This window comes from Panthera onca, chromosome B3, assembly GCF_046562875.1.
Source record: "Panthera onca isolate mPanOnc1 chromosome B3, mPanOnc1 haplotype 2, whole genome shotgun sequence".
In the NCBI taxonomy this organism is placed as follows: Eukaryota; Metazoa; Chordata; class Mammalia; order Carnivora; family Felidae; genus Panthera; species Panthera onca.
In genome coordinates this window covers 134,474,438-134,546,526 of record NC_138344.1, presented here as the reverse complement: position 1 = coordinate 134,546,526, position 72,089 = coordinate 134,474,438, and the positions used below count along the sequence as shown (strand labels likewise).

Sequence of the window (72,089 nt, the reverse complement as noted above, 5' to 3'; positions counted from 1 at the left end):
TGGACATGTGGGTTGTTTTCTCTTTGAGGTGATTATGAATGAAGCTCCTATAAACACTAACATTTGGGTTTTGGTGTGGACATACGTCTTCATTTGTTATGGATAAATACCAAGGAGTTGAATCACTGAGTCATATGGTAAATATATGTATCCATTTATCAGAGATCATCAAGCCATTTTCCAAAGCAGCTGTACCAGTTGGCTTTTCCACCAACAACATATGAGAGTTCCAGTTGCTCCGTATCTTCATCAGCATTTGATATTGTCAGGTTTTTAAAACAGAAGCCATTTTAATACGTGTATGGTAGTATCTCATCATGGTTTTAATTTCCATCTGCCTAATTATAAATGCTTTTGAGCATCTTTTTTGTGTGATTCTTGACCATTCATACACCTTGTTCAGTGAAGTGTCTCCTCAAATATTTTGCTAATTTTTTATTGGGTTATTATTGAGCTTTGAGAATATGTTATGGCTACCAGTCCTTTATCAGGCTTCTGTTTTGCCAATATTTCTCCCAGTCTGTTGCTTACCTTTTTATCTTCCTAAGTGTCTTTCAAAGAGCAGAAGTTTTTAATTTTGATGAAGTTCATTTTATAGTTTTGGTTTTTTATGATTCATGTTTTTTATGGCCAAACCCAAAGAATCAAAGTTTCTCCTGTTTTCTTCTAGAAGTATTATAATCTTAGCTTTGCCATTTAGGCCTAGACCCATTTCAAATTAATTTTTGTATATAGTGTGATTGAGAGGTTTGAGGTTTGGGTGTGTTTTTGCTTTTTTTTTTTTTTTTTTGTTCTTTGTTTTTTGCATGTAGATATCTAATAGCGCCATTCGTTGGAAAGACTATCCTTTCTCCATTGGATTGCTGTGACACCCATGCGAAAAATCAGTTTCTGTATAGGTCTAGATCTGGGTTCTGGTTTCTGTTCTATTGATCTATGTGCTCATTCTTTCACCAATACCACACTGTATTTGATTGCTCTAGCTACAAAGTAAATCTTGAAAACCAATAGTATGAATCCTACAATATTGTTCTTCTTTACCAAAATTATTTTGGCTAATTGAGGTCCTTTGCTTTTCTATATAAATATATTTTTTTGTTTTTTTAAATATTTATTTATTTTTGAGAAAGAGGGAGGGATGGGGCGCCTGGGTGGCTCAGTCGGTTAAGCGGCTGACTTCGGCTCAGGTCATGATCTCGCGGTCCATGAGTTCAAGCCCCATGTCGGGCTCTGTGCTGACAGCTCAGAGCCTGGAGCCTGTTTCGGATTCTGTGTCTCCCTCTCTCTGACCCTCCCCCGTTCATGCTCTGTCTCTCTCTGTCTCAAAAGTAAATAAACGTTAAAAAAAAAAATTTTTTTTTTTAAAAAAAGAGAAAGAGGGAGGGAGGGGCAGACAGAGAAGGAGACACAGAATCTGAAGCAGACTCCAGGCTCTGAGCTGTCAGCACAGAGCCCAATGTGGGCGGGGTTCAAACTCATGAACTGTGAAATTATGACCTGAGCCAAAGTTGCATTCTCAACTGACTGAGCCACCCAGGTGACCCCCCCCCCCTTTTTTTATATTTAAAAAAAATTTTTAAGTGTATTTATTTTTGAGGGGGGGCTCCTATGTAAATATTAAAACCAGCTTTTAAAAGAAGCCTACTGGGATTTTGATTAGGATTATGTTGAATCTGGGGATCAATTAAGGGAGAATTGGCATCATGACAATATTGAGTGTTTTGTTTCGTGAACCCAGTATGCCATTTCTTTAACTCTTCTTCGATTTCTCTCAAAAATATTTTTGTAGTTTTTAGCTTACACATCTTGCACGTTAATCATCCCAAAGAACTTCATGATTGTGGTGCTTCTGTGATTAGTACCTTTTTAAAAGTTTCCATTTCCATTTGTATATAGCCAGCATATAAAGACACCATTAAATGAACGAACGAATTTTATTTAGTTCATTGACCCTGTAACCTCCATTTCTGCTAACGTCACTTGCTAGATAATGGCATCTTTGTAAATTCTTTGAACTTTTTCTCTGTAGACAAGCATGTTGTCTACAATTTTATTTCTTCCTTATCATTATGACTCTTAATGCTTTTTCTGGCTTTATTGCACTGACTAGAACATTGAGTAGGAGTGGTGAGAGCAGACATCCCTGCCTTTCTCCCAGTCTTTGGGGAAAGGTGTGGAGTGTGTCACCATTAAATATGATGGTAGCTATAAGCTTTTGTGGCTGCTTTTTTGTTTTGGTGAGGAAGTTCCCATTTATCTCTAGTTCACAGAGTGGTGTTTTGTTTTTTTTGAATCATGAATAGATGCTCAATGACTTTTTATTTTTTTTTATTTTTATTTTTTGGTTTTCTGGTTGTTTATTTATTTTTGGGAGAGAGAGAGAGAAAGAGAGAGAGCACACAAGCAGGGGAGGGGCAGAGAGAGAGAGGGACAAAAGATCTGAAGCAGGCTCTGTGCTAACAGCAGAGAGCCCAAAATGGGGCTCGCACTCACAAACCACGAGATCATGACCCAAGCTGAAGTTGGACACTTAACTGACTGAGCCACCCAGGCATCCCGATGTCCAATGACCTTTTAATAAATTTATTTTCTGTTTAAGTCACCTAGAGTTGGTTTCTGTTGCAAATAGGAGCCCTGACTGATATGCTAGCCTTGCAACGTTAAGCAAGTTCCTTAACGTCACCTGAGCCAGGATCTAAATAGTAGCCTGGTGATGAAAAAAATTGTTTTAATTGTGTCAAAATAGGAATTTATTAAAAATGTTCTGTGTTGTACAGGTAGAGTTACATAACAAAATATATCTCATTTGACCAAAGCTCCCTTGCCTCTTTTTTTTTTATTGTTTTATTTTTTTAAATTTACATCCAAATTAGTTAGCATATAGTGCAACAATGATTTCAGGAGTAGATTCCTTAGTGCCCCTTCCCCATTTAGCTCATCCCCCCTCCCACAACCCCTCCAGTAACCCTCAATTTGTTTTCCATATTTATGAGTCTCTTCTGTTTTGTCCCCCTCCCTGTTTTTATATTATTTTTGTTTCCCTTCCCTTATGTTCATCTGTTTTGTCTCTTAAAGTCCTCATATGAGTGAAGTCATATGATATTTGTCTTTCCCTGACTAATTTCGCTCAGCATAATACACTCCAGTTCCATCCATGTAGATGCAAATGGCAAGACTTCATTCTTTTTGATTGCCGAGTAATACTCCATTGTATATATACCACATTTTCTTTATCCATTCATCCATCGATGGACATTTGGGCTCTTTCCATACTTTGGCTATTGTTGATAGTGCTGCTATAAACATGGGGGTGCATGTGTCCCTTCGAAACAGCATACCTGTATCCCTTGGATAAATACCTCGTAGTGCAATTGCTGGGTCATAGGGTAGTTCTATTTTTCATTTTGTGAGGAACCTCCATACTGTTTTCCAGAGTGGCTGCACCAGCTTGCAGTCCCACCAACAATGCAAAAGAGATCTGCTTTCTCCGCATCCTCGCCAACATCTGTTGTTGCCTGAGTTGTTAATGTTAGCCATTCTGACAGGGTGAGGTGGTATCTCATTATGGTTTTGATTTGTATTTCCCTGAGGATAAGTGATTTTTAGCCTTTTTTTCATGTGTCAGTTGGCCATCTGGATGTCTTCTTTGGAGAAGTGTCTATTCATGTCGTTTGCCCATTTCTTCACTGGATTATTTTTTGGGTGTTGAGTTTGATAAGTTCTTTATAGATGTTGGATACTAACCCTTTATCTGATATGTCATTTGCAGATATCTTCTCCCATTCTGTCGGTTGCCTTTTAGTTTTTCTGATTGTTTCCTTCGCTGTGCAGAAGCTTTTTATTTTGATGAGGTCCCAGTAGTTCATTTTTGCTTTTGTTTCCCTTGCCTCCAGAAACGTGTTGAGTAAGAAGTTGCTGAGGCCAAGGTCAAAGAGGTTTTTGCCTGCCTTCTCCTCAAGGATTTTGATGGCTTCCTGTCTTACATTTAGGTTTTTCATCCATTTTGAGTTTATTTTTGTGTATGGGGTAAGAAAGTGGTCCGGGTTCATTCTTCTGCATGTCGCTGTACAGTATTCCAGCACCACTTGCTGAAGAGACTGCCTTTTTCCATTGGATATTCCTTCCTGCTTTGTCAAAGATTAGTTGGCCATACGTTTGTGGGTCCATTTCTGGGTTCTCTATTCTGTTCCATTGATCTGAGTGTCTGTTCTTGTGCCATGGTGATGAAAATTTTTAAGCCCTTTTAATCTCCCCACCTTAAGAGAATTGCCACAATAGCCTTCAAAGCCACCCACTGTGTTGTAGATGAACCTTGAGTTTATTATTTTTCTCCCATCCCACCCTCAATACCTTGCTTATTATATGTAATTATATAAATAATAGATATTAATTGTACAGAATTGGAACAATTCATTAAAATGTAAACAGAGTAAAGGTCACCCAGATGTCACTGTCCTGAGACAACTGCCGTTAACAATTCCCCTCCCACGTCGCATCAGAACCACCTCCCACATTCTCCTGGTTCACAGGATTGACTGGGCTCAGCTGGGTGGTTCTCACATGGGGTCTCTCCTGCATCTGCAACCATATATTGCCTGGATCTGTGGTCATCAGAATGCTCATCTGGGCCAGAAGTCCAAATTGGCTCTCTGTCCTGGCTAGAGGTTGCTTAGCTGGGGGTGTTGGTTGGAACACCTTGGGCTCCTCCAAGCAAGAAACCGAGGTTCTGAGAAGGAGCCAGCTAGGAGTAGGAGCTCCAAATGACTGAGCTTCAGAGGTCTCAGGAGCCACCCTGCCACATTCTGTTGGTGGGTCCAGCAAGTCCATAAGGCAAACCTGGATTTGGAGTGTGGGCCGTTACACTCCCCTTTCAGTGGGATAATTAGCAAAGGATTCGCGGCCATCTTTAACTTCCCACAATCATTATACGATAAATACATGTTGAGCACCCGTTACATTCTAGGTGCTATTGTAAATGCCGGGGACACAGGGGCACCTGGGGGCTCAGTCGGTTAAGCTTCTGACTCTTGATTGCAGCTCAGGTCATGATCCCAGGGTCATGAGATCAAGCCTGCTGTCGGGCTCCAGGCTGACAGTGAAGAGCCTGCTTGGGATTTCCTCTCTCTCTCTCTCTCTCTCTCTCTCTCTCTCTCCCCCACACACACACACACACACACTCTCTAAATAAATGAATAAACTTAAAAAAATTTAAATAGGTGCTGGGGATACAGTGGTGACAAAACAAAGTTCCTGCTCATATGGAAATTATTTTTTTAAGTTTATTTGTTTTATTTTGAGAGAGAACACATGCACATGAGCAGGGGAGGGGGAGTGTGTGCTGACAGCACAGAGCCTGGAGCCTGCTTTGGATTCTGTCTGTCTCTCTCTCTCTCTCTCTCTCTCTCTCTCTCTCTCTCTCTGTCCTTCCCCCATTCGTGCTCTGTCTCTCTCTGTCTCTCAAAAATAACATGAAAAAAAAGAACATGAGGGTGTTGAAGAAGTCATATGGGTTCAAGTCCCTGCCCTGCCAACCCGCTCCCTGTGTGACCTTGGCCAGTAACTTCATTTCTCTGTGCCTCAGTTTTCCCATCTGTAAACTGAGGAAATGAGGCCAATAATAGAAACTACTTCTTAGTGCCGTGAGAACTACCCCTCGTGAGCCTCTTGCTACAGTGCCCGGCACACAGTAGGTGCTTTATCCGTGTTTGTTGAACGAATGGACGTCTCCTCGAGCCCCTGCCGCAAGGAGTCGGCTCTTCTGCTGCCGACGGTCCAGCCACCAGGTGCAGCCCTGGGGCACCCCCACCGCCCCAGGCTGGCCTGAACCAGTTTGCGCGGGAGCCAAGCTGAAGCGGTTCCACGGGCTGGTTCGCAAGCCAGGCTTCGTGGTGGTGAAAAGCAGGCCCGTGCCGCCTGTCTTCTGGGGAAAACTAAACGGACCTTCCCCTCGGGGGCTCCTGCTTGTTCAGGAGCTCGGCCCCAGGAAGGCAGGCTCAGAAATAACGTCTCACAGCCTGGGACTGAGCTTCCCACAGTCAGAGCTTCATGGTGACGTGTCAGCACCCACCCCCCAGGGCCGCGCAGCCTGGGCCTTGCTGGCCCGTGAAACAGGACCACCAGCCCCCACCCTTCCAGGCGGTTTGTGCTGGTGACAGCCCCTGGCCACTGCGCTGTTAAGCCAAGTGGCTTCCCTCCTGTGCCGTCCAGCCCCGGGGAAGTAGGCCAAGGCCGGCCTGGGAAGATTATTTGCAGGGAATTAGAGCAGGAGGGAGCAGGCTTCCGGCAGCCTTCCAACCGGTGGCTCATCTGTAATGGCCATCTGCAAAGCACGGGGGCCACCTTTAGCTGAGAGCGAGCACTGACTGTGGGAAGAGGCTGTGAGGGCAGCCACCGTCACAGCCTCCCCCTGTGCCTCCCCCAGGACGGCTGACCAGTTCTGGGAGTGAGGAGATCTGAGTACTCCTGTCATCGCTCCCCCGTGTGGCCTGGGGGAGCCACCTCCCCTTTCTGGGCCTCCTTTCCCTCACCCGTGAGAAGAGCGTGCTGGACCCGCCTACCTCTCCTCCTTGGGACGCCACCGTTCAAATGGCAGGGGGTGGGTGTGGGAGCAAAGACCCGTCTGGGATTCCTGCCGGGTTGGAAGGCAACAGCACGGAAAGAGACCAAACTGTCACCGGTGGGGTGACAGGATTCAATGTGGAAGGAAGGCACGAACGAAACGTAGACGTAGATGACCTACGTGACTGTTACAGGACAATAGTTTCCTCCCAGAGACGCGGAACAGGTGTAACTAAACTGACTTCTAAGCATAAATCATATAATCCCATAAAACAGATAAAATCAGAATTAATTAGATGCTTTGAATAATACGTATAGCTAGCATTTACTGAACACTTATTCACCAGACATTGTTCTTTGTGTTTTACGATTATAAATTCACTGAATCCTCACAATGATACAAAGGCGGTAATGTCATAAGCCCCAATTTACAGATGGAGAAACTGAGGGGCGGAAAAGGTCCCAGGCTGACCGCGTAGTGGGGCTTCGGGGCCCACGGGCTAATATGCCCCACTGACGCCTCGGAGTAGCCAGAGTGGCTCTCAGGCCAGAGCAAGCCTTGGCCACGGCGTCGCTGAGGCTGGAACGGCTGAGCTGGCGCCCGCCTCCGCCACCCCTTCAGGGGGAAGAGTCGTCCACACCGAGAAGGGCAGGAAGGCCGAGCTTCGGACTGCCTAGCCTGTCTAGTTAGAAACGAGGGTTCTCCGGTGTCCCGTGCCAGCCCTGCCTGACCGACAACTCAGCTGTTGGCTGCTGGAGCCTGGAACCCAGGCCACAGCGCTTCCTCCCCGGTACCCGTGGGGTCGGGCTGTGGGGGCTCCCCCAAGCCCTCTGTCCCCGTGTCACACGCAGACCTGGTCCGACTCCAGGATCCTCACCCCACCTCCAACAGCACGTTTCCTCAAGACCCAGTAACCAGGGGCCGGTACCGGGCCGGCCGCGGGATGATCCCATTGGCGACACGTCAACTCCTGCACGATGCAGGGGCCTCGAGGTTTGGGGGAGAGACTGTGGTGGGCGCAGGTACTTAGGTTGGTTCCATGACTCAAAACTGACTTCAGGGGTGCCCGGGTGGCTCGGTGGGCTGGGCGTCCAACTCTCGATCTCGGTTCAGGTCACGATCTCGCGGTTCGAGGGATCGAGCCCCGCATCGGGCTCTGCACTGACAGTGCTTGGGATTCTCTCTCGCTCCCTCTCTCTCTCTGCCCCTCCCCTGCTTGCACACCCTCTCTCTCAAAATAAATACATAAGAAACTTTTAAAAAAACTGACTTCAAGGAGGTCATGGCCTTTACCTGATTACCAAGACAGAGAGGACTGAACGACAGATGAATCGTTTCTCTGCCTCACACATGTGATTGCCAGTCCACACAGTAGTCTAGAGCCTAAACACACTACCATTTGCATCAACTCTAAGGCTCTCTATTCTGCTAAGAAAGTGGCGGTGGGGAGGGGCGGGGAATAGTACCCGTGGAACTTTGACATGCGAACCGTTTTAAGACTCATCCTGATTTAGGCACGTGTATCCCAATGTTTATAGCAGCGCTTATGACAACAGCCAAATTATGGAAGGAGCCTAAATGCCCATCAACTGGTGAACGGATGAAGAAGATGTGATTTATATATAGAATGGAATACTACTTGGCAACGAGAAAGAATGAGATCATGCCATTTGCAACAATGTGGATGGAACTGGAAGGATTATGTGAGTGAAATAAGCCAGTCAGAGAAAGACAGATACCATATGTGTTCACTCTTACGTGGATCCTGAGAAACTTAACAGAAGACCATGGGGGAGAGAAAGGGGGAAAAAAATAGTTACAAACAGAGAGGGAGGGAGGCAAACCGTAAGAGACTCTTAAATATAGAGAACAAATTGAGGGTGGATGGGGGGGTCGGGGAGAGGGGAAAATGGGTGATGGGCATCGCAGAAGGCACTTGTTGGGATGAGCCCTGGGTGTTGTATGGAAGCCAATTAGACAAAAAATTATATTAATAAAAAACTCATCCTGATTTGCATGTAGGCTTCTTGGACTGGATGAAATATATAACCCCATTTTACAGATTAGGAAATCATGACCTTGTTGTAGGTTATGCACTCAAGGTCACATAGAAAATGAGGACAAGGGATTTCAGACACATGTCCTGACAGCAAACCCTGCGTGTCTTCTACTCTGTGCCCCGCCTCCCTGGAGGGGTGTAAGGAGAGGAAGTGGAAGGGCCAGCCTTGCAGACGGAGCTGCACAGAGATCAAGACCAGTGGCAGTTAACGGTGCAGCAGACATTTGCTGGCACCCCTTAGGAACCTCCCACCACAGTGACCTCAGATGGCCGACAGGAGGGGTGGTCACTGTGCGGCAGGCATGGTAAGGAAGGAATGCTCGAAAGGCAGGGCTGGAGGGCAGGAAGAGGAGGGTGGACAACCCCCTCATCTTAACCTTCGTACTTACCGGCTGAGCGGTCCCTGCCCTGAGCCCCATTAATGACTGAGGAAGCCACCTCTGGGGCAGATCGTCAAGGAGATGCTGAAAAACAACGCACCTGAAATATCGTGAGGCACTCTACGAATTCAGGTTTCTTAATATTACAGGTACAAACACACAGACCCGTGCTTCTGTGTAGGGGCCATCTAGGCACGCAATCACGTTCAAAAGAAACCCCAGAACCAACTGGAGAGCTGTTTAAATCTTTATTCTCTTGAAAAATCCCAAAAAGATTCACTGTCTCCCTTACTCGTCCTGAATGATGCAAGTTGTATCTAATCACTCTTTTCCTTTTGTTTCCATGAATTCCCAAAACTTGAAAGAAAGGAAAGGGTGGGGCGCATGGATGGCTCAGTCGGTTGAGCGTCCGACTTCAGCTTCAGTCATGATCTCCCGTTCCTGGGTTTGAGCCCCGGGTCGGGCTCTGTGCTGACAGCTCAGAGCCTGGAGCCTGCTTTGGATTCAATATCTCCCTCTCGCTCTGTCTCTCGAATGAATGAATGAATGAATGAATGAATGAATGAATGAATGAATGAAAAAGAAGAAGAAAGGGAAAGAAAACCTACCCAGCCCAATGGCTTTTCTCCTTTGTCTCAATTCCTCCCATTTCAGGATCCTACCTTTTTTTCTTGCATGCAGAATGCATGCATTCTCTGCCCTTGCAAATAACTGAGTCTTTGTTTTCTTTACCCTTGAAAAGTATGCAGTTCTATGGGGCTCCTGGGTGGCTCAGTCGGTTGAGCATCCAACTTCGGCTCAGGTCATGATCTTGCAGCTGTGTCCATGGGTTTGAGCCCCATGTCAGGCTCTGTGCTGACTGCTCAGAGCCTGGAGCCTGCTTCAGTTTCTGTGTCTCCCCCTCTCTCTGCCCCTCCCCTGCGCGCTCTCTCTCTCTCTCTCTCTCTCAAAAATAAACAGTAAAAAAATCTGCAGTTCTATCCCCATCAAAATTGGCACACAACTCCTAGGCCTGGAAGTCAAAGGATCCTTTCTTGTGGGGGAGTGGGGAGCATGTTAATACTTTTCGTTGTGGACATATAAATCATCATCCATGATCTCTTGACCTATCATGTAATAACTGTGGGACTCGTGTTTGTAGAGTAAATATGATGGAAAGTATAAGTTCCTCTGGTGACTGAGGTATATTATATACATACAATCATATATGACGGGATTCCCTCCAAATTCTCCCTCACTAAAAGAAGTTGCCTTGTAACCAGGCCTTTACAAAATGTAGCGTGTTATAGGAAAATCTATTCTAGCTGTTGTTATTCCGAATGCTAAAATACCGTTTTGAGAAGATACATCAGCCTGAAAAAATAATCAGTTGATGCTAATTTGGGATGCTTATAAAGATCACCTGACAAAAACAAAAGAGGAGTGAAAGAGATTTAATTTTTTTTAATGTTTATTTTTGAGAGAAAGAGACACAGCGTGCGCAGGGGACGGGCAGAGAGAGAAGGAGACACAGCATCGGACGCAGGCTCTAGGCTCTGAGCGGTCAGCACAGAGCCCGAGGTGGGCTCGAACCCATGAACCGTGAGATCGTGACCTGAGCCAAAATCAGATGCTTAACCGACTGAGCCACCCAGGTGCCCTGGAGCCAAAGACATTTAACACAGATTTAACAGCCTTTAAGGGGAAGGGTCTTACAATTGTGCGAGATGTTGCTTAAAAAAGAAAACAAAACACACAACTTTTTAAAGGCCACTAAGAAGTAACGCATGTCACTTAACAGGGCTGGGCACCTGCCCAGTCTCCACGAAGCTGTGGCAATCGGAACACTTGTCTCCACCCACCTGGGGCCTTCACCAATTCAACATCACGCTGGGGAATGAGCTCAACCAGAGAGCCTCTGCTGAGGTACCGCAGCCCCTACACTCCGTCTCTGTCATGAGAACAACGGTCCCCCAAGATGTCCCTGTCCTGGTCCCCGGAGCCGGTGAACATAGGACCTTACGTGGCAAAAGGGATGTCACAGGGGTGATGGAGGATTCCGAGTAGGGGAGATGATCCTTGATCGTCCAGGTGGACCCAGGTCATCACAAGGGTCCTCGTAAGAGGGAGGTCGGAGGTCAGGGGAGAGGTGACAACAGAAGCAGAGACTGCAGTGACACAGCGTAGCCGGGGACCACGGGCCCGGGAAGGCAGCAGCCTCTGGAAGGAAAGCAGACTTGCCAACACTTGGATTTTAAGCCAGTGACAGCTTGTGGAGTCTCTGACCTCCAGAACTCTAACAAGCGTGTGTTATTTTAAGCCCCAAAAGAGCAATGCAGCCAGTACTTACCATGTGGACGTCATGAATATGTATCCACAAGAGGAATTGCTCCTCGAGTCTCCAATGACCGTGTCATGCACGGTCTCAAAAGAGCCTGCGTCACTTACCGGTGCCGGCTGAGGCAGTGAGCTGCCAGAAGATTCAGAGGAGAGAGAACAGAGTCACCGATGTCAAGGGACTCCCAGCAGAACCTGAATAAAATGGCTCCATGAAACCTGAGTAGAAAAAGAGCAAATTTCTAAATCAGTATCACCTTTTTCATAATATGCTACTTTAGATATAGGTGTGAACATTTAAAAAATATTACAAACCGGGGCTCCTGGGTGGCTCAGTCGGTTAAGCATCCGACTTCAGCTCAGATCATGATCTCACAGTTCGTGAGTTCGAGACTCATGTCGGGCTCTGTGTTGACAACTCAGAGCCTGGAGCCTGCTTCAGATTCTGTGACTCCCTCTCTCTCTGCCCTTCCCCAGGTTGCACTCTCTCTCTCTCTCTCTCTCTCTCTCTCTCTCTCAAAAACAAATAAACATTAAAAAAATAAAAATAAAAAATACTACAAACCTTTGACTATTTCTCTACAAATTTATATATTCAAGTTGGCCAAAAACATTGGCTTTTGGCTGGTTAGTTGCTTGGTTTTGTTTGAGGGAGTATTTTCACTCCTTTCACTGGAAAAATGGGAAATTGCTTTCCATGTAGAGTGGCATATACGAACTGGGGCACCTACGGGCATAGCAGGAGCAGAATTGAAAGCCTAGAGTTTATGTGTTAGTGTGAAGGGAACTCAAACCTGTACCCGTCTGCCATTTCAAGACGATGAACCCATCAGGCTTCTAGTGTTAGAGGCCTTCCCCATACCCAGGCCAGCCTCTCTGCATGTTTGTTCTTTTCGTGACTTGGAAGGCAGTAGTCGGAACATTCGAGATGGACCAGGGTGAGGTAAGCCCCTTAACAGTGTCATGAGAAGCATGAGGTTGTGAATTCCTTCTCTAGATCTTTAGAAGATTGTGTTGATTTTAAGAGGTGGGAGGGGTGAGAGGGGCCAGTTCAACTAGCATTGTCCTTTTCCTTCGGAGATTGAACCTAGAGAGAAAATGTCCTAGCTTGACATAAAAGCCCAGCTTCTCCCAATGTCCTTCAGAGACGAAACCAGAAGAGCAGGGTGGGGCCGGGGGGACCAGGGAAGACAGGCCCAACCCAGGTCCCCATGTCCTGCATGGCCCCTGCCTTCACGGGAGTAACCAATGACGTTCTCTCTCTTGGGATTCAGCGTCCGAAGAATTTTCCAGATCAAGCATCAGCAAATCCTAATCTAACTTAAAGCCTACCTCCATCCCATGATTCATTTTCTCTAACAGTCGGAAACCTTTAGGAACCCAAACTCCATTTGCTCTGCTCCCCACGGGGCCAGCTTAGTGTTTCTCTTATAGGAAAAGAAAAAAATTTTAAAGGAATTTCGTGTTGTATTCTGAAAAACTAAAAAAGCAAAAAGGAAAACCTCTGATTTGGCAACATTTCTGGCAACAATTCCCCAGAGAGGGGCCCCTGGGTAGCTCAGTCAGTTGTGACCAACTTTGGCTCAGGTCATGAACTCACTGTTGGTGACTTTGAGCCCCATATCGGGCTCTCTGCTGTCAGCACGGAGCCTGCTTCGGATCCTCTGTCTCCCTCTCTCTCTCCCTGCCCTCCCCCCACTGTGTTCTCTCTCTCTCTCTCTCTCTCTCTCTCTCTCTCTCTCTCTGTTACTCTCAAAAATAAATAAGCATTTTAAAAAAAGTCTTTAAAGAATTCCCCAGACAGTCTAGATTTGCCAGCACAGTTGACTAAGAATCATTTGGTTAAAAAAAAAAAAAAAATCCTTTGGTTGGTACAGGTGCGTGGCCTTTTGATTTTCAAGGGGCTTGTCCGTCTGTCCTATTCGATCCCACCCAACAGCACGGCCAGGTAGGCCTGTGGAGCCATTGGCAGGCCTTCGAGTGGTGGCACTGATCCCAGTCCACCTCCCGTTTGGCTCTAAATCATGCTGTCGCGAATGCCAGCTTGTCCTCACCTCACTGTGCCTTACACCGCTAGCTCCTCTCCCTCCCTCCCTGCAAAGCAGCACCTTTCATTTAGAAGAATGTTCTTGGGGACACCGTCAGTCAACGGTCGGCCTCCTCGTGTCTTTCCTTCAGATCTCCTGGGGGGGGCGAAGGAAAGCCGTCTGGGCCCCAGGCTCCGTTTCTCCTTCCAGGGTTGGCCCTGCCCTGGTCACCTGGCCGGTAGGAGGTGCTCAGTGGTGCTCCCTCATGTCCCTCTTTCCATCCACCCCCCCTGCTCCTGGGCATCTGTCTAATCAACGCTGTTCTGATCTATTTAAGAGACTGCCGTGTCTATGTTCTTAAACATATATGATGTTCTTTATATGTTTATTTTTGAGAGAGAGAGTGCAGGTAGGGGAGGGGCACAGAGAGAAGGAGACAGAGAATCTGAAGCTGGGGGGCTCGAAATCACTAACCGTGAGATCATGACCTGAGCCAAAGTCGGAGGCTCAACCGACTGAGCCACCCAGCTGCCCCAGACGCATATGACGTTCTTAAATGAATAATGACAGGGACTGGGCTTTATTTCTTTTCTCCCCCAGAGTGACCAGTCCAGCCCTGCACATAGTCAGCCTTCAGTAAAAGAATGATTTGCTAGTGATTTACACTAGACCCATTTTTGGGGGGACTGGAGGGTTAATATTTAGTAGACTAAGAGAAGACACAGTGTATGTTATAGACTTTACTCATTTGCATTTCTAAGTTTTCTGATCACAGATTATTCCAGAAGCCACAGATTGTTCCAGAGTGGATAGGAGCAATCCCATAACATTACATAAGGTATGAATTGGTCTTAGGGTTATTTTTCTTTCTTTTTTTTTTTTTTTTTAATTTTTTAATGTTTATTTATTTTTGAGAGAGAGACAGAGCATGATTGAGGGAGGGGCAGAGAGAGAGGGAGACCCAGAATCCGAAGCAGGCTCCAGGCTGTGAGCTGTCCGCACAGAGCCCGATGTGGGGCTCAAACTCACAAACAGGGAGATCGTGACCTGAGTCTAAGTCGGATGCTCAACCGACACAGCCACCCAGGCACCCCATTAGGGTTATTTTTCTAATCAAAGCGTCTTTCACTTGCTTTAGAAAGTAATTTCTCCCAATGGTGTCCTTTCTTGTTCCTCACAATTAAAAAAAAAAAAATCTGCTCTTTTACATTTCTCTTTTCATTCTTTGGGACACTCACTTTTCTATAGATAGTTATAGATGAATTAATATATTTCATTTCCCTCAAATTTTAATGTGTCTTCTTTAGATTCTATCCCCTACTTGAGGCTGAGAATAGGGAGTTAGATTACTCAGAGCATTAAAGATTTATCACCTCCATCACTCTTTATAGGACTTTTCTTATTTCTAAGGAATAACTCATTTGCTTAGGTTATTTTGCAGAAGAAAAGGGAATTATGGTTTTCTGAAGCCCTGCATGAATTTTCAAAACTCTGTAGGATGGTGAGTTTTTAATAACTCCAACTAATTACCCATTTAAAGATTAGAGGTTAGGTTGAAGCCTTAGAGCTTACCACCATTGAAAATGACTAATAAAACCAACTTATTAGAACAAAATGTGGTTTCAATACGAAGTGGGGGGGGGGGGGACAGCCATTTGTACAAGCAAGATTTTCCCCAGTTCAGGTTTGAGATCTATAGTAAATCCACCTAACTAAGGGATGTTGGTTGCAAATGCTAAAATTACGTGAGTTTTCCCCTTTGCTGAGAGCAGTGAGCTGAATTGATGTAATATTTGTTTTCTACCCACTGGGTTCTAATGGTAATGAGGAAGGGGAGGGCCGTGTGGAGGACGAGAGCTATAGGGACCCAGAAAGGCATTCATTTGCCAGGTCTTGCTTTTATTACCTATCCCCCACAGTGTTTTGGATCTAAAAAAAATGGAATGTCATACCCTAAGTGCCACAAAATATTTGACATGGATGATAGAATCATAATGTAGAACAGGGTCTCATAACCCCACCCCAGGACCATTTTACAGATAAATGAGGATCAGGGAGGACTAGAGACTTGGCCAAGGTCCCATAGAAACTGGCAGTTTCAAGCCTTCCAAATCTCCAGTGTTCCTTCTACACTGAGACACTCCTCTGTTCTCACTCATCATACCTGTCATTCGTCTTGGGGCAGCCAAAGGGGGGATAAGACCCAAATGGTTGTGCTGAACCAGGTGTACATGTTCTTAAACATCTCAGTCAACGCCATATTTAACATCCGAACTTGTCCAGACTTTATTATTTTTTTTAATGTTTATTTTTGAGAGAGTGCGAGCAAGGGAGAATCGGGCGGGGGGGGGGGGGGGGAGGTGTGGAAACAGAGGATCTGAAGCCAGCTCTGCGGTGACAGCTGAGAACCATGATCGTGACCTGAGCCGAAGTCGGATGCTCAACAGACTGAGCCAACCAGGCGCCAGCAGACTTTATAGTTTTTTAAAGGGTGATGGATCCTATGTCGGAAATGAGATGGACAGTGACTACACTGTGAAGCCTTCAAAGACAGGGGTCCAGTTGTGGCGAGGGTAGGCAGTGGGGGAGCAATGAAAGCCAAGGGCGCTGATGCTCTGGAGGTGGATGCTCTGCGGTGGATGCTTCCACGCAGCTTTCTCTGCCTCCCTGCTCCTTCTCCCTCCTGCCACAACCTGTCTCGCCCCTCTGAAGCTCTGTTGCACACTGCACCAAGGGTTGCTGAGAAAAGAGGAGGTGAGACTTTACAGGTAACATCCATCACGGTTTCCCACCTAATTTTTTTTTATTAAAGATTTTATTTTTAGTTAATCTCGACACCCAAAGTGGGGCTCAAACTTATAACCCCGAGATGGAGAGTCATGCACTCCACTGACAGAGCCAGCCAGGTGCCCCCCCCCTTCAGACTAATTACTCATTGAGGCAGAAATAAAAGCCTTAGTAAAATTCATTAACTGAACACTGGGAAAAATTTCATCTTTAATGCAAACCTGAGTTAGAATCTTCCCTTAGCCATTTGCATATACAGCTTCACCAAAATGGCACCATACCTTCTATATTACGCTGAAATTTATTTTTTGTCATTTTAGTATAACACAAACATCTTTCCAGGTCAGTATGTATCAACCTATCAATCAAAAAAAAATTTTTTTTAATAGGTGTTTAACTAGGGGTGCCTGGGTGGCTCCATCGGCTAAGCGTCCGACTTCAGCTCGGGTCATGATCTCACAGTTTGTGGGTTCTAGCCCCACATTGAGCTCTCTGCTGGCAGCTCGGAGCCTGGAGCCTGCTTTGGATTCTGTATCTCCCTCTTTCTCTGCCCCTCCCCTGCTCACGCTCCCTCTCTCTCTCAAAAATAATCAAACATTAAAAAGAAAATAGGTGTTACCTATTCTAGTGTGTCTACACTGTGATCAGCTACTACTCCCTACCCACGAATGTTCAATGTCAATCAGGTTTACGATGCAAAAAATGTCCTAATAAAGTGCCTAGCCCAGTCCTGTGGTACAGTGAGTCCGTGTGTCGGGGTCCCTATCTTCCTTTGCTATTGGTGCCTTCACAGTCAGAGAGTTAGAATGGAAGTTAGGGTTAGCAATTCCAAAGACCTGTTTATCATTTTGTGCATCTCAGCTTGCTGAGGTTGTAGGTTTTCCTTAGTTTCTGAATTTGCATTTGACACTAGTCCTTTCCCTACTTTATCTCAAAGGTGGAGATCTCAAAATGTCGAATCTGTCTGGAGAGGCTCTATCAACAGCAGAAACGTGCTCCCGAAGTGGGACAGGTGAAGCAGCATGTTGCTGTGAAAGCATTTACAACAGGGAAAACATCACGTGAATCCCGATTACGCACTGAGATGACCACTGTTTCTATTTTGAAGTGGTGGGGAGGAGGGCAAGTTGAAGCCCTGGGAATATACAGATCCTGGAGTTTCAACAACAGACAGAGAAGCATGGAGATTTCCTTCTCTGAAAGATAGGAAATAACACTTGTTTCATGAACATCTTGACATCCGTGAATGTTCTCTATTCAATCCACGCAGCTGGTTCCTTCCTCTTTCCCGAACACCTATTTGTGGCTGCCTCAGGATAGGTCTACGATGGTAGTCACTCTTGTTGAAGTCTCAAATCTGTCCAAGAGGGAATACTTTGGATACTCCAATCTGGATGCATATCCTGGATACGGTTCTTATTTACTAGCAATTGACACCCGGAGAGACTTAGGGGAGGCTTCACTTTCTCACCTACAGAGCGGGGATGACTTACTTGTTAGGTTGGCATAGTCGGCTGTGAGGATTCAATACAAGTAACTCAAGGCACGTAAGTGTGTGAGACACAGGAAGTGTTCGCTAGGAATCCTCTTTAGTCTGGGTCAGCAACTAAACAGAAACACAGGTCCTCTCTCCCTAGTGTGCTAAGCAGTGCATAGCATACTCTTATCACTACAGTTTGTTTCTGTTGCCCTTCATCAACTTCCATAGGATTGCCAATAGAAATTAATCCTTTCGGAGCACACGAGGGCTAAATATGCTGGTATTGGTCTCACTTTTTAGGAAGCTGAGGTCATGGAATGAAGAACTCACCTTGGGATGGCTGCTGGAGGATGATGTCCGTGGGTGAGTTCTGTACAGTTGCCACAATGGTTGTTTTTACCCACTGTGAAACGTATTTTAATAATTACTAGCAATGAGGTCATGAGGAGAATGATGGCTCTAACGAACCTTTTTTAAAAATTTGTTCTGGCTCCCTTGGGTTGGTCAGGGTCAAATGTGATGTCGCAAGATTGGAGAGAGAAAATTTAAAAAGAAAAAAAGTATTGTGCTAAGCGAAATAAGTCAGAGAAAGACAAATACTATATGATTTCACTCATATGTGGAATTTAAGAAACAAAACAGATGAACGTGGGGTGGGGGGAGGGAAGAGAGGCAAACCAGAAAACAGACTCTTAACTGTAGAGAACACACTAAGGGTTGATGGAGGGCAGGTGGGCAGAGAGATGGGCTAAGCGGGTGATGGGCATTAAGGGAGGGCTCTTGTGATGAGCACTGGGTATTTTATGTAAGTAGCGAATCACTAAATTCTACTCCTGAAACCAATATTGCACTGTATGTTAAAAAAAACAAAAAAAACAGCAAGACAAAAATATACATACAATTCATCCAAAATTCTCATATAAGATGTGAGCACTGGAAACAACTTGGATCCGTTCTGTTTAGGGGTTGGTAGTGGGTACTGATGCTCTCATTTAGTGGTTGAATGTTGAAGACTTAACTCCTCTTTTCCAAAGAGGCTTTACTGCACGTCGAGTACATAAAGCTGGGTCACTTTTGGGAACCTGAAGAGTGGCATCTTACCTGACGGTCAGCTTCTTGGATGCTTGTTGCTTTGTATTTTCCCAGTAATAAAGCGCTATTGCAGGTTCCAACCTATACCCTTAGTTCCTATTTGCTATGGTTCCCAGGCTATTCAACAAGCTGATTACTCTACTAGGGTCCTAACTCAAGAGATTACTGTCCTTAAAAAGTCGTATTTTGTAATCGTAGCTCTTTGCCACTATATGCTAGTGTTAATATCACCATGATGCACAGCTTTATGAATTAATCTGTCTGCACTCCAGATTACAGAGAAAAATTGGAAACCATCCAACAGTTGGGAAGAGCTAAACAAATAATGATACAGCCATATGACGGACTATCTATAGCCATTAAAAAGATATTTATAAAAGGGGAAGTTTTCTCTAAAGGCACAGTGAAAACTTGTATACATATCAATTACATAAACATTTCATCTTTAAAAAGATGGAAAGAGGCCAAAATAATAAAAGTACTATATTTTGTAAAAGATTTTTTTCCCCTCTGTGCTTTTCTATACCCTCTAAGCTTTCTATAATATGCATTTATTCCTTATTACGGAAGAGAGTTAAAAGTGTAGTGGGGGGGTGCTGAATGAAGGCCTCTAAGCAAGCTCTTACCAGTAGAATGTAGCAGGACATCACCATCTTTATTTTGAACAGTCTATTAGCAACAGGAGAGTCCATTAGTCTATTAGTAATATGGCCCTAAGCCATTACCCTTTTTGGCAGCCATCTTTATACTCAATTTAGACTCTAATAAAATGCCTTTTATTTTTTTAACCTAGATTCTAGGCTTTTTCTCTCCCTTATATATTTATGCACCTGGTTTACAAACACAGGTGAAAGTCCATTTTGTTAGATTTTGCCCGTGGTCCAAATTGTCAAGATCCCCGCTGGTACCTATTCTGTTTTCTCATACAAGAGCTAGTACTTCAGGCAGCAGGTCATTTGCAAAGTTTCTTAACCTGCTGCCAATATCCTCAACCAGAAAATTTACAAAACGTCAAGGTAAGGTGAGGACAGAGTCTGCTAATTCGGACTGGCACATATCCATCAATGACCCTTTGCAAATAGCTTTGGAAGGGTTAGAAACCCACTTGACGAAATCCCAACCCAACCCCCATAATCTCCCCCTTATTAAGTATTAGGTGACTTTTCGGAATCAATATAAGCATTCCTGGATAAATATGTTCCAAGATTCTCATGCTCATTTTTGACCAAGGGATGCCTGTTTTCTGTAATTCCATGGGGAATAGCATAAAGTTGGCAATAAAGACAAGAAAAGATTCAGTATCTCTAGATTAATGCATTATCACTTTGACCAAACCAGAAAGGTTGCCATATTTAAATTAACCTTAGTAAATGTCTTAAAAATGTCTTAGCTCTACCTTAGGTCCTATGGTATAAACCACACTGTTGTTTACAGGAAACTATAAAACATCAGAAGTTATTTTTGTTGCTGTTGATTTATTGAGAGAGAGAAAGAGAATCCCAAACAGGCTTCACACTGTGAGGGCAGAGCCCAATGTGGGGCTCAGTCTCACAAACCGTGAGATCATGACCTGAGCCGGAATTAAGAGTTGGAAGGTTACCTGAGCCACCCAGGCACCCCAACATTAGAAGTTACTTTAAAGGATTCTCATCTAGAAGCCGAAAGGATAAATATTAGAGAACCTTTTTGTAGTTCAAGTGACATGGTAAAAGAACCCAATTCCCTACTGATCAGGTAGGTGGCTTTGAATAAGCCATTTAGGAACCCCTCCCCCAGAGCCGGTTTCTGTATTTGTAAAAACAGAGGTGATGCGAACATTTAGGGTTGTAATAAAAGAGTAAACAAGGCAATATATGTGAAAGCGACATTAAAAATTGTTAAAACATATTAAGGTGCTTACTATGTGCCAGGCACTCTGAGTGCTTTGCCTGGTTCATATCACTTAATCCTCCTACAACCCTTAGAAACAGGATCATTCCCATTTGGGCTCAGAGATACTTCAGGTTTGCATGTAGACAACTACAATAAAGCGAATATTGCAACAGAGCAAGTCAGATGAATATTTTGGTTTCCCAGTGCACATAAAAGTTACGTTTACACCACAGTGTAGTCTATTAAGTGTGCAAGAGCATTATGTCTAAAAAAACAACGTACATACCTTAATTAAAGAGCACGTTATTGCTGAAAAAAATACTAACCATCATCTGAGCTTTCAGCAAGCTGTCATCTTTTTGCTGGTGCAAGGTCTTGCCTCAGTGTTGCTGGCTGCTGACTGATCGGGGTTGGGGGATGCTAAAGGTGGCTGTAGCAATTTCTTACAAAAAGACAACAATGAAGTTTGGCACATCAATGGACTCTTCCTTTCCCTGGAACACTTAGAGGCCACTGTAGGGTTATTAATTGGCCTAATTTCAAAATTGTTGTCTCTCAGAGAATAAGGAAGCCCAAGCACACAGAAAGAGATGGGGGAAGGGCCAACTGGTGAGGCGGTCAAAACACACAAAACATATAACATATATTACGTGTGCACTCCTATATGGATGCCATTCATGGTGCCCCAAAAGAATCACAATGGTAACATCCAAGATCACTGATCACAGATGACCATAACAAACTGAACAGAAAAGTTAGAAATCTTGCTAGGATTACTGACATGTGACACAGACACAAAGTGAGCAGATTCTATTGGGAAAATGGCCCCGAGAGACTAGCTTGATGTAGGGTTGCCACAAACCTTTAATTTGTAAAAACACAGTTAACGGCAAAGTGCAATTAAGTGAAGCACGATAAAACGGGGTATGCCTGTATAGTTTGTTACAATATAAACTGACTGGCTCGATCCACACAGGAAGTTGTGCCATAGGCATTTGAAGCCCTTGACTTCGGAGCCTGTGCGCTTAACTACCCCTTCCACAGGGCGGGGATTTGTTGTGTTTTGCCTACCACTATCCATTCTTCTACCTTGTGGTTAACAGCCCTTAGACTCTTGTGTTGAAGTCTCCCCCTGTGTCTCACTTGGTTAAGACTGACAACCAGGGTGCCCCTGTCTAGCCATAGAGTCTGAATGTAACCAAAGCCAGGCCAGCGATGGATTTCCCTCATGACATTGTGTGGTGAGGGGCCCAAATTGTAGCTGACTCATTCCCTCAGTGGTGCCTTGAAAGACTGTTGGGTCTGTTGCCTGGACCCTAGAGCTATCTGGGACTTTTGTCCCCACAAACTGTTTTCCTAAGGTAGCCAGAGAGTTTCTTTTGCTCAGAACCAAGAACTCTGATAATAGATCAAAACCAGCACATACTATAATGCCTGTTATGTGTGAGACTGGAGGACTAAGGCTTCAGTTTCCTTATCTGTAAAATGGGGTCGTAACAGGGCCACAGCACCCGTAATCATCATGATTAAATGGGACAATGCATGTAAGGTACTCACTCGGCAAGGTATCTGGTACATAGAAAATAGTGTCAGCTAGCTACTATTGCTTGTTTTTTTTGTAAAACAAAAGCAAAACAAAAAAACCTCTTGAGCAATTATTCCCATTAGGGGAACTAGATCTCTAAAATGGAAATAATTATGGCCATAGACTCCATCTTCCCACAGGTAGGAATAAGTTCTAATAATTATTATACAGGCTCCCACGTTTGTTACATAACTGGACTCCATCCTGAGCTCACTAAGGAATCATTTGTCCAGGGGCACGATATTATTCCTCCTACTATGGATTGTGAAGATTGAAAAATAACTGACTTTAATAAAAGAACACCTCAGCACTCAGTATAGTGAACTTGGTCCTGACACTCCTAAAGCTTAAGAGTTAAGGGGGTGGATGATCCAAATGACGAACTGACAGGCAGGGTTTTTTTTGCAAGGACAGGTATAAATATGAACACAGAAATGAAGATCTTTTTTTTTTTTTTTAATTTTTTTTTTCAACATTTTTTATTTATTTTTGGGACAGAGAGAGACAGAGCATGAACGGGGGAGGGTCAGAGAGAGAGGGAGACACAGAATCGGAAACAGGCTCCAGGCTCCGAGCCATCAGCCCAGAGCCTGACGCGGGGCTCGAACTCACGGACCGCGAGATCGTGACCTGGCTGAAGTCGGACGCTTAACCGACTGCGCCACCCAGGCGCCCCAGAAATGAAGATCTTTAACTGCTAACGTGTTTTAGCTCTGAGGGCATTTGGATTCGCTACCGTGTGGTACCCTCCCCGCCACATCCATTGTCCCCCTCAAGACTGCGGCCCGACTTTCTTCTTCCTCACTCTCCTCCACTGACCCCACGCCACAGCAGTCATCACTCTGACTTAACCAGCGTAGAAAGTAATGCGGAAAATATTGTAGCAGAACAACAAAGACAAAACAGCCGAACTAAACAGTGCTATTCAAAGTAGAAAACTTTATCTGTGTTTCTTTCCCTGTCACTAGACCACCGTGGGAACTGGAGGGCAAGATCTGCAGTGGCAGTGCCATCTGGGCCAAAGGTGCCTTCTTTAAAATCCCTACTATGGGGTTCAATCAGCAGGAGCCACCACAGACTTGGAAGGGAGGAAACTCAAGGCGCAGCAGCCCTGTGCACGGGAGCAGGGGGTGGGGTGGCTCGGAGGAAGGCAGCCAGCCCTGTGGTCAGGAGATTGGCTAATCCCAGGGGGCAGTGAATCTAGTGAGGATTATGGGATCCCCATTTTTTACTACAGGGTAAAGGAGGTATAAATATGGAAAGGGGGAAACTAGAACAGACCTTGTGGAAGAGTAGAATACATACAGACGGGCGGATGGGGAACAAACATAGATGTATATTTTCCCTACTCTCTGCTCAGGGGACCTAGTAGCAATGACGGCACAGTGAGTGGCAATGAGCACAAGTTAGCACCCAGCCTTGTTCCTAAATACGATTCTCCACTAAACTAAAACAGGACTCTGGAGAAACAGCCGATCACAGGATGGGGTAGGAATAATACAAGATAGGAAGTACTTCAAAGAACCACAGGGAAAACAATTATGGAGCCATTATGGAAAACAATTGGAAGTTCCTCAAAAACTTAAAAATAGAATCACCATATGGCCCAGCAATCCCACTGGACATGTTATCAGAAAGAACTGAAAGCAGGATCTCGAAGCGGTATTTGCACGCCCATGCTCATCACAGCCATGAGTCACAGCAGCAAAGTGGCAGGAGCAACCCAAATGTCCGCTGACGGATGAGCGGATGGAGAAAATGTGGTATATCCATACAATGAAGTGTGCAGCCTTAAAAAGGAAAAGGAAGGGAGGGCGGGAGGGAGGGAATCCTGTCACATGCTATAGCATGGATGAACCCTCATGACACTATGTTCACTATGCTAAGTGAAATTAGCTAGTACCAAAAAAGACAAATATTTTATGATTCCACTCACACTCTAAAGCAGTCAAAATCACAAAAACAAAGTAGAAAGGTGGTTATCAAGGGCTGGGGGAGGGGTGGAGTTAGTGCTTAGTGGGAACGGAGATTCAGTGCTGCAAGATGAAAAAGTTCTAGAGATCTGTTGCACAACAATGTGAATATACTCAACACTACTGAACGGTACACTGAAAAGTGGTTACGATGGCAAATTTAATGTTTTCTCTCTCACTCTCTCTCTCTCTCTCTCTCTCTCTCTCTCTCTCACACACACACACACACACACACACACAAAACCTGAGACTGTGTCAAAGAACACAAGAGCCAGCTTGAAAGTGCTCCCACCAGCCAAATCTAGGGCAACTAGAGGATCAGAATAAATCAAGATAGTTTGTAAATTACAAAACAGAATCCATGTTCCATACTAATATAATAAAGAGACGAATGAATGGATGCTAAGTAAATACATAAACAGGGGAGAAGATCAGGTGCTTATACCAGAATGCCAATTTCATGAAGATGCAGGAGTCTGATTAGAAAGCCGCCATTTGGCAAGGCCTGATTCAGCCAAGAGGCATCAATGGATGCTAAAACCAGAGGACAAAAATTTATACAAAACAGGTATTGATATAGTCTCAAAGTGTCTCCCCACAAGACACTAATTCCTCATTAACTAATTAAGTACAAATACTTATTAACTTCACAGTGAAAAAACCTTGCACACATAACCAACTATTAAAAACTAACATCCCATGGCACAAAAACAGACACAGAGACCAATGGAATAGAACAGAAACCCCAGAACTAGACCCACAAACGTATGGCCGACTAATCTTTGACAAAGCAGGAAAGAACATCCAATGGAAAAAAGACAGTCTCTTTAACAAATGGTGCTGGGAGAACTGGACAGCAACATGCAGAAGGTTGAAACTAGACCACTTTCTCACACCGTTCACAAAAATAAACTCAAAATGGATAAGGGACCTGAATGTGTGACAGGAAACCATCAAAACCCTAGAGGAGAAAGCAGGAAAAGACCTCTCTGACCTCAGCCGTAGCAATCTCTTACTCGACACATCCCCAAAGGCAAGGGAATTAAAAGCAAAAATGAATTACTGGGACCTTAGGAAGATAAAAAGCTTCTGCGCAGCAAAGGAAACAACCAACAAAACTAAAAGGCAACCAACGGAATGGGAAAAGATATTCACAAATGACATATCGGACAAGGGCTAGTATCCAAAATCTATAAAGAGCTCACCAAACTCCACACCCAAAAAACAACCCAGTGAAGAAATGGGCAGAAAACATGAATAGACACTTCTCTAAAGAAGACATCCGGATGGCCAACAGGCACATGAAAAGATGCTCAACGTCGCTCCTTATCAGGGAAATACAAATCAAAACCACACTCAGATATCACCTCACGCCAGTCAGAGTGGCCAAAATGAACAAATCAGGAGACTATAGATGCTGGAGAGGATGTGGAGAAACGGGAACCCTCTTGCACTGTTGGTGGGAATGCAAATTGGTGCAGCCACTCTGGAAAACAGTGTGGAGGTTCCTCAGAAAATTAAAAATAGACCTACCCTATGACCCAGCAATAGCACTGCTAGGAATTTACCCAAGGGATACAGGAGTACTGATGCAGAGGGGCACTTGTACCCCAATGTTTATAGCAGCACTCTCAACAATAGCCAAATTATGGAAAGAGCCTAAATGTCCATCAACTGATGAATGGATAAAGAAATTGTGGTTTATGTACACAATGCAGTACTACGTGGCAATGAGAAAGAACGAAATATGGCCCTTTGTAGCAACGTGGATGGAACTGGAGAGTGTGATGCTAAGTGAAATAAGCCATACAGAGAAAGACAGATACCATATGGTTTCACTCTTATGTGGATCCTGAGAAACTTAACAGAAACCCATGGAGGAGGGGAAGGAACAAAAAAAAAAAAAAAAAGAGGTTAGAGTGGGAGAGAGCCAAAGCATAAGAGACTCTTAAAAACTGAGAACAAACTGAGGGTTGATGGGGGGTGGGAGGGAGGGGAGGGTGGGTGATGGGTATTGAGGAGGGCACCTTTTGGGATGAGCACTGGGTGTTGTATGGAAACCAATTTGACAATAAATTTCATATATTAAAAAAAAAATGAATGGGGTTTGTGGATTAAATGGTAGAACTTTATCAATATTGCTGTCCTGGTGCTGACAGAAGTACTGTAGTTACGGCTAATGAGACATCGTAACTGCAACTTAGTATAATAACAAAAAATTAATATGTATATATAAATAGAATAAGGTAAATACGGCAAAATGTTAACGGGAGAATCTAGAAGAGGGATATGTGGGATCTTTTAAATCATTCTTGTAACTTTCCCATCAGTTTAAAATTATTCCAAAATAAGTGAAATAAAATATATACAAGTGATCCTTCAGCTATTAGATGTATTAGATGTATTCCACTGGTTTTTATACTACTAGAGATATCTCTGTTTAATGCTTTCATTATCTCAGGTAAAAACTACTTTAAAAAAATGGCTGAAATAAATGTGAAAGAAGCTTTTTTTAATGGGCAATAATGTAGAAATGAAATTCTACTCGATAGTTAAAAACTCAGAATACTCTGAATCCCCTTTCCTCATTAAACATGCTTCTTTCTTCCTGTAATAGTTTATCTCCTTGAAAAAAAATCACATATATGAGATACTGAAAAACCTTGAGAATTTGAATCCTGTACATTTAGGATAAGTAATTTTTTCTCATAACTGATAAAGGATTTACACAGTCTCATTAAAGACTTATGTCCTTTGATATTTAAATATGAAATTTAACCTGAACCATGACTTACGTTGGAAATTAGAGTATCTTTATGATTTCTGATATATTCTACTAGTTTTAATTAGAGTTTGGGGTTAAATGACTGTTTAATATAAAAAAAATCTCCTATGGTAGCAAATGTCTGTCTATACAAGGCATTTTTTTAATCTTTTTTTTTTTTTTTCCCCCATCATTTAGAGTCAAGTGGTAATGTCATTTGGGCCAAGACTGCAAGTTGTTTCTAAAATAATTTACATTTCTCATAAGCTTGGTAAGTGAATCCAAAGAGAAATGAGAGCTCCCAAAATATTAAACATAAGACCAGCAGCAGCACCCTTGGAATACGAACAGCTTCCCACGGAGATCTGTTCAAAGGGCTTCACTAGTGGCGAACGCACAATTTAGCAGTGCCTTAAAAAAATTGTTAGAGGGAGAAAAGGAAATATGATGGATTGGATATTGGACATTACCACCAACAAAACCTCAGAAAATGATGTAGTTAGGTCTTCATGAATCCTTCATATATTCTCCACTGGAGATTATCAGGCAGAATCAAAAATTTGAGCAGGACCCATGGAATCCATGAACAATTTCACGAAAAAAACATATATACTTTTGGTTCTATTCAACTACAATGAAGAGAAAGTTAAAACTCTCCAAACTTCTATTTTGCCCCTTGACATCATATTTTGACTTCAAGAATTAAAATGAAATAGTCTTGAGCAATAAACGAAAAGCACCAAGAAAGAGAGAGGTTGGGGAGGGGGGAGGAGGAGGAAAAGGACAAAAGCAAAGCTACCCTCGCTTCCAGCAAAGTCCTAGGTTTATTTTGGTCATTTTGGTATTTTCTCATAGGCACAACTGAGGTGGTCAAAAGTGAGAGACAATCAAAAGAAGAAGAAACACACCCTCCTCCATCCATGCTCAGGGAGGCAGATCTGAACGTTCCTTCTCGCTCCCACCCCATCTGCACTTACACATTCATTCTGTAGTTCCCTAATGGGTAAAAGAGGGGGCTTGGGGGTGGCCAGGAACAACCACCACCAAGACAATTAACCTCTCAATCACTGGATTGCTAGCCATAAGTGGTCATCGGTTCATCAATATTTGAAGGACGATAACCCTGAGATAAACCACCAGAAACTTACAACCAAAGAAGAGTATAGAAGGTAACACCCCCCTCCCCTTTACTGGCCATCATATAGAATGAAAATGAACCTCTCCCTCAGCATGCTATTGTCCTAAGTTAACAGGTGCTGGGCGCTGTTCTTAGAGCAGATCAACTGAACATATTAACCCAAAGCAAAGTGAACGTACACAAAGAAACTGAAACACAGCAATGCAGAAGAAAAAAAGTAGTTGAAATTTACAGCTTGACATCTCATAGTGTTATGGTTGGGACTGTGGAATTCGTCTAGTTCAACACACTTATTTTAGTGTTGAATGGGTTCTAGATCCATTCATTTAGTACTGAATGAATAGACTCTGTAAGGCTGGGTCCCACTCCCTCTCTGGCCTGCTCTGAGGCTCTCAAGCAAATCCCTTCCCTTCCCGAGGCCCATTCATTCAATACTAAAATAAGTGAATTGAACTAAATGAATTCCACAGTCTCTCTCAGCCATAACAGTTAAGATTTTAAGTTATAAATTTCAACTACTTTTTCTTTCCCTATGGCTTTTCTGCAGACATTGATAAGCTGATTCTAAATTCACACTGACACGCAAGAGCACCAGAAAAGCCAAAACAATCTTGAAAGAGAACGAAGTTGGAGGACTCACACTTGCCAATCTCAAAACTTAATACAAAGCTATAGAAATTCAGACAATGTGGTACCAGTATAAGGATATATACAGATCAGTGAGATAGAATTCAGAGTCCCAGAACAAACTCATACATTTACGAGCAACTGATTTTCAACAATGGTGATAACTTGATGAGGAATTGGTCTTTTCAACAACTGATGCTGGGACAACTGGATAGCCATGTGCAAAAGAATGAAATTGAACCCCTACCTCACACAACATATAAAAATTAGCTGAAAATGAATCAAAGATGTCAATTTAAGAGTTTAAACTATGAAATGCTTAGGAAAATAATAAGTATCAATCTTTGTGACCTTGGATGAAACGACAGTTTCTAAGATATGACACCAACAGTACATGGAACCAAAAGGAAAAAAACAAAAACATAAATCACAATTCATCAAAATTAAATAAGAAATTTTGTGCTTCAAAAGGACACAATAAAGAAAGTGAAAAAGAGAATAGGAGCAAATGTTTGCAAATCACAAATCCGATGAGGATTTCGTATCCAAACTATATTTAAAAACTTATAACTCAACAATAAAAAAGAAATAACTAAAAACTAGACAAAGAATCTGAACAGACCTTTCTCTAGAGAAGACATACAAGTGGCCAATAAGTACAGAAAAGATAGTCAACATCATTAGTCATTAAAGAAATGCAAATCGAAACCACAATGAGATACCTCTTCACACACCCTAGAATCATTAAAACAAAAAATAAGGTGAGTAAGAAGTGTTGCTGAGGATGTAGAATTGGAATCCTCACACCCTGCTGGTAGGAATGTTAAATAGTACAGGCACTTTGGAAAATCGTTTGGAAATACAGTTTGGAAAACTGACAGTTTCTCAGAAGAGTTACCTATCATTTACCTAGCAATTCTACTTTTAGGTATCTACCCCCCAAAACTGAAAACACATCTCCACACAAAAAACTTGTATAGGAATGCTTAGAGCAGTATTATTTATAATAGCCAAAAAGTAGAAACCACCCAAATGTCCACCAATTCATGAATGGATCAACAAAATGTGGTGTACCCACACAATGGAATATTATTCAACCATATAAAAAATGCTGATACATGCTACAGTATCAATGAATCTTGAAAATACACTAAGTGAAAGAAGTCAGACACAAAAGGCCACATTTTGTAAGATACCATTTTTATGAAATATTCAGAATAGGCAAACCATAGAGGCAGGAAAGAGATTGATGGTTGCCTAGGACTAGGGCGAAGGAAAAAATGGGAAGTGACTGCTAAGGAATGGGTATAGAGTTTCTTTTGAGGGAGAGGAGAATGTTCTGGAATGAGCCAGTGGTAATGGTTGTACAACACTAAATATACTAAATGCCAATGAATTATATACTTTAAAAGAGTATATTTTATGGTACGTGAATTAGATTTCAATTTTTTTTTAAAGGCCCTCGTTAGAAAATTGACCTCTGCACTTCTGTTTCAGAACACCTACTGGTTCATGAAAACAAAACAAAAAAAACTGTAATGAAACTTGACATTTATAATCTCATTGTAACAAATGCTACAATAAAATTTCTTTTAACCAAATTATCTATACATATAAGCTGATGGTCCACTTGTATTTATTTTGCCTTTAAACAAAGATCTGAAAAAGTTCTCTGCGTTCATGATTTATCTATAGTCCTTTTTAAAATTTATACTTTTCTTAAGTAACCAAGGCTGAACAAATGTCTTCATTTTAGAAAGTTTAGTAATACTGTCATCTAGAAACAGGTCAAAGTCTTGCTCTTGCAATGACATTAGTTAGCACAGCCATCTTCAAGCAGTACTTTAAAATTTAATTCCTTTTCAAAGGACAATAAAAAGGCTAAAGCAAGAAACAATTTTTCAATATCAGGAATGCAATGTAATATGTATAACCAGATGCTTCAAGCCATGTAACGAATGCAGACTTTTTTTCCCCTGGAATATAACTAGGATTCTAGGCTTACTCTCTTCAGTAACAAGAACTTAAGTGAAAATTTTTCAAAGCTCTACAAAGAAAACATACTCTTCACCATCATCTTCTGTAATGTTGTTCCGCATATCTGGTTTTCAGGATCAGAAAACTATAACTTTGCGTTAGCACTATAATCCACAGTAAATTCTTTGTAAGCTTTGAATGAAATTTCAATTCTAGTCTGATATCACTGGGTGGTACTATACATAGATCCATATAAGTTAAACAAGAATGATCCTTCTAAAAACGCTAAGTATGAAGAGGAGGGCTTAAATACTTAGGAAGTAAAGATCAAGGACTGCCATGATCAAGTTATGCACTGAAAAAGCATCAACACATGACAATCGGGCAACACGATTTTCATTTTTAAGTTCAATGAGAATTGCATATATTCAGCTTTTACTCTTAAACACAAGTGGTTTATACTACGTGAGGGCTGCTAGCCCGAAGAAAGACAGGAACACAAGAAAGGATGACCTTATCCAACTTCAGTATTATTTTTGTAGCAAGGTTATAAAATCCAGCCACTGCTTCAGCAACCCTAGGAAGGAGCAAGCCTAAGAGATGAAAACATTTACACCTTTTGATTAAATTATACTATTACCTTATAAAAATAGGTGGTTCAGCATTTGTTTCCTTAAAAACAGAGCACTCAACAGTTTCCGATAAAGTAACCTAGCTGAGAGCTAAGATGTATCTAAATGCATACATCAAGGATTTCTTTTGCATTATATATATTCAAATGATGCTGTTATAATTCATACCGAACAACAAAATCTTGATAAAACAGGAAATGGGAGAAATAAAAATTGATTCCTGACCCAAATGTGTACCAGCTCAGACTAGAGTGAATACCTAGGAACTATAGGCAGGGATAAGGAGATATGCCCCAACTGCATATCAGAATTCCAAAGAAAAGTCTGAGCGTACACTCTTTGTTTTTTGTTTTTTAAACACATAGGCCTCAAAAAACCGTTTCATCAGTTTTTTTATATAGCACACATCTTTTCTAAATAATTCTCACTTTTCATTCCAGAAAACGTAAGAAACTGTTTGCAAGAGCTCATGCAAACATGTTTCTCTAAGGCCATGAGCTGGTTTGCTAAGTTGCATTGTTTTATTCAAGTAAAAAGCCCTTCTAGAATAAGGGGTCTATAGAGGAAACCAATCATCTTCAACTCTCCGGCCTGCACACTTGTTAGAATCTCTATCATTCTGAAAGTCAAAAGGTAGAATGCTCATTTGACCATTAGCAAAACGAACTCTATTTACATTTTTAAAAAATCTAATGCATGTTAAATTTTTCTGGCATTTCTTTTTTGTATGTTACAAAACAAAAAAGCAGAAGCTTAGAATAAGAACCCTTTTCTCTTAGAAAGGTCAAACAGACACTTCTTGACATCACGTTCTTTACACAATGGCATACTGTTCATATAAAAGGTCTCTTATCCTATAAAAATCTTGACAAAGGCAGCCTTCTAATCCAATGCGGCCAGTTTCCGTCTAGAAAGTTAAAAAAAAAAAAAAAAAAAACCTTTAGTACATTTCCTATTCATTAATATGCAGATATAATAACCAAAATATATTAATTAGATTATTTGATGATTGGTCTGGAAATGGGTTGCTCTGATTCACAGAATATGGATCTAACATTCAAGTCATGAATTTTACATAGACATGTAAATGTCAGAGGATTCAAATAAAAATTTACAATGAAACTATATATTATTTCTTTGAGAGCCACTTTTATAAGCCTTCAAGGTCATCATTCATAATGAATATAAATTATGGATCTCCAGTTTGTGAAATTACCAATCAAGAATTACAGAATTCAAAAGGGCAACACATCAGAAGGCAGCATTTCTTCAATTCATCCCTTATTAAAAACACACTTACCCTGCGGACTGCTACTTGATTGTTGCAAACAAGTACGCCCCCTACAAATTCAGCTTGAATCCCCTCCCGTAAAAGAACTTGTTTGAAGTCTGACAGTCTTGGTTCGTTCATAAAAACTGACTGGTGTCCAGGAACCTTAGATAAGGTTAAAGGGGAAAGAATAACCTCAAATAAAACACCACAGTGTTACCACCACAGTGGTACCGAATAAAGTGAGATTTAACACATGATCTCTAAGATATTTTCTATTTTTCCCTGAAGACCTTTGACAGATCGTATCAAGGCTGTAAGTCCCATTCCAAGTTGTTATTCTGAATTTTCCCTCATTGTTTTACTTAACATCACAAAGCCCTTCACATTTTCTGAATGTTTCCCAATCGATTTTATTAGTCATGCCTCACAGTAACAGAGAGACATCTGGTAAAGTTATGTTCGTCACTCACCCACTTGCCTGAGGGGGTCAAGGAGAGTGCCAGGAGGCAGAACTGAACCAAAAAATTCATTTGCCAGATCCTCCTCCTTCATTTAGTGCAGAGGAGAGTTCTCCCCTGACCCCAGTCTCACCTTCCCTTCTCCCTTGAGGCGAATGCAGTGTATGCCAGGGGCTTTGGACTCAGAAAAACAAGCGGTTCAACCTAACACTGCTACTTGGAAATTGCCTTGATGAGCACTAGCGTTAGCACAGTAAAAAGATTCGAGTTCTTGCCCCAACCTCAAGAGCATTACTAGAAGGGAGTCCAACAACAGAGGCTATGTTCTATTCTTTATTGCACAGAAAGGCTAAAGAGGCCTCTGCAGGAACACGGGCCTCTTACTACACAGTTTTCACACTGCTGTAAGTTAATTACCTGAGATCTCTGCTAACTGGATTATCTCTTGAGAACACGTAAACACTAGATTAAAATTATAGCCATACTTAATAAAAGATTTCTAACTACATCGAACCCAAAAGAGATTTCAGCGGAATTGACAACACACGAAAATAGGAGTACAGGAGCTCCACCGTCTTAGAAAACTACAGCTCTCCTGACCGGAAGCAGGTATGTGACGTAATCCTCACAACCAAAATTTAAATACTGAGGGGCGCCTGTGTGGCCCAGCTGGTGAAGCATCAGGTTCAGGTTGAGGTCTCACGGTCATGGGATCGAGCCCCACGTCTGGCTCTGCACTGAGCGTAGAGCCTGCTTGGGATTCTCTCTCTCCCTCTCTCTCAAAATAAAAAATAAACGTTTAAAAAAAAAACAAAACAAAATTTAAATACTGAAAAAAATCAGTCACGAAGCGATCATGGATCTTACAGTATTTGTTAAACATTTCCTTTAAATTGTTATCAAGCCCTTGCCGTCTAGGACACACACACACACACACACACACACACACACACACACACACACACACGCTCAGGCGTGCAAACACATAACCATATCTTGAGTCATCTTAATTTTAAAATTCCAAAATCAGCCTACATTGGACACATATCGTAAAGAGTTAAAAACATAAAAGCGCAATCCAAAGGGAGACAAATCAAGGAAGAGGCCGAAGCAGGACGTGCTTGTTACCTCATGGGGGGGTAAGGGCTCCAAAGTCGGAATGATCTCACTTTCTTCACCCGTTTCTTTTTCATCATCCCCAAACAGGCTCTTCATGGCCTTCTGTTGTGCCAGAACGCTGGAGTCCGAAGGAGCGTCCACCTGCATTTCCGAGTCTTCTCCATCATCCTTCAGTTCTCCTTCTTCTAAGATAACTCCTGTGTCCACTTTGGAAACTCTCATGTCTAAGACTCCATCTATCCAAGCTAATTCAGCATCTTTTGCCTTACAAAACTGAAGGGAGCTGACAAGTGAGTCTTTCAATCTCACCTACACATCATGCAAAGGGGAGGGAGACACATAAAATCCTCAGAGTATAAATTAACAACAAAATATAACCTGTTATAATTATTTCCTGACTCTGGTAATGTGTGTTAAGATTCAAAAATCTTTCACTCACCTGATCTTCACCGTGACTGGTAAGGACCTAGTGACCCATGAGATCATTAAGACCCCTGTCCACTTTCCAAAGTAGACACACTAGGCCCTTGACTGCACACTAGGACCACATGGCAATTTCTTAAAATACGTGTTAATGCCAGGGTCCCACCTCCAGTGATTCTAACATAACTGATGAGACTAAAACCAGAGCACTGAGTCCCCCTAACACCCCCAAAGCTCCCTAGATGGTTCTCATGTGTGGCCAAGGTTGAGAACCACTGACAAGTCTCACCCATCAGCCCTTGCTGCTGCTTCAAGAACACTGAATTACTTCTGTTTCCTCCATTACCATGAACCTCACACATCCATATTCTTGGACTGCTGCTTCCTCTTGTTTTGTCCAGAGTAACTTTTCTGCCTGGTGAATTCCAATCCATTTTTTCCAACTAAATCTAGACATCATCCCTGCTTTAACTGACACCAACTCGTGCTACCAGAAAAAAGCTAATCTCTCCTCTGTGCTATTCTCGTTTTTTTGTTTTTTTGTTTTTTGTATCTGCTTCCATTTTTTTCAAGTACGAATAGAACCTTGACATCAGTGAATTTTTATAAAACTTTCGAATTCTTGAATACTCCCCATTCCCGTCACCTCTATACTTTTGCAAATGTTCCCTCTACCTGGAATACCCTTTCTCTCTCTTTCCCTTCTCTATATTACCCTGACAACCCATCAAAACATGTTAGGATTCAGCTTAGTTATCACTTCCTCTGGAAAATCTTTTCTAAACCTCCAAATCTGGGGCAGTGTCTCCCTCTTTATTCACAACATCCTGTACTTTCTCTATCAGAGGCATAACAATGTGATAAATGCCCTTCCCTTGTTATAAGCCCCTAACACCTTAAAGACTAGAAGACCTCCTAAAACAGGGGACCACATCTATCTCACTCACCCCTGTACTCCTAATGTACCTGTCCTAATCTGCAACAATAATGTATTTATTTCACATGGCTCGGGTGCCAGCACACTTACCTGGTAGATGTGAGTTTCACTAGTGGCATCAACTGTTTCGTGTAGCTTTGGCATGTACACCTTAATATCTTTCCCACCAAATGCACGGCAGCACTCAGCAAGATCTTGACTGGCCTCTGGTGGTCCGTGGACAATGATCAACTGTCGTGGTTTCATCTGATTAATGATCTTTTTAATGGAATCTCCATCAGAGCGTCCTTCATAGTCTATGTAAGTAACCCTAGCTCTGTAATTAGACAGAATTATCCAAGCTTGTTTTTCTGATAATTTTAAAACCAAGTTATTAATGGCTTTTATAATCAGGAAAGAAATGTATACAATACATAAAATGAGGATTTGAGGAATACACATGTTACAGTGTTAATATGTATGTGAGGGGGAAGGGTTATGGATTTTTCAGTAGGTATTATTAGAAAAAGTGGCTCACTATATAAAGAAAAATAAAACTGACCTAATGCCACAAACAACAGCAGGTGAGTTGAAGCCATAAAAGAAAAATGTGAAGATTTAAATTCAATAGAATAAAATGTAAGAATTAGGTTTACGACCAGGGACAGGGAGGGACTTCATCATATACAATTCCGAACACCATAATGAAAATATTTTATTTTATTATTTCATTACATCAAAATTAAAGATTTTTTTTTAAACAAGGTAGACCCTGGACTACTCATATAAACAGATAACAGAATGGGAGAGGCTATCTGCATTGTCCGAAACCAAGCAGGGGTAACATCCAAAATGTACAACGAACCCCTGCACATCAGTAACATAAGGGCAACAACCCCTAGAGAAAAAGACATGAAGGCCATAGACATGGGACTTCATAGACAAGAAAACAAAAAAGGTCCCAAGCATTTGAAGAAGATAATCAAACTAATAATCACCGTAAGACAAACTTAAACAGTAGTGATACGTTATTACTCTATACCTATTGGGCTGGAAAATGTTAAAGAGTTCAATAATGCCCAATGTTGGTAAGGAAACGGGGTTGAAAGAAGCCTTCTGCTCTGCTAGTGAAAGTATAAACTGATATACAGCCATTCTGCAGAGAATTTTGTGACACTGTTAACATGCATTATGTAGATAACAACCATAGCCCATAATATATGCTAAATATCACTGGACAGATAAACTGCTTTGCTATCTAAAGACTTAAAGAAAAATCCAAAATGATGAATTACTGGTGTTACTAACTGTACCAAATAGAAAAGGAAAAAGGTATATTAACCACTTCAGATTATAACAACATTTTTCAGACATTATGGCACTAGAAATGTTTAAGTCAAGGAGTATATTTTACGAAACAAACACTTAGAAAAATTAAACATGTGCTACTAGACTTACTAAAAAGTCCAGAATGTTTCTTCATATAAATGTACAGTTTAATGTTAAACCCCTACCTCAATACCAATTCAATTGCATTGGCTTTCAAATACCATTAATGAAAACAAAATGCCACCATGCTTCACAGACCTTTGCAGGGAAAAAAAAAATTAAATTTTAAAAGCAACAACTTACTAGAGGATATTCAGAAATTTCACATTTGAAACAATGTAAATTATATAATTCAAGTTCTTGAAATTTTATCTTGTAACCTAGTTTCAAAACACGACAAAAAGCACTTACTTTATTTCAATAGACTCTGTTGTAGAAATACACTTAGTGGGAACATCAGATAGATCCTGATCCATGGGTTCATCTCCATTTGTCAAGCCAGATTCCAATTTGCTTTTCTCTTCTTCAGTTGCTTGAAGTTCTGGCACTAAGAAATCCTCTGGTCTAAATTATATAAGTCTCTAATTAGAGCACTAACAAGCAAGCTAATATTAGATAATATATGTACTTAGTAAATGGCATTGAGTTTTAGGCTCCTCACATATCTCAAGATTTCAATACACAATTGATCCAAAGCTAATGCAACTTTGTAGTATCGATTACCAAATGACTGCATCTATTGTGTTTTTCCTGACCACTGAGGAATGATCGTCAGAGCGTGCTGTTGGGCTAGTAAAGAGTCCTAGATAGACCATTAGGAGAGCTTCATGGTTATCAAAAGTACTATTACAACCTGGCCTTGCATTTATTTCGATCATTCTTTTTCTGTGTCTGTGGTTTCTCTTCCCAAGTCCCACTTCTTATAAATCTCAGGCCTCTTTTGATTTCCTTTAGAGCCCCAGTTATTCTATCCCTGCCCAAAGATGACTCCCCACTGGCACATTACCAAGAAGACTGAGATACAAAATCATGAGCTCCCCCAAAAGCCTTTGCCTTTATTTCAACAAAGCACGAATGCATCTAGCTTCCCATGTTTACTTCCCGTATCAGAGAGAGTTGTATGTTCAAATTTAAAAACAAACTTAAAAACGTTCTCTCTAACCCCCTGAAATTGTCTACGCCCCACCCCCCAAATCTGCTCCCTCTCCTGAGAATCCAGGCCTCTGTTGCCTAACACCTAGACTGCTATAGGAGCTTCTCAGACCCTGGAGTCCAACTTCTCCACCTATAATCCACATAATAACAATAGCAGCAGCAACCACTTAGAGCACGCTCACTAGGAGTCATGAGTCACAAGTCAGATTCTATGCTAGCTGCCTTAAAAACACAATCTCATATCATTCTTATCCCCACTTTTCAGACAAGGAAATTGAAAACTGAATATTGGACACTAATTAAGTAGAATAAGTAGAATGGTAAACAAACTCACCAATGTTATTTAGATTGTTATTTTTCCTCTCCACTATTTTAGAGGACCAAGTAGACAGGGGGATTTTCCTAAGTAAGTCCAAGAATGACCTAGAACCCACTATATGCTTAAGAGAGCATTACGGGAAGTACAAAGAAGGCACCAGGGAGGGACCTAGACTGTACTGGGGTGGCAAGGAAGAAACAGGAAAGGCTTCCAGAAATTTGTAAGGCCAGATTCAACCGCCTGGAGACCTGGGACGGGAAGATGGAACAAAGCTGAGGGAGGAGCATGTGCAAGAGCACGACGTGGAGAAGCCGAGCAGAAGGAAACGGAGAAGGCTGGTACCACGACAGCAGAGAATGCTCAACAGCATGACAGAAATATACAGAAACATAACAGAAAAGTCGGGAGAAACCAGATTATGAAAGACACCATGCGTCATGCTAAGGCATTTGACATTTGCCTGCAGAGCAATGGGAACCATGAGGGACCTTTACACAGGATAGCAGTGTTTTCAAACCTGGATTTGAACACGTAATTTCAGTTGTCTTCCAGTAGTGGCTGTAAATTTGGTAGACTTCCCATGATTCCACCCATGCTATCTCACATCCCTCTTGGAACTAAAATGTGTACAACATTGCTTGAGATGTAACCCATTTCCCAAACTTCACACATCACAATCTATCAAAAATTCTCCCTATCCTATGTCTTTCTCCAATGCGTGTCCCTTACCCTTTCTTTTTAAGGGGCGGGGGAGGGATTTTGGTCACCTTTTTGAACCTTTCACATACCTAAGTAATAAACCTGACGGTTTGCCTTTAATATTAATTCTCTAGGGGCAACTGGGTAGCTCAGTTGGTTAAGCACCTGACTCTTGATTTCGGCTCAGGTCATGATCTCACAGTTCATGAGTTCAAGCCCCCTGTCGGGCTCTGTGCTGAGATCCCTCGGGATTCTCTCTCTGTCCCTCCCCAACTTGCATGCACTCTCATGCTCACGTGTGCATGCTCTCTTTCACTCTCTCAAACTTTAAAATACACATATATTTATTCTCTAGATGTTCCTCATCCTTTCTATTTTTATGTTTCAAACTATACAAATCCTCTGTGGAGTACTGAGAAACTATCAAAGCACATGATATGACCAGAAAGGCCAAATTTATCGAGTTCTAATGATACAGAGAGTTATACACCAAACAGTCTAATCTAGAAGAAAAAAAAAACTTATTCACGTACTTGATAATTTCTCCATATTCATCCCATTTAATTCTTTCTTCTGGGGCAGGAAACATAGGATAAGACTTTTTAGCCTGTTTGAAGAAACTTCCTTTACGACTACCTTCACCTTTCATCATCAGGTCATGCTTGGTTTTATGAGCTGAGGGCTGGTCAATATCTTCCTCAACGTCACTCTCATCACTAGAATCGATGTCTGCCCTAAGAGGATTGTGGAACAGAGAAAGGTCATAAAGTCCCCAAAAGATTTTGAATTAATGTTTAGAAAATTATTATTTAATTAATTCAATGATAATATTATTGGATTGATAGTTTGTAAAACATTAACTGCCAGTTAATAAATACTCATTAATACTAGCACTGAAAGCATCAACTACACGCAATTAAAAAAATTTTTTTAAATAACATAGTCACACTAAGGTAGAAAGATCATAATCAACGGAGAAAAACACACATACACAATACAGAGGAACAAAGGGAACAATGACAGCATTGTCTGAAACTGCCTGCCAAAAACAATGGAATGAAGTCTGTAAATTGCTAATTCACATTCCCAGTAAAAGTATCATTCAAATATAAATATAAAATAAAAATTAAAAAAAAAAAAAAAACCAACCCAGAAAAATCTGATGGAACTTATTGCCTGCAGATATGCAGCAGTCCATGAAACAAAAGTCAGGGAGAAGGAAAGATGTACAATGGGGTAATATGTCTATACAAGGGAGGAACAAGAAATTAGAAATATGTGAACAATATGGGGCGCCTGCGTGGCTCAGTCGGTTGAGCATCTGACTTCAGCTCAGATCATGATCTCATGGTTCATGAGTTCGGGCCCTGCGTCGGGCTCTGTGCTGACGGCTCAGAGCCTGGAGCCTGCTTCTGATTCTGTGTCTCCCTCTCTCTCTGTCCCTCTCCCCTTCACACTCTCTTTGTCTCAAAAATAAAAGAAACATTAAAAAAAATTTTTTTAAAAGAGAAATATGTGAGCAATATAAGTCATTTAAAAAATCTCTTTAGGGGCACCTGGGTAGCTCAGCTGGTTGAGTATCCGACTCTTGAGTTTGGCGCAGGTCATGATCCCAGGGTCATGAGACTGAGCCTTGAATTGGGCTCCAGGCTGAGTGTGGAGCACTGCTTAAGATTCTCTCTCTTCCTCTGCCCCTCCCCTGCTCATGCTTGCTCTCTTTCTCAAATTAAAAAAAAAAAAAAAAAAAAAAAAAAAAAAAAAAAAACTCTTTAAAAACTAAAACTGATTTTTTCTTTTTTAACTGTGTTTTTTTGAGAGAGCGGGTGCGAGCATGGGGGGGGTGGGGTGGTGAGGGAGGGAAAGAGAGAGAATCCCAAGCAGGCTTGGCGGGATCAGCGTGGAGCCTGACACAGGGCTCCAACTCACAACCATGAGATCATGACCTGAGGTGAAATCAAGAGCCACCCCGGTGCCTCGATTTTTTTAAAAACAAAACAAAAAATTAGCACTGAAAGCACCTGGCATTCTAGCACCATTTAAAGATGTAACAAAAGTAACAAAGTCGACATAAAATTTAAATATTTTCAATTAAAATTTATCTTAGAAATAAGTTCTTAAGTTATATACAATTAACCATAAGCTTTTAATCTGTTTGAAAACAACTCACTCTTTGGACTGCTCAAGTTTTTTCGCAGCTTCTTTCTTTAGTTTCTCTTTTTCCAAGTATTCTTCAAGTTCTTTCCCTTCAAGCTTCACACGCTTCCTTAACTGAAGAAAAATAGCAAACAAAAGGAAATACCGTTACAAGGGGGTTCAGACAGTGGGGTGTGAGACACAGTATATCTGTAAATTATCATCTTGCATTTGAAACCATTCAAGTTTCCATTACATGCGATGACAGATCCTATTCAGATTAGTACTAAAATTGAGCTGTTACATTTCTAGGATGGGTTTAATTTAAACTAGTTAAAAATCACCAATCTGGGGGACGCCTGGGTGGCTCAGTCGGTTGAGTGCCTGACTTCAGCTCAGGTCATGATCTCGCGGTTTGTGGGTTCAAGCCCCGCGTCGGGCTCTGTGCGGACAGCTCAGAGCCTGGAGCCTGCTTTGGATTCTGTGTCTCCTTCTCTCTCTGCCCCCCCTCACTTGTGCTCTGTCTATCTCTGTCTCTCAAAAATAAATGTAAAAAAAAAAAAATTTTTTTTAAATCACCAATCGGAAAAAAATATAGATAATATTTTTATAATTTTGATATAGGCCTACACAAGACATAAAACCCAATAGCCATAAAGGAAAAAATAAATACAGCAACATGAAAAAAAAAACCTCACTGACATTTAAAATCTCATAAAACTATAAGGAACTGAGAAAATTATTTGCAGCACTACATGACTATCAGAAGTTCTTTTTCCTAACAGCTCTTCCAAATCAGTTAAGATGATCAACATGTCAAAAAAAGGACAAATCCATATACAAGCCATTGACAAAATAAGAAAAATAGCTATGAAAAGATGTCTAATTTCACTAATGATTTCTGAAAAATGCAAAATTTTAAGAAATGTACACTACCATTTTTAAACCTATTAGACCTTAAATCTATTAGTGCTAATTACTATGTGGGAAAAGGGCACCTTCACCCACTATTACAGGAAAAGTTAGATAAACTATGTTAGAAGGCAATCTGCCAATGTCTAAACATAAAAATGTGTTTGTCACTTGACATAACACTTCTAGGAATTTATCTTACTGAAACAATCACAAGCGTGAGAAAAAAAGCACATTGCAGCAATGTTTGGAATGGTAAAAAACCAGACTCAACTTTAAAATCCATCAGCATAGGATGATTACATACGTAGGTCTCTCAAACTTTTTGATCTCAGGATTTGCCTCAGACTCTTAAAAATTACTGAGAACCCCAAAGACATTTTGCTGTTGTTTTTTGGTTTTTGGTAGATTACACTTATTAATGTCTACCAAATCAGAAATTAAAAGTGAGAAAATTTTAAAATATTCATCTTTTCACTAAAAAGTAATAAAATCATTACACATTAACAGCATATTTTTACAAGAGATAATTACACTTTCCAAAGACCCCCACCCACCCCCGGCCGCACAAAAAAATTAGTAAAAAGTATGGCATTATTTTACATTTTTACAAGTCTCTTTATTTTGTAGCCCAATATAAGACAGCTGGATGCTCACATCTGCTGAATTCATTCTCTTGCAATATGTTGTTTTGGTTAAAGCATATGAAGAAAATGCAGCCTCACACAGATGTATAGTTGGAAAAGGGAAATATATTTAAATAGTGTTTCCATGAATATTCTTTGATGTTACGTTAAAATTCTAACACTGCATCTGGGTGGCTCAGTCGGTTAGCATCCGCCTCTTGATTTCGGCTCAGGTCACAATCTCCTGGTTCATGGGATCAAACCCCATGTTGGGCTCTGCACGGACAGCATGGAGCCTGCCTGGGATTCTCTCTCTCCCTCTCTCTCTCTGTCCCTCCTCAACTCGTGCATGCACCCTCTATCTCTCTCTCAAAAATAAATAAACATTTTTTTTTAAAAAAAAGGTTTTCAAAAAAATTTTTTTAATGTTTATTTTTGAGAGAAAAAGACACAGCATGAATGGGGGAGGGGCAGAGACAGAGGGAGACACAGAATCCGAAGCAGGCTCCAGGCTCTGGGCTGTCAGCACAAAGCCCGAATCGGGGCTGGAACTCACAAACCACGAGATCATGACCTGAGCTGAAGTAAGATGCTTAACCAACTGAGCCACCCAGGCACCCCAAAACGCTGGTTGTTTCTTAAAAATTAGGCGTAATGTGGAATCTGAAAGATACCGATAACTTTTTATAGTGTTACATATTAAAAGTGATCGATTTATCTTGCACTTTGAATGGATCTTTTATTTGTGTGCTATTTTGTACCTACAAGCTTTAGTTATTTGCAAAATACGGTTCACCAAGTTACAGGAATCTTATAAACCTTGACAATATTTTAAACCTCACGTTTGCAAATATCACTACCAACCCCATCAGCAAAGTCTTCTAAGTTTATGTTGTCCATCTCCTGGTGATGAGCACAGCTTTCCAAAATTCTAATTTTCACTTGAAAGTTTGAATTTTATTGGATTTAGGCAACAAACGCTGTCAATTATTTTCCTCAGAGTGACAAGCTCACCTCGCTCATCTCTGCCAGGATACCCAAGTCTGAAGAGCTGTGTCATTATTTCAAGGAAAAAATGGCGTTCCAAGAAGAAAGCGGCCAGTGTAACTCACAACTCAGTTCCCCAACTGGCTTTCTTCGAGACAAACATCACGTATCAGCGTGCGGCATACCTGCTTTAGGCACACTTCCCAGCCTGCCACCCAGAGCTTTAAAAACCTTTTACTGAAAGGATTTAATACAATTCATGACTTTTACTGCTTCATCGAGGCCATTCTTAAGTGAAACGGACTCTTCTTTGGAACTTCGGGCGTGTGGCAATGCGAAATGCGGTGACTGCTGTCGTCTGGTACCACTGCCTGAGTTTATGCTACGGCACCAGCACCTTTCCCGCCACCGTTTTCACTCGGCAACATTAAATGTAGGCACAGTGAAAAGGCAAATAGCATCTTACCATTACTATGAGAAGTGGCTTTGACCTTGGGGACTCCCTGAAAGGATCTCAGGCCCCCCTCTCAGGAGTCCTCACACCATACTTTTGAGAACCGCCAGATTCAATAATCACAGTACATATATACGCCTGCATTATTATGGAGTTATTAAAATGAATTAAATTATTCAAAAACATCTGAATGTTTATAATATACTCATCTATGCATCAGAAGTCAAGATAGTGGTTGCTTGGGGCGCCTGGGTGGCTCAGTCGGTTAAGCATCCGACTTCAGCTCAGGTCACGATCTCACACTCCGTGAGTTAGAGCCCCACATCGGGCTCTGGGCCAATGGCTCAGAGCCTGGAGCCTGCTTCCGATTCTATGTCTCCCTCTCTCTGCCCCTCCCCCGTTCATGCTCTGTCTCTCTCTGTCTCAAAAATAAATAAACGTTAAAAAAAAAAAAAAATTTAAAAAAAAAAAAAAAAAAAAAAAAAAAGATAGTGGTTGCCCTGGGGAGGGGACAGGAAGGATCGGGAAGGGAACGTCTGGGTACTGGTGATATGTTTCTTGGTCTGGGTACAGGCGAGAGAACACGCACACCCTTAACATTATGTTGTACACCAATGGACATTTAAAAAATCTGTACTTTTCTGGCAAGAGTCAATATGTGGAAAGTGCTGCTATTATGCTGAGATGGGAAAGACTCAGAAAAGAGTAAGTGTGGGACTGGGGGCAGGAAGAACAGTAAGTGTTTCGGATATGCCCAAGTAGAGGGGAAAACTAACAGGAAACAGAGAGAGAAGAAACAGTCCTACAAGGGGAGAAAGGAAAGAAGCCTGAGCATTAGTACCACTTACTAAAAAGTCAAAAACCTAACATTTCACGTTACAGCTCCAAATGTCCCCTTCTACGTTTTCCAAACTCAAACCGCTTTTAATATTTTTATTAACTCCTCAAATGGCATATCCGCCTTAATTGAATTTCTAGTAATTATTATTTTCAGATTCAGTGTTTCTTATCTGAAGAAACTATTTCAAGTATTTCTGAGCCCTTTTAAACTTTTTTTTAAAAACCTTTGTGTTTCTAAGCTATTCAATAACCCAAAGGACAGTGTGTACTTTGATTTGCTTGTTCTGACTCCTTCCTCACCGATTCCATATTGATAGTGAATGTATTTGAGATTTTCGTACTTTCTTAAGTAGAGTTAAAGACTAAGGTACCCTTATCACTCAGCTTTTATCAAACTAAACATTCCTTAAAATGGTTCCTAGGAAGGAAAAATAAAGTGTCATCTAAAACACTGCACAGCTTTGGCAGTTATCAACCCATTCAGTATCAACTGCTATAAACTTTATAGGTAATGATACTAGTTTTGGAAAACTGATAGATTTGATGAGTTGGTTATGAAGCAAAATAGCCTTTGGTCATTCGGCCAATTGTCTTGCTCCCATAACAGGAGATAAAGCAGCAAGTGCAGATACAGAAACAAGTTAGGCTATTTAGTGGGGAGAAGATAAGGGACTCTTGTCTGCTTCTACTTCTTAGCTAAGTTTGAAACAAGTTCCTGTGCTATGAGTGAGGGCTGAGATGGGCTGTGGGATATTTGGGGAGAAAGAAGGTGCGAAGCTATCTTACTGGAGTAGGACAAGGAATATCCTACAACATGCTGGGCTGGTGGTTAAGTGTCGGTCTGAGATGTGAGGTCATGAATGTGAAGGGAAGCCTATCCACCCAGTGGTGCATTAACACTAGTAACAAACATAAGGTTGCCTGGGTAGAGGCATGGCCAAGCAAAGGGTTTAACCAGAGTCACAGCTTTGCCAGGTGGTTACAATAAACAGGAGGCTAACAGAGTTAAAGGTGTTTCTAAAGTAACAACGGACCATTAACTAGAAGCTGGAGCAATGGATAGTCAAAGTGGCAAGGTTCACAAACTGAAAGTCCCAGTGGGACCACAAAATTGCTGGCATGGAGTATTAGAGCAAGTCAGCTGTAAGATCAGAGTGGGATGCTTGAGGTAGAGATCTTTAAAGATAACCCATAACAAGGTAAAGGGTATGACCACAAGAGTAGACAGCATGGTTGTGGGAAGGGATGGCTAAGGTGGATTGGAGGAAAAGATCATTAAGAAACAAGGTGTCAAGGAACTGAGAGGGCCAAGGACTTGGACAGATCACACATACGGAAGCTAGAGTCATCAAGAAGGCAGTCCTGAGTGAGTGGACAGGAAGACTGTGGCCCAGGTTAAAGCCACCAATGAGTAACAGAGAATGACCAAGAGATCAGGAAATGTCAGAAGGGGTCAGTATACTGTCAAGTCTGATGGCATAACCCAGAGGGAAGACAAATGGCTTGAAAGCTGCGATACGGAAAAAGGACACCTACCCCACCCAAAGCGCATAAGGTGTGAAAGAGAAACAAAGAGCACCTACTTGGGAGGCCCACAGGCAAAGGAGCATGTTAGGAAACAGCCAGATTTCAATTTCAATTAGGGAAAGGATGCAGACGGAACTTTTTTCACAGAGGGATTAAAAACACAGCGTATGTGCTACCTTCTGGGCACGGTTCCAGAGGATACCACGGAAGGGTTAAAGAATGACAATTTCCAATTAAGGAGCTCTGAAATTTGTGCTGGGAAAGGCTCTCAACTCATAAAAATCTGGAAACAACTTCAAGCTTAATTTCTGGTCACTGATTTTTATAAGCATCGTGCATAATGTGTCCCCCAAACGGTTTTACGACAAAAGTTCACATACAAGCGCTTACCTCTATTTCTGTAATTTTTTCGGAAGGATTATCAATTAGGAAACGTGCTAAAGTCCCAGGAGTAGTTCTGTAGGTTAGAATGATTGAGTTTTTAGGGTCCTGACACCACTGAATAAAGAGATCCCTTGAAAATCCACATTCCAGGTCGGGCTGGCTGGCAAGCACCACTTTAGGGCTCGGTACCCGGGCCAGGTCAGAAAGACCGTGGCACAGAGAGAGGTGGCGGAACTGAAATGGATTATTTCTTTTGTCTTCAAAACATCTCATCAATTTGTCACTCATCCATTCTACCTGGTATGGGGGGAAAGGATGACAAGAAGTAGAGAATACTAGACTGTAACTTCAGTGTCTTCTACAAAGCCGAAGAGTTCACGTAATGCCTTTTTTTAAGTCTTTCCCACCAGTGGTTGCTTAAACTTGAACCGTTTTGATGAGCAGCTTATTTTCTGCTCTGTCCCCAACGACGACATCCTCCCACCCCACAGTTCATCCCTAAAAATCCAATTCTGCATTATATCTCAGTTACACGTCACCTTAAATCTTACTGAGAAAGCAGAGTACAAGTTCTAAATAAATCTCTTACCCAAAATTTCTAGTTCAAGGGAAAGAGTTCATTCAGAAAGGGAAAAATGGATTCTACCATTTATATCCTAGGAGGTATGTGTCCCCATTTTACAGAATGTGATACCACGCATTAGAGGAGAAACAACTTACCCAATCGGTAAGATGGGGACAAAAACAGAAGCTACTTCACAGGGTACATGAGGATTACATGAAATATTCCACAGAACACACAGTACAAGTGGTTCTTTTTTAGCTTTTAGTACCATTATCACCACCATCATCATCAACCTCTTTCACAGAAAAATAAAATCCAAAGGACAACTAAAACATTGCTTTCCATAAGCCCAATTTCTGTAGCAACCTTCTTTATTACGAAAGACAAGATGGAAACAAACCTGGGACTTCGAAAACTCCACCACATTGTAGCTGACATTATTCAGGAGTGCCAGTGAGTAGACTCCTAGCCCTGCATCTTTAGTTCTCCAGATCTGGTCAAGGAGTTGAGCAAGTTCCAAAACTCTGCCTGCAGTGTCCACTGCTATTAACACATTTCCATCACCTCGAAGCGTTTCCAGGACATTTGCTAGAAAACAAGAATATACATTCTGTAGCAAGCATAACAATACCTTGCTACAAAATTGAAGATGACGTCATCTCCACGTTTTTAGTATAAAGACTATAAGTTATAAATGAGCACTCAGGCCAAGTGCAAAATTAAAATTCCATTCACGTTATTACAACTACTTTTTGTACATCCTGTGAATGTATCCTCATAGGACTGAAGGACATTGCCATTAACTCTACTTTTTTTCACTGAAAAAACTGTAAATCAGTGGTCCCCAACCCTCTTCACCGAGAGTACACAGGAACAATGACATTCAAGGGGTGCCTGAGTGGCTCAGTCAGTTAACAGTCAGACTTTGGGGGCGCATGGGTGGCTCAGTTGGTTAAGCATCCCACTTAGGTCATGATCTCGCCGTCCGTGAGTTCGAGCCCTGCATCGGGCTCTGTGCTGACAGCTCAGAGCCCGGAACCTGTTTCAAATTCTGTGTCTCCCTCTCTCTCTGACCCTCCCCCCATTCATGCTCTGTCTCAAAACTAAATAAACGTTTAAAAAAAAAAAAAATTAAAAAAAAAAAAGAGTCAGACTTTGCCTCAGGTCATGATCTCACGGTTCGTGAGTTTGAGTCCCATGTCAGGCTCTGCACTGGTGGTGCAGATCCTGCTTGGGATTCTCTCTCTCTGCCTCTCCCCTGCTTGTGTGCTCTCTCTCTCTCTCTCTCTCAAAATAAATAAACTTAAAAAAAATTTTTTTAAAAGAAATAAAATGACATTCGTACACTACACCGGGGTCAATTATTTATAATTTTGTTATAAATGATTCCCAAATGTATACACACACATGCACACATTTATACTTTATGTTTAGACTTTAATCTAGAGCATGGAAATCCACTTTGAAATATTTGGTAAAAACAAACTCTCGCAAAAACAAACAAAAAGACGTAAGAATTGAATAGGTGACTAAAACATAGGACACAGATTATGTGTTTAAGTAGGGCATGGAGCCCAACATGGGGCCTGAACTCACAACCCTGAGATCAAGACCTGAGCAGAGGTCAAGAGTCAGATGCCCAATCGACTGAGCCACCCAGTGCCCCCACAAGTTATGCTTTTTATTTTTTTATTTTTTTTTTAAATTTTTTTTTTTTAACGTTTATTTATTTTTGAGACAGAGAGAGACAGAGCATGAACGGGGGAGGGGCAGAGAGAGAGGGAGACACAGAATCGGAAACAGGCTCCAGGCTCTGAGCCATCTGCCCAGAGCCTGACGCGGGGCTTGAACTCACGGACCGCGAGATTGTGACCTGAGCCGAAGTCAGACGCTTAACCGACTGAGCCACCCAGGCGCCCCAAGTTATGCTTTTTAAATAGAGAGATGAAAGCAGTGGTTTCAAACGTGTAAAAGCAGGATCCATTTTTCTTGTTGAAATCCCATGCAGCTTATAAAAAAAGAATAAAAGGTAAAGCAGCTAGAGCCAAATCAGAAGCAACCAGGGATGGTCCGGAGGCTCCTCTTTAGAACCAAGACTACTAGAATGTAAGACACCCAACACCAAAATCAGTGGACTATTTCCACCCTCGTGTATCTCCTTGGTTCATTTTTTTAGAGTGTAAATGTTTTTCTAAATGATTTCTGTGAGCTCTTTATACATTCTGGCATTCCCCAGACACATACCAGTGAGTGCCAAATAGAGCTAGCTATGTGCTGAAGGGCAGGGAGAGGTCAATCTTTATAACTATCTCACAAAAGCTAAATTCAAAGGAACTAAAGCATCTTTTTGTACAAAATAATGATAACATCACATAATATTTTTTCAAAAATACTAGAGTTAACCAAGCTCATATGACAAGAAAAGTGTTAAACAAAATAGAAAAAACAGTATTTCACACTACCATGCACTTCCACAGAGGACATTAGGTAATACATACTCAGAAGTTGTTCGTCTCTCTGTTTCCTCCGAGGCTGCACATACGTAGCATTAAATGAATCTGTGATAAGCAGGGAGGGTCTGCTTAGCATTTCCAGGGAACATCCATTTAAATGGCTATAACAAAGTTGAAGAAGAGAAATATTTTATATCACCTCAAATAAACAGTAGCTTATCTCACCTAAAAAACAAGCAACTTTCTTTTATAAGATTTTCCTCTAACTATAAAAGTACCCATGCTCATTGATAAGAAATCTAATATATTAAAAAAAATTTTTAAAAAAGGAAAATTAAGATCTTCCAGCATACCACCACTCAGAGAAATCGATACATTATTCTGGCATATATCCTTCTAAGCATATAAACACAGTTTTCTATGCATATACGTGTGAACGTATTTTTTAAAAGTGACATCCCATGTCTATATATTCAGTTCTATACCCTGGTTTTCTCCCATGACCTTAAAATTGGTTTCTAAATCTATTTTTCTAACAACTGTAAGAACTCCCTACTGTGTGTTTTATTTGATCACTTCCCTTTATTATTTAGGTTACTTTTCTTGTCATTATAAATAATCTCAAAGAACATTTTGGCAAAAAGTTTCAATTGCATTTCTGATGGTTTCTTTAGGACACATTCCTAGAGATGTATTTACTACAATATACAATTTTGCTAACTGGCTTGCAGAAAGATTTAACCTTTTCTAGAAAGCTCTCCCTTGTCCAGAAAAGTTCAACCAGAAAGAATGAGCAACTCACACAATATTTCCTGGAAGAATATTACCATTTAAGAGTCATTTTAATGGTATGTAATTTTAAAAAGAATTATCATTTTAATTTTACATTATAACTTTTGTCCATTTTGTCACCGGCATCTTTTTGATTGGTTAATATCTGTTCTTCTACATATAAATGTCTTTAGCCAACTTGCTGCAAATATTTTCTCTATTTTATTGGTCTTAATTATTTCAGACATTTTGAATCTGTATATAACCAAATCTATCAAAGTTTTCTGTTGTAACCTGGTCCGGTAACTTTACACTTACAAACTCTTTTCCAAATCAGAGATTAGACTCATGAATGTTGTTTCATTTTCTATTTAATTTTAATCCATCTAAAATATATTTGATAAGCAGTAAAAAAAAAAAAGACACAAACTTTCCCCCAAAATGTCTGAATACCATTACTCAAAAATCCATCCTTTACTCATTAATCTGTGACTATAAAAGCCTAAAATTCATTACTTATATATCTCTAAATAGAAGATCCAGAAGATCTTGAGGCTTTTGTAATCTAATACAAAATAACTATAAACTTAATGTACAGAAATTACAAAAGAAGCCTCTACAAAACAATTTTATTGTAATGTTGTGAATACAAAATGAAATATTTAAACTTACAATTACTATGTTCCCTTTTAAAGGGAGTCTGACTTCATTTTTTTTTTAAGGGAGTCTGACTTCAAATGTAGTTATATGATAATTACTAACTTTATTAAAAAAAAAAACCCATCCACAAAGTTCCTTTAAATAGCAGGTGAAGTAGCATATAAGATATAATTTTATGTACAAAAATTAATCTCCTTTCCAACATCTCCAGGGAGATACCTGTTTTATAGAGTGGATACTTACGTGTAAATTTGTAAAATATATTTTATCTCTTATATCAAAGTTTTCCCTTACAGTGAAAATAATTAAGTTTGAAAACGTTCACTACTTGAGGCTTTTAAATAGTTCTAGATTTCTGGTTAAAAAAAATAATAACTTTTTAAGTTTCCCCCCAAAGAATGAAACACCACCAACTGCATCTCCGTTAGCTTTTGTCTTGATATACCTACATCTCCCTCTTGTGGTTAAAGTCAACTGCGTAGACAATTTCTTCTTCTCCATCTTTGACTATTTTCCATATTGTTCCACCTATCATATGACCAGCTGGCAGAGGTGTGATAGACAAGCCATGTCCTTTACCTGTGTCAAAAAGATAATGACAATACTCAGATTTCTTTTACAATCCTAAAGAAAGCTTATTTACTTGTAAACTATTTTTAATAGCTAATATATACAGTGATACAACATTCCAAAGTAACAAGGCATACGATGAAAATGCAAGTCTCGCTCTCCTGTCCCCCAGCTACTCCACTCCTTCACTACAAACACTCTTGTCATATTGTTAGGAATTTTTGCAGACCTATTGGTGCTTATAAAAAGTAGTATATAGAAATCAAGTTTAAAAGCCAATACACTATTAATTACTTAGTACGAATGAATACATTTGAATATTTTTTGTTTTTACTTATTTATTTTGAGAGAGAGAGAGCAAGTTAAGAGTGGGGAAGAGGCAGAGGGGGTGGGGGGAGAGAGAGGGAAAAAGAGGGAGGGTGGACAGAGAGAGAGAGACAGAGACAGAGACAGACTCCCACACAGGCTCTGCAGTGTCAGTGCAGAACCCAATGAGGGGCTCGATCTCACGAACTGTGAGATCATGACCTGAGCCGAAATCAAGATTCAGACACTTAACCAAGTAAGTCATCCGGGCACTCCAAATACATTTGAATATTTACACTGTACATACAATCATCAAATGTTTCTCCTTCTGCTAACCTCTAAACTCACAGAGTAACCATTCAAATCTCATTATGGTAAAAAATCTATCCTACAGAAAAATTAAGCGCAAGCAAAACTGTTGTGACCATTGTTATTTCTTGACTAAATCACCAGAGTCCACTGTTATGCCATTTTTTCAATTTCATTGCCAGACTTCATATTTATGACAACCTTTAATACCTATCTCTCCACAGAGGAGAAATGTATACTTAAGAGAGGACTTCCTGACCTAATTACATAATAAACTTCTTAATATCCGATTCTAGAATTCAGTTATCTGCTACTATGCCGCCAAGGCACTGCATCTCCTTCAGGCCTGAACACCACCTCCTGTCACCAGAGCGGCTTTAGCCCCTCAACCCCACTGTGAAGTCCTAGGAGGAGGATGCGGCCACATCACCTTTGTGCACCATACACAGGAAACAGTAAGTTTTCCCCGGCTGCATGTGAAAAGGCTTGAGCTATTAACGTTTTGTTGCTATTTAGCCTGGACTATTTTAAAATCCAAACGACTTGGGAGAAGTTCAGCGTCCATATCAGAACTAATCAGATGCTAATCTTTGCTTTTTCAGACCACAGGCCCTAGGATATTTACTACAAATTCTCCCTGGACTTGTCAGCAGCTTAAACCCTGTTAGTCCAATTACTACTGCAGACATTCTTTTACCTTTCAAATTCACAATCTGAGAGAATTTTAACTGCTGTATTTTATCAAAGGCTGCATCCACATCGTCTAATGTAAAGAGCGTAAAGTCCTCTGTGTTGTGTCGAGACTAAAAGAAAAACACAAATAAAAGGTTAAAAATGATCACTGCAGGAGTACAAAAAGCTTTTTTTGACCGTTTCACTTACCTGGTAAAGATCATACATGAACATCTGTCCCATTTTATAAACAGGAATGGTCGCATAAATCGCACAATTCAGCCCCAGCTTCCCGACAGCAGACGGGAGGGCACCAAGATGAAGAGGATCAGGATGGGACAACAGCACTGCATCAATCTGGTGAACATGCCTACAAGAACAGGATCAAAACGCTCTCTCCGTTTCTCCAGACTTGTTTTGAAGAGTAAAGACTATGCTGGGGTCAAAGAGGAAAACTAAGAGCTAAAGTTACGACACCAATCAATTTCAGTTATTACTACCCCCATGTTGCATAGATATCACAAGTATGGAATATGTTGCACAGAAACAGGTGATGTCTATACACATCTTTTTCAAAAAAAGGAAAAAGAGGGGCGCCTGGGTGGCTCAGTCGGTTAAGTGTCCGACTTCAGCTCAGGTCACGATCTCACGGTTCCTGAGTTCGAGCCCCGCATCAGGCTCTGTGCTGACAGCTCGGAGCCTGGAGCCTGCTTGGGATTCTGTGTCTCCCTCCCTCCCTCTCCCCCTCCCCCGTTCACACTCTGTTTCTCTGTCTCTCAAAAAATAATAAATAAACATTAAAAAAAATTAAAAAAGGAAAAAGAGAACCAGTAGACACACCACACAGAAGCTGATTTTGATTGGTTATCTTATATGCCATTAATTTAGGTTGAAGAACTCAACTTGAAATTTCAGAAATTGTTCATTCAGAAATGGCCACACGTTTATTATGGATTTTTGCCTCTGCTTTTTAGCATGGTGCCTGATAGCACATTCTCTACAGTGAAACTTCAATCAATAAAGCACACACTCTCAGTGACAGAGAAAATTAGGAAAAAAAATGTTTTGCTACAAGTTCTAGTTTCCAAACATTTCAGTCCCCTTTCCTTCCATAATTAATATAACTGAAAACATAAGTGAATTTTTCTTTGATGGATCAGTATTGTTTTATATCACATGGTCAGTATTCTGGGCACCAATTCTCAGTGTAGAGCCTCAACACATAGAAAGTAAGCAAATGTGATCTGACGGCAGACCTTCCACAGGGAAGGTTTTTTCCTCTTCAAATTCTTCTAAACCTAATCTTCTCTAAAATTAGGGTGCAAAGATCTCCACTGGGACCCATTAGCCAAGTAACAATTAACATTTTACTGAATCTCAATAAACATAGCTCATAATACAATCAAAACTTTAAAAATGAAAACAGTCACTTTTTGGCTCTTTGGCATGCAAAATCAGGTCTTTTACTATAAATCAGAGCAAAGAGAACATACACTGGGTCACATCAAAATGGTATCATGGTGTAGAAAAGAGAAGTTGATTTAACTGAAGTCTAAAAATAGGAGAAGTAACTTACTTCCTCAGGGAGTCTATAATATCCATAGAAAAGTGCTCATCCCAGCCACAGTCCAGGAGAAACCTAAACTCGTCAACTTGCAGAAGATAGCAAAGAGCAGACTCTTCCTGAACCCCCGAGAGGGTAGTTAATTTGATAATAGATGTCATTTTTGGTCCAAAAACAACAATCCAAAAAGTTCTTTTAAAAGAAATAAAAATACAATTAAACACACATCATAGTCTAACACACGTAATAGACAAATTAACATTGTATCAAGTTTCTAAGTGATTAAAAATTCCATAAAGAGAGAAATCAAACACATTAAAGACCTACTCCCATCACTGCTAAATTTGAAAACACAAACATGACGTTACACACTCTTGTTGACAACGAGTCCTTCAGTGGCTCCTCAGTGTGGCTTAATGAAAAGCCGTGAACTTTAGAACCAGTTTCAGATCTGAAACTACTACTGTGTGTGTCTAAGCAATTAATTAACCTCTCCTCACTTATGTATGCCAGTCTATAAACATGAGTATTAATAATTCACATAAAAACGATGTTGAAAGATTTCAAATAATGTGTAAATTACACAGACTAGAGAACACCAAGCTCCCCGATAAATGAATGTATAATGAATTAACGAACTCATCCTCCAAGGTGACTTTGTGCTTCCTTTATTTTGCTCTGTGACGGCAATGATTTCACTGCATTACAATTAGTTTCCATGTCTTTCTCTCCTATTAGACCAGTGGTCCTTAAATAAACAGGCATGCTTGAGGATCTGATAAAAGTTTTGCACTTTCTTCTCCCCTCAGTCGTCAGGGAACAAACAAGGCACACATACTCAAAGAAATCCTTTTTAGGGAGTTTAATGTTAAGAACACTTGCACTGGAAAGTAAGCAACTACAAAAGACAGATGTAGAATCTTAAGCTTGCAATTCCTGAGAGAACCTGACACACAGTAAGTGCACAACATATATTCGATGGAATTTACGTCGAGATGCCTACCGTATGAATTTCAAGGTGTAACATGAACACATCTATTGGGATTTCAGACCTAGAACTGCGTGCTATTAAACACATGTGACAGAAACACCGATTAGCAGAGTACAGCTCCACAGCAACATTTCAGACCTTAGCTCCTCACACTACATTAGTCTTCCCTGGCCAACTGTGCAAGTTAGGAGAGGTCACGCATACCTGATGGCCTCTTACCAGCTGCCCAAGGTCCTATCAACACACTAAGGTAAACTGACTGTCACCTTTCATGACAGGCTGTCAGGAGGCTAATCCCACCTCATATCATCTTTCCTCTCGTCAGTCTCAGCCAAAGATCCAAGACTCCTGGGTTATCCATGATCACTGACGTGCACATCTGCCTGTCGGATCCAATCCCCTACTTTCTATCCCTCCCGGGTCCTTCCAGTACGTTCTCTGGGACGATGCCGCTCACACTCATCTGTAACCGCACCTCTTCTCTGAAGGTCCTCTTCACCTGGTAATCTTCACAGAAACTGGTTCTCCTGCCAGAAAACCTCACACGGTTTTCTTCTTCCTCTTGCACCCCCTGTGCCTCGAAAGCATGAAGTATGCGTTCCTTGCTCCTCGCTGCAGCTCAAACCAGGTCTCCTCCTTCCTCCTTCAAATACTCCAGTCCCACGGAGCCTCATGCCTCCCAGCAGGCAATGAGCCTTCCCTCTCTCCTCCTCGCTGCTGACATCCGTTAACCTGACCTCATTCACGGACGACTTTCATTCCTGACTTGGTCTTCTTAGTAACTTCACTACTGACTCTGGTGCCTGCCTTTCTCCACTCCCATAACCCTGTTTCCCATCAGCCACCCACCACTACAGGTATGCCCTAGACCTCTTCACCCGTGAGCTGCACCATTTCCAAAATCTGACCTTCCAGCATCTCACTCTCTCACTACTGCTTCGCTCACTCAGCAATCCCACTCCAGAAATCCTTCGGCCTCACCGAATCCCTCATCATCCACCAACCATGGTTTCACCCTCTCCAGTCTCCATTCACATCCTTCCCATCAATCCACGACCCATCATGAGTATCTTGCAAATACCATCACGTATCTCACTGCTTTAGTCCTTCTTGGTACCAACCTGGCAAAACCCCAACCTCAACTGACTCCAATCATTTGCTTTGCCTATTCCAGGAACTATGTTGCCGGGAGGGAGGGGAGGGGATGGGGGTCAATCCCACAACTGTGCGACCTGCTCTTTCAATTCATGGTCAATTCATAGTGTCCCAAGGAGGCACTAAGCACTACCCACCAACCTGAGTTTTCTTCGCTGGCTGACCACCTCTGAGACTGCTACTTGACATCGCCTCTTCTCTGCTCTAGCATCATGCACTGTCCCCTCCGCCCTACTATCAATTCATAATCCCACTTCATTTTTCAATCAGAAAATAGAAGTCATCAGACAAGAATTCCTTTTCCAATACCAAATCTATTAATGTATCTGCACGTACACTGTTGTGTCTCCCATTACATGAACTCAATAGCCCTGCTCCCTATGAGTAGTCTGGCTGCCATTCTCGTTTACCTTCTAGAGGACCGAACTTCTTCAGCCATTCCCTCTCTTCCCCACATCAAACCATGTATCACTGATGTGCCACTCCTATTAGCACACACAGATCCTCTAGAATTTCCCGATTTAAAAGAGCCCTCTCTTAATCCTACTATCCCCGCAAGTCGTCCATCATTTCTATGTTCCCCTTTCATTGCAAAAGTTCTCAGAGGATTTGTCCACATGTGTCTCCACTTTCTTGCCTCCCATTCAGACTACCAAACCTGGCATCGTTGTCTACCAGCCCACTACTAGTGTGTTCATCAAGGTCACTGGCAAACCTCTACGCAATTTAAGCCAATGGCATTTCTCGGGCTTCCACTGACAGAAACTGTAGCAGCATTCAATAAAAGTAAGTGCTCCAGCCTCCCTGAAATGCTCTCCTCCTCCTCCCTCTGCTTCTGTGTCACCTCCATCCTGGTTTTCCTTGTATCTCACTGGCCACTCCCCAATCTCCTTTGCTATTTATTTTCTTCCACCTCAAATGTGGCACTATGCTTCAGCAGGACTTTTTTTTTTCCAGGTAATCTCACCAGTTCCACAGCCATAAATATCACCTGATCTCTGATGGCCTCATCCTTGAGTCCCTCCTTTACTTTGTATCCCACATCCGGTCTATCACTAAGTGCTGCATTTTTACCTCCATTCTATTTCTCAAACTTCCCTTCTGTCTCCACTGTCACTAAGACCTCTAACTAGTTTGTACGTTTTCCCAGTCTCAAATTTATTCTGAGATGGTTTTTTAACAACCCGAAAGTCCTTCCCCAACTCAGTTATACCCTGTGACATCACTCTACTTCCCTCAAAATGCTTACTGCTCTCTATGCCTGCTAGTTACTTATTTCCTTGCTTTGCCCATCCCTGTCTTTCCTCCTCATCCCCGCACTAGACTATGAATTCCATGAAAAAACAGACCTGGTCAGTTCTGGTCACAGTTATCCTCCAATGTGTCCACAGTGCCTAACACATGGGGGGGGGGGGGGGTCAACAAAAGCTTAAATGAATGAAGTATGGCTAGTGTTAAATGAGCTTAGTGAACTGGCTACACCATCAACAGTTACCTATTCTTATGCATTTCCCCTTGCTTGGGAGAGCTCTTTGAGGCTCGATCCTTTTTTGTGTCCTTACTATATATTATTAGCACACGTCTTAAACACATAGTGGTTGTTCCATAAAGAATTGATGAAACAAATAAGTTAAAATTAAAAATATGTGGACTTAGCATATTCCTATTTGTAAGGCATGAGAAGTACAAAGACATTTATTCTCCATTTGATGAAAAACATTTATAAATACAATTTTGGAAAGGAAATAAAAAAGTTCTCCCTGACAAAAAGCTTCCTGTACCACAAGTATATTAGTGGCCTAAGAGAAACTCTTTTTCTACTTAAATCCACCTTCACTTCCACTTTATTTAGATTACAAAGTGGAAATAAAGTAGCTTGCAGACAGAAGTGAATGAGTTCATGTGAAAGCTTTTTGCAGATAGACCCAGGTTTCAACAGGTGAAAAGGTATTTTTAATTCAATTGCTTATAATGTGGCTATATCTTTACTAGAGACATTCATCACTTACTGATATCTCAGTCGTATATAGGATGAAACACCATGAATTCACGGGAAGAGTTCTTCATAAATCTAAAAAATAAAGAGAGTCTGCTAAATGTGGTATAACAGATTTACTTCTGTTTTTAATTATGGTGTTTACCTTCTATGTCATGCCCTAAGGTGAACACATGAGCAGCAGCAAGTAGCATAAGAAATGATCCTGTTTTTAAAAAGAAAACCTGTCCTAATTTTTGGAAGCTGAGGCTTACATAAAACAAACAGAGATAATAACAGTCAAAAATATTGTACCAAATCGGTCACAATCAGGGGCTAAATATGCAGTTTAGGAAATAAGATTTTAAAAACTGACATTAGCTTATGTTAATGAGAATCACAAAAGAGGTGAGATCTTAAATTACTCGTTAAGGATGGGCAGGACCCGAGAGACAAAAAGAAAAGGTATTTCAAACAGGGGAATAACATGACCAAAGGCACAAAAAATGTATAGAGTGTTAGTGGAAAAAGCAGCTGGGCACACTTTCATATAAGCAAAAAAATGAAAGAAAAATTCTAATGAACAGAAAAGGGCCAGATAAAGGCCTTGGACTCTGGATCTAGTTCTTCAGGCAACAGAGAAACATTTTAAGATCCATTATCAAATAAGATGACATAATACAGGAAATTCTGTATTTTAGGAAAATCAGCTGGTATGGATGATTGATTAGGTAAGATACAGAGAGCAAGGATGAAAAGGAAGAGTATTTAGCAAACTACTTCCTCCTTTAGACTTTGCTGGTTCTATTTTGAGACTAAATGCCTTTGGTCTCAAATGTACTTTGTAACTATATGACATGAATTCATTAGTTCTTATCTAAGTAACCAAGGCTTGAAATTCTACATGTTTGATTCCTTCCTTTACTTTTTTTCAACAGTCTGTTACCAACTCCTGATTATTTTTCTTAGCCTCAAAATGCTTTCAAATGTATTATTCCCTTTCCATTCCTACCACCAGTACCTTAAAGCAGGACCTCATTACCTTACATTTGGGTTTCTCTGTTTCTCTGCCTCCAGCCTTTCCTCCCTTTCATCTCAACCTAAACATTACTGCCAGGTTAATGATCCTTTGCTCAGAAATCTTGGAAGGCTTCTTACTGCTTGAAAAAACAAAAACCTGAATGCTTTAACTGGCAGTGGAGGGCGCCAGCTCACCACTGTGTCAAGACCCAGTTCAAATCCCACCTCCTTACAAATTCCTCTATCCTTAGTCTAGACTGCATCGGCTCTGCCCAACAAAAATATAATGCAAGCCATAAATGTAATTAAAAATTTTATTCACAGCCACGTTGAAAAGTTTTGGGTGAAATTACTTTTAATGTATTTTATTTAACCCAATATATTCAAAATATTATCATTTCAGCAGGTAATCATTATTAATAAATTGAGATATTCTACATCGTTTTTCTTACCAAGTCTTTGAAATTCAGTATGTATTTTATATTTACAGCATATTTCAAATCAATCTAACCACAATTTCAAGTGCTCAACAGCCACATGTAGCTCACGGCTGCAGTAACAGCACTAGGTCTAGACTCTAAAACCCATGATTTCATCTGTAGAGCACTGTGCTCTGCCACTCCTTAAGGTGCAGGCTGGCACCATTCTATTCTGATGTACATGTCTTAGGCTTTTTTTTTTTTTTTTTAAATGTTTATTTATTTTTGAGAGAGAGACAGAAAGCACACAAACAGGGGAGCGGCAGAAAGAGGGAGACAGAGAATCTGAAGCAGACTCCAGGCTCTGAGCCGTCGGCACAGAGCCTGATGCAGGACTCAAACTCACCAACTGCGAGATCATGACCTAAGCTGAAGTTGGAGGCTTAACCGACCTAGCCACCCAGGCGCCCCATCTTAGGCTTGACTTTAATGGTATCACCAACCATTTAGTCCCTTGGCCCAAAACCTCTGGAGTCACCCTCCCTCCACCAAATTGCTGCCACCAGTTGAATCCTATTCAGAAAGGTCTCTCCAGGCACCTAGGTGGCTCAGTCGGTGAAGCATCCAACTCTTGATTTCGGGTCAGGTCACCATCTCACAATTAGTGAGATCAAGCCCCATATTGGGCTCTGAGTAAATAGCATGGAGCCTACTTGGGATTCTATCTCCCTCTGCCCCCGCCCCCCACGAGCTCTCTCCCTCTCTCAAAATAAATAAACTTTTAAAAAAATTGTTTCTTTCACACCCATTACTATCCTACTTCAATTGAGGCACACATTACCTTACCTGAATGACTGCAATTTCCTCTTATCTAGTTTTCCTATTCCAAATTGATTCTCTGTACAGCTGTCAGAGACCACCCTGTGTGTGTATACACACACACACACACACACACACACATACTCACGCCCTTTCCTTGTGCAAAGTATGTGCACTGGCTCCCCTCTAACTACTGGATAAAGCCTGAACTCCTTAGCTGGAAATCAAGGTCCTTCACAAGTGGCTCTCAATCTCGCTCTTCCTTCGCCAACCACCCTTGCACTGCATGTTCCGGCACATTTATCTTCCCACTCTCCCCCAGCGCGCCAAAACTTCTCAAACCTCTGCAGCCAGGAATGATCTCCTCCCGAGCCTAGTAAATTCCTTGTGACCCTTCATGACCCAGCTCAAATAGTTATTCCTTTGTGAAGCCTTTTTGGTGGCCTCGGGCGGTTTATTTTCATTTAGCACAAACAGCACTAAGAATGTTTGTTGAATGGACGTTGAATGTATAGGCGAAGAGCAAAACTGATCATCTTTGTATCGCCAGTATCAAGCACAGCACTCAAATCTTAACCTAACCACAGTACCCTAACCAGGTCATAAATTGCTTCCTTGAGTCTGACGGACTCATTCATCCCAATTATCAATTACAGTTACTTGCTCTCTCAATAACGACCTTGCATGTTGATGACAACCAAAAGGAACTACACAAAATCCAAGGGAAAACGAAGGAATCTGGGTTGGCCTTTGAACTCACGTGGTACAAAAAAGCCTCTTCCTGGTTAGTTCAGAAAGAGAAGCGGCTTCTTAAAAAAAAAAAAAAAAAAAAAACCACAAGGGTTGCAAAATAAAAAAATTGGGGATGGGTAATTGATAACTCAGGTTCGGCAGGTGGCAGGAGGCCACACTTGCCAGTGTTAAGGCTGGTGTGACCTCCAGTTTACTTAAGAGCTAGTAAAACAGTGACGGTGGAAGCGCTCGAGGGCAAAGCGAGGGCTGGGAGGGTGGGGAGGCTGGGGGGCGCGAGGCGCGGAAGGCCAAGACAATTTTAATAAAGCGTGGTTAACATCTTAAAAGGTCCCCGGAGTCGATTAACTAAAAAGGACGCCTACTTCGTGCCCAGTGCTTAGCAGTCTCGTGGCCTTTGAACCCGAGGCCACGGGAAGACCCCCAGCGAGGAGTCCAAGAACACGGTAACCACGAGGCCAAAGCTGGCCTCAGATTAACTCCTCCAACGCCGAGAAACGGGGCAGAGGAAAACAGCAAAAAAAAAAAAAAAAAAAAGGGGGGGGGGAGGGGGAGCACATAGGAGTGAACCGTACGGACTGCCACAAAGACCGGGAGCTCTAGACCCCCGGAGAAATCACTTCTCTTTCCCTCGCTGAGCACTTCTGCCAGGTCCGGCCAGGACAGTCGCAACCGAAACCCCAGGAGCACGTCCCCAGCAGAGACCCGGCCGGAGTTGGAGCCAGGGTCTCCCCTGAGGGCCGAGGGCGCCCCCTCCCCCACCAAAGGGCTCACTCCTTTCCTCCGCCCTCACTTGCCTCGTCAGTCCTCCCCCAACGCCGTCCACTGCCCTTCCCAACCCCTAGTCGAATCCAGGTTCAAGAGCGAGAAAAGCTGATGCTCGCTCAGCAGCACCCGTGACGATCAGCCAGCAGAAGGCTCCCCGATGGCGGCCGCCATTTTGAAACTGGAGGCGAGCCGCTGAGGCGGGGAAGGCCCAGGGCGATACCATCTTCGAGGGGTAGAGACGAAGCTGTGGGAAGGAGATGGCGCTTTACCCCAACAAGTCCCGTCATCTTGCACCGAAGGTGTAGTTTTAGAAAATTTATAATGTGTGAAAAGCTAAAATAAATACGAGAAGAGTCAAACATGAAAAGGAAGAAGGGGTTTGGTTTCCCACCGCCACCCCTCTCTTCGAGCGGGCGTGGCGAATGGCAGGTCCCAAGGCCGCAGCTTCCGCCGGCGCCGGTGACTGGGCTCGCCTTTGCCCTGGGTCGTGGGGTCTTTTTTGGCACCAAGGCCGCAGGTGGGTCCCGGGTCCAGGAGCGCCGAGGCGCCCCGTTGTGTAGGCAGGGAGGGTCCACCTCTAGGAAAGCCCTCGGCGGCGGTACGTGTAGGCGGGGGGGTGGCCCGGGGCTTGCGAGCGGTGGAGACGGGGAAGGGAAATGGGGGTTTCTTCCCGGGGACGGCTGGGCTCCCGTTTTGCGCCTGGCGGCTTTTGGAAAGGGTAGTGGGAGGCTGTCATTATTGGAAAACGTCTTTGAGGGATAACCCGGTGACCGCCCTTGGCCGGGTCGCAGAGGTTACAGGCCAGGGTCGCACTCCAGGCTCAAGCAGGGAAGCCGCTGCTTCTCTGCCAGCATCACATATTCGTCCAGGTTTCAGCGTTCTGTCTCCTCGTTGCTCTAGATTGGAAACCTCGTTCTCTTCCAAATCGCAAACCTTCTTGAGCCGGCCATTGCGCGCGCGTACACACACACACACACACACACACACACACACACATATATCACTTTAAAAATGTAATACTGCATTTGTGCTTGGTTTCCAGGGTGGATATGTCATTAAGACGTTTCCAGATCTCAAGCAGTTCAGTTTCTCCACGCATCCCGCACTGCTTTTCATCGATCATATATATGGTTCAAAAAAATGTCGATCTAAAGTGCTGTGGGGACCTATTAGAGATTAGGATTTAATTTTTGAAATATCTATTCATTTATGTTTTTACAACGTAAATTGGCTTACAAAAATGCATACCAGATTCAGTTTTCTTTTTAGAAGTTACGCGAGAAAAATTGGGTTGAAGAAAAAGTAATGTTAAGAAAAATAAGATAATCCTGAGTGAGGTCGGTCTAAATGTTTACCTCTAGAGTTACCTTAACGGACAATAAAGCACAAGTAGCTTGAACCAAGGAGCCACCCTGCCTGAGTATTAATCCCAGCTCTACCACTTAACTGCATTTGTCACATTATGCAAGTTGATTGTCCCTGGATTTCCTCATGAAAAAAATGTGCCTCCTACGTCGGGGACATTAGTGCAGACACGCATAGTGTTGTGAAGATTACATGAGGTTAGTGATGGTGAAAAGCAGTAAGAACCGTACCTGACAGTGCTATATGAGTCTGCTCTTTCTAGAGGTAGGGCAAAAAATTTGGAACATTGGTAACAGAGGACAGGTGATAAGTTAATGATTCCTTGAGTCTGTAAGAGAAAAAACAATTCGTTTTTCTTAGGAATACCATAGCAAGTCCCAGTTCTAAAGTAAAAGCAGAATTTTTCATGAGTCTTCCGTGGAAAGAAGACAGTACTAAGTGCAGTCTTCTCTTGGTCACCCATGTGGATGTCACTCTTCATCCAAACCTAGGCTTGTTTCATTGGAGTCTGTCCCAGGACCTCACTGCTGTTTGTCCATCACTGAAAGCCCTCTGTGGTCTTGGGCCCATGACCAGAGCCTGTCTATACTCCACCTTCTAGCCATTCTTCCGGGAATCATTCTAGCTCACTCTTAGGTCCATAAATCTTTGTCCTCCCTGGTCATCCACTCACAGTGAAATACAGGGGACAAATTATGTTCAGTGCCACTGCTCCCAAAGTCCATTAGATAGATGATACAAGTGTAATATGAAATGCTTGTGGGACTAAGATTTGTCATTTACCTCCTAGCAATAGAATCATGGTGGCTGGACCCAGTTCTGTATTTTGAACATACAGAATCCTTCCATCGACCAGTCTTCACCTGTGGAATATATGTGAGAGCCTATATGGAGCCAGGGCCTCAGAGGCTTGTCTCAGAATCTTCTCAGAATCTCAGAGTAGAGCCAGACAAAATACCTACTTGCCCTGTTGGAAGAATGCCAACAATAATGGCTTATAGCCCACGGGTGGCCATGGGCTTATTTAAAACAGTCTCGGACTGAGTCACCAGGCATTTTTTAAAATGCAAACACTATCTCGGGGTGCCTGGGTGGCTCAGTGGGTTGAGTGTCTGACTTCAACGCAGGTCATGATCTCGCGGTTGACGAGTTCGAGCCTCACGTTGGGCTCTGTGCTGACAGCTCAGAGCCTGGAGCCTGCTTCAGATGCTGTGTCTCCCTCTGTATTCCCCCCCCCCCCCCACTCATGCTCTGTCTCTCTCTGTCTCAAAAATAAAATAAACATTAAAAAAAAATTAAATACAAACACTATCTGACTCTGCTGTGCTGTTAGGCTTGACCCCTATTAAGAAATTTGAGGAATCTGTAGCAACAGGTGACAATACATGAGAGCTTGATTTCTACAGAGGCCTATCTTGTCTAGTATTCTGCATTTTCCTGCTTTCAAAGTTACATTGTTTGATTAAGGCATGTATTATTCCCATATTTGACTGGCTCAAGTTTATAAAACAAGGGGCTATAATTTGGTGGGCACTTGGTCAGATTCACAAAAAGTGCTTTGTATCTAAATGCAAATAATGTTACTTAAGGCACAATGCTAAGAGAGCCACCATCTTCTAGAAAATAAGATGAGGTTACCCAAGAACTATTTGCGTCAAATTAGCTAACTAAAACAATTCTTTGAGTTACAGGTTTTTCCAACCCCACCCAGAAGGAGGACCAAGGAGTCTCTATTTTTGATAAAGACTGCCAGGTGCTTTTTAATTTTTTTTTTTAATATTTGTTTATTTTTGAGAGAGCACGAGCAGGGGAGAGGCAGAGAGAGAGAGAGGGAGACACAGAATCCGAAGCAGGCTCCAGGCTCCGAGCTGTCAGCACAGACCCCGACGCAGGGCTCGAACCCAAAAACCATGAGATCATGGTTGGAACCAAAGTCGGACACTTAACCGACTGAACCACCCAGGAGCCCCAGGGCTCCCCAGGTGCTTTTGATGTGCAGGCAAGTTTGAGAATAACAGCTGTAGACAATAGACTAAAACTTTAATGCCGGAACTATAAGTTATATATTTTAAATACCTCATTTACTTTTCATAATTTTCCAGATTGGTGATATTCAGACTGGCACCTGCTATATGTAATATTACACCTTGTTAAATAGAGTATATAGTAACTGTGCAGCTTTTCACTTCATGGCCATTTTCTAGCCCAGTGCCTTTAGATAGTGATTAAGTTTGAGAAATATAGTAATAGAACGTGTAAGTATGAGAAATGGTATCGTAGGAGGAGAGGCAGGATCCAGTCTACCTAATCCTAGCAGTTTCGTGCTAAGCACTTTTGTTGGCAGTAACGTGTTCTCTTACTAGGGTATTGTCCTGTGCCTTCTCAGCCATTGTATATTATTTATTCATTTTAGATTCATATATAGGCAGATGTATTTTGAGTTCATCTTTAGGTACACATTTTTACAGAAAACTGACAATGCAACTATGTTTTTATGGAATTAATGCAAATTTATTTTCCATTTGGTAGCTTCTAGTTCTATTCTTCCTCTTCTACCTTTTAGGAACTCTTAGAACTTAAAATCCCTTAAGTCCCATGAATTCAGGAAGAGATCAGGAATATCAATTCAGGAAGAGAGGCATTGTGATCTAATAGAATACAGAGCTTTGGAGCAAACCTGAGTTTGAATTCCAGCTCTGTACTCAATTTTAGGTTAAGGTGTTTTCTAATCTGTAAAATTAGGATAATAATAGTTATTTCATGTTACATATAAGACTATATGATGGCTCTGGTACCTAGTAGTCGTTCTCTGAAAGTAAATTCCCTCCTGCCCATATCTTTTATAAAATCACTGATTGATATTGAGATCTACCATGACATTTTTTTAACGTTTATTCATTTTAGAGAGAGTGGGGGAGCGGCAGAGACAGAGGGAGACAGAATCCAAAGCAGGCTCCAGGCTCTGAGCTGTCAGCATAGAGCCCGATGCAGGGCTCAAATTTAGGAACGGCAAGATCATGATCCAAGCCGCAGTTGGACACACAACCAGCTGAGCCACCCAGGTGCCCCTAGCATGACATTGTTGAATGTGGTTATTTTTTTTAATTTCTCTCATATCTTCATTTACTTTCAAAAATTAGTTTCAGCTTTGTGCTGTAGCGGTATCATAGCTAATGGGGTTTATCCGAGTCACAATTACTGCTAAGTCAAAAATTAGTCTTCAATATTTATAGCTTTATCTAAAGAATTTGGGTTTTGGCATAATAGTATAATTGTATTTTAGTATTGTAAGAGGTCCTAAAAGGTTTTTTTTGGTCTTAAAAAGATTTTACACATGTGTAAAAGTTTTAAGTTAACAGTAGGAGGATGCAAATACTCAGCTTTTGCAGGTGGAATTTTTTATACTCCATTTCTCTGCACTGTACCATATCAGATCACTAGTGGAACTAGAAAAAAAGTTAATAAGTTGATTTTAGTGCAATGCAATTTTTAAACTTTTTTTTTTTAAGTTTATTTATTTTTGAGAGAGAGAGACAGAGTGTGAGCGGGCAAGGGGTAGAGAGAGAGAGGGAGACAGAGAATCCGAAGCAGGTTCCAGGCTCTGAGCTGTCCCCACAGACCCCAACTCAGGACTTGAATTCATGAACTGTGAGATTATGACCTGAGCCGAAGTCGGACGTTTAACCGACTGAGCCACCCAGGCACCGCATAGTGCAATGCAATTTTTCTATTAACCATTGTCACCTATATAATCGTCGAGTAGATTTTAAGTTGTATACTGCATTCTGATGCTGAGCAAATTTGAAGAGGCTTATTATGCTTTTAACATTTACTAAATTCGGGATTAGCTCTCTGTTTCAGATGCAATTAAAAAATTTTTTTTAATGTATTTATTTTGGGAGAGAGACAGAGGGTGTGTGCACGAGTGGGAGAGGGGCAGAGAGAGAGGATGCAAGCAGGCCCTGAGCTGTCCGCACAGAGCCCAAAGTGGGGCTCGACCACACCAACAGTGAGATCATGACCTGAGCTGAAATGGAGTCAGAAGCTTAACCGGCTGAGCCACCCATGTGCCCCAAAATGCAATTTTTCAAGATATTTCAAAGGCAGTTATATTTCTGCTCATTCTTCTTTTTTGTTGTTGTTTTTGTGGTTTTTTTTTTTTTTTTTTAGCATTCATGATGAACGTAATTCAGATTGTTCGTGACCACTGGGTACATATACTTGTGCCTGTGGGATTTGTCCTTGGATGTTATCTAGACAAAAAGAGCGATGAAAAGCTAACTGCCTTCCGGAACAAGAGTTTGTTGTTTAAAAGGTTAGTTTGTACGTTTGTTTTAAACCAACAATTGGCCAGCTTTTGGTAATACTCTTTAATACCATGTGTGCCAAAAATAAGCAGAAAGGGTAATTTTTCCCCCAAGAACTTATATTCAAGTGCTATCATTTTGTAGTATTATTTGTCGTTTAATCTTTGGATAAAACTGAGTGGTTACCTTTCGAATAACAGGTCTTCAGTTTATGAACAGGGTATTTCCGATGTTTGGATTTTTTTTTTTTTTTTTTTTTTGGCATTCAGGGTACATTTGTAATATAGAAACGAAGTTTTAAACTAGCTCACCAAAGCCTACTTTAATGTGGCTTTCACACACATTATCAGACAGCATTTTACATAAACCAGAATGTAGCTGAAATATGTGATACCAATAGTGGCTCGGTGCTATGTTTGCAGCCACACTGCTGGAGAGCTCTAGACACGGTGGCCAAGTGATCAGAAGGCAGCTGATCGCTGCCTGGTCCCGTTGTGTCTGGAGATGGCTTTTTTGGCAGCAGAGAGGTAGTTAGCAAGGCAGGGTGCCTGCCACTGGGTGTCACCTAGGTGGGAAGAAGCTCTGGGGACCAGAGGCTTGAGCAGCATTCACAGTCCCTATGTAGAGGAGGTCTATGGTTAGGGATTTCAAGAACGATCACACACATGAATTAGAAAGGGTTTAGAAAACCTCAAGTGAACAGAGGATAAAAGCTTTCATACAGACTAAGAAATTACGGTTCCTAAATCTAGAAAAATGAAATTGAAGGGCTGGTAAAAATTTAAAATCATGAGAGAACAGAATGGCTCTGTTGAGTCTATATAAAAACTTTAATGGGTCAATTTAATAGAATATAAAATATTGAACTCATGCTCTTCTTTTTCTCCCCCATGAAAGTTTAATTTATACCTTTTCCTTTCCTTCCTTTCTAATTTCCACACAGGGAATTGAGACCCAATGAAGAAGTCACCTGGAAGTAAAGGCTGTGACTGAAATACAGAATGTTCACATTTTAAAAATTGGGAGAGAAATAAAAACACATTCATTATTTCATTTAAAGTGTGAGTCTTTTTATGTTGGAGTAGTCTTCCACATTTCAAGTGATAGGCACCCATAGCTTAAAAATAATTATTGAGCACTTGATTATGCGCATTGATGTTAAATTTACAATCAGCATTTCGTTTTCTTTTCCCCATTTTAGACCATAGCACTATTAAATCATATAGCAATTTTTTCCTCAGGTAGTTTTCAGAAAAGTGTTTTCAAATTATGTGCTTTAGAAGGATGACACTAGCTGAAAATTTTGGTGACCTTGAGTTTGGCAAAGACTTCTTAAATACAACACCTAAAGCATGAACTAGTTTTAAAAACTTTTGCTCTTCAAAAAATACTGTTCCAAAAATGAAAATGCAGCCATAAATTGGGAGAAACGTAATGTACAACAACTTATTATCTAGAATATGTAAAGAACCCTTCTACCTTAATAATAAGACAACCCAGTTTTTTAAAACAATTCACTTATTTTTTTTTTTTAACGTTTTTTATTTATTTTTGAGACAGGGAGAGACAGAGCATGAACAGGGGAGGGTCAGAGAGAGGGAGACACAGAATCTGAAACAGGCTCCAGGCTCTGAGCTGTCAGCACAGAGCCCGACGCGGGGCTCGAACTCACGGACCGCGAGATCATGACCTGAGCTGAAGTCGGCTGCTTAACCGACTGAGCCACCCAGGCGCCCCTCACTTATTTTTTTAAGTAATCTCTACACCCAGTGTGAAGCTCAAACTCAACGACCCCCAGATCAAGAGTTGCACGCCCCACTAACTGAGCCAGCCAGACACTCCCAGCCCAATTTTTTTAAATGAGCAAAAGATTTTAATAGACACTTTACCAAAAAAGATAAGAAGATGGCAAATAAAGTACATGAAAAGACTCCCAACATCAGCAGTCATTAGGGAAATGCAAGTTTAAGCCACAATGGTACCGCGACGCACCTATTCGAATGGTTCACGTTAAAAGATTGATGTATTCACCAGTGTTGGCGAGGAACTGGACCTCACACACTGCTGGCAGGAGCGTAACCTGGAGTTGGCAGTTGTAGCACTTTGGAAATCCAGTTTAGTGGTTTCAAATGGGAATAACACCTACCATATGCCCCAGCCATTCTGCTCTGAGATACTCCTCCATAAAGGAGAGCCTCCTTTCACACAAAGACTTCCATGAATATGCATAGTCCAATATTAAAGATAACCCAAATGTCAATCAAGTCAATACACTGTGTTAAACCCATACAATGGAATACTACTTGGCATTAAAGGAATGATCTAGAGTGCCCGGGTGGCTTAAGTTGGTTGGGCCACTGACTTCGGCTCAGGTCCTGAACTCACGGCTCATGAGTTCAAGCCCCATGTTGGGCTCTGTGCTGACAGCTCAGACCCTGGAGCCTGCTTCGGATTCTGTGTCTCCCTCTCTGCCTCTGCCCCACTCCCTCCTCCACTCATGCTCTAAGGTAAATAAACATTAATAAATAAATAAATAATTTTTAAAAAGGAATGATCTAATGCTTCAACATTAATGAATTTCAAATTAATTATCCAGGATGAAAGAAGCCAGACAAAAAGCATACGCTTTACGGTTCCACTTATATGAAATGTTAGAAACTGTAAACTGTAGTAACAAAGCAGATCACTGGTTGCCTGGAGGCGCAAAGTCCAGAAAAGGGTTAGAGGTAAGAATGACCAGGGAGGGGCAGCACCTGAGTGGCTCGGTCCATTGAGTGTCTGACTCGGTTTTGGCTCAGGTCATGATCTCACAATTCGTGAGTTCAAGCCCTGTGTGTCGGGCTCTGTGCTGATGATATGAAGCCTGCTTGGGATTCTCTGTCTCCTCTCTCTCTGCCTGCCCTTGCCCTGCTCTCTCCATCTCTCTCAAAAAATAAATAAACATTAAAAAAAAATAATATGAATTACAAGGGGGCACAAGGAAACTTTGAGGAAACTTTGCTTTGGATGGTTCCATGGATGTATACATGTCATCTGTTGTATTCAACTACCTCTTCTCAGAAAACATTTTGTTTTAGATAATACTGGATTTAGGAGAAGTAATATTACAATGAAATGATACTCCCTAATTATCAATGATTCTTGTCAGGACTCTGGACACTGAATCTGACACACCTTCCATTTTAAAATGTGAAATGGTTAAAATTCCGTTAAGCTATTTGGTCTTCAGTAACAACAAAATGAACACCAGATTAAACTTAGAATATACGGTGTTCAAGAAGATAGAAATATCTGTGCAATCTCACTTGTTGACATAAAACTCCAATGAAGTAGATTAGAGAAAATCTGAGTGGCCCGAGGTGGCATAAGAAGTCTACTAGTAGTGGGTCTGTTTGGTCTGCTGTCTCACCAGCAACTCTCCTGATTAGCTCAGTAACTTCTCTCTCCCACTGAATTATCGTAATACTTTCCTGTGCCAATCAGTCAAAAAGAATTCATGCATTTATTCACTGCTCTGTACCAACCCTTGATACAAAGACTAAGACTCCTCTGCCCCTCAAAAGCTAATAGTTCAGTAGCATATAAAGTAATAGGTCCAGTATGGTGTAATGAGTGCATTCCTATAGGCACGTGCAAGGTATAGTGGCACAAAGGACTTCGTTAGAAGACTCTGGAAATCAAGGGAAGCAGCTAGTGTGATGAGCAGGGGGAATTCTGGGAGATAGAGCTGGACAGGTAGTTGGTCCAGGTCACTAAGTGCTTTTTAAGCCAGCAGTGGGAAGCCACTGAAGGATTTTAGAGTAAGATTTGTGTATTAGTATTTAAAGA

At 41.6% G+C, this 72,089-nt stretch overlaps 2 protein-coding genes across 4 annotated transcripts; one reads left to right on the top strand and one right to left on the bottom strand.

The window, feature by feature from the left end:
• Positions 1–30,277: 30,277 nt before the first annotated feature.
• On the bottom strand, positions 30,278–62,778 carry CPSF2 (cleavage and polyadenylation specific factor 2). Its single transcript, XM_078447890.2, has 16 exons — positions 62,619–62,778; positions 58,848–58,909; positions 54,705–54,884; positions 53,339–53,498; positions 53,154–53,259; positions 51,721–51,850; positions 49,886–50,001; positions 47,788–47,975; positions 46,829–47,119; positions 41,127–41,227; positions 39,493–39,693; positions 37,198–37,350; positions 35,569–35,794; positions 34,128–34,427; positions 32,569–32,703; positions 30,278–32,175 (listed from the first exon to the last, which is right to left on the bottom strand). The coding sequence occupies exons 3-16, from the start codon at positions 54,851–54,853 to the stop codon at positions 32,083–32,085; spliced, it is 2,349 nt and encodes a 782-aa protein (XP_078304016.1). The 5' UTR covers positions 54,854–54,884; positions 58,848–58,909; positions 62,619–62,778; the 3' UTR covers positions 30,278–32,082.
• A 199-nt stretch (positions 62,779–62,977) lies between these two features.
• NDUFB1 (NADH:ubiquinone oxidoreductase subunit B1) lies at positions 62,978–69,312 on the top strand. 3 transcript variants are annotated; one of them, XM_060620595.3, is made up of 3 exons: positions 62,978–63,106; positions 68,125–68,269; positions 69,205–69,312. In XM_060620595.3, the coding sequence occupies exons 2-3, from the start codon at positions 68,130–68,132 to the stop codon at positions 69,239–69,241; spliced, it is 177 nt and encodes a 58-aa protein (XP_060476578.2). In that variant the 5' UTR covers positions 62,978–63,106; positions 68,125–68,129; the 3' UTR covers positions 69,242–69,312. The 3 variants fall into 3 exon arrangements, with proteins under 3 accessions (XP_060476578.2, XP_060476577.1, XP_078304017.1); XM_060620594.3 differs by having other exon boundaries at positions 63,058–63,187; XM_078447891.1 differs by lacking the exon at positions 62,978–63,106 and adding an exon at positions 65,649–65,707.
• The last annotated feature ends 2,777 nt before the right edge of the window (positions 69,313–72,089 follow it).

Excerpts from the sequence above, each read along its gene's own strand:
- NDUFB1 (XM_060620595.3), top strand. The coding sequence starts at position 68,130 with ATGATGAACGTAATTCAGATTGTTCGTGACCACTGGGTACATATACTT. Across the intron at positions 68,270-69,204 it reads AAGAGTTTGTTGTTTAAAAG|GGAATTGAGACCCAATGAAG; the intron begins GTTAGTTTGTAC and ends ATTTCCACACAG.
- CPSF2 (XM_078447890.2), bottom strand. The coding sequence starts at position 54,853 with ATGACATCTATTATCAAATTAACTACCCTCTCGGGGGTTCAGGAAGAG. Across the intron at positions 50,002-51,720 it reads TTTAACCACAAGAGGGAGAT|CCATTTAAATGGATGTTCCC; the intron begins GTAGGTATATCA and ends ACTTTGTTATAG. Across the intron at positions 32,704-34,127 it reads AGCCCTTACCCCCCCATGAG|GTTCCTGGACACCAGTCAGT; the intron begins GTAACAAGCACG and ends ACCTTATCTAAG.